Genomic DNA, 72,089 nt, shown 5'->3' with positions numbered 1-72,089 from the left:
TCCTGTAAAAACTTAAACTTATAGCCACAAAACTTGATTAGGCGTTAGCACAGTTTATGCCAAGTGGCTAGAGAGGAGTCAAAACACAATAACCACAAGAATTCAATCACAGAGATGACACAGTGGTTATCCCGTGGTTCGGCCAAGTACAAAACTTGCCTACTCCACGTTGTGGCGTCCCAACGGACGAGAGTTGCACTCAACTCCTCTCAAGTGATCCAATGATCAACTTGAATACCACGGTGTTCTTGCTTTTCTTTTCTCAATCCCGTTTGCGAGGAATCTCCACAACTTGGAGCCTCTCGCCCTTACAAAAGATGTTCACAGAGAATCACAGAACAAGGGAGGGATTAGCAACTCACACACGACACAAAGATCACAGCGAATACGCACACACAAGACCCAGACTTGAGCTCAAAAGACTAGCACACTAGAACGGAGCTCAAATCACTAGAATGTCGAACAAGTGCGCGAGATTGATGTGTGAGTGATCAAGAGTGCTCAAGGAATGCTTGGTTGTTCTCCTCCATGCGCCTAGGGGTCCCTTTTATAGCCCCAAGGCAGCTAGGAGCCGTTGAGAGCACATCTGGAAGGCTATCCTTGCCTTCTGTCGTCGGGCGCACCGGACAGTCCGGTGCACACCGGACACTGTCCGGTGCCCGATTCCTTTCCTTAAATGGCGAAGCCGACCGTTGCCGACCGTTGCAGATCTGGCGCACCGGACAGTCCGGTGCACACCGGACAGTCCGGTGCTTCCTTCCGACCGTTGGCTCGGCCACGTGTCGCGCGCCGATCGCGCGGCCGACCGTTGGCCCGGCCGACCGTTGGCTCACCGGACAGTCCGGTGCACACCGGACAGTCCGGTGAATTTTAGCCGAAGTCGCCGGAGAAAAACCCGAGAGCGGCTGGTTTGCGCTGCGCTGGTCTGGCGCACCGGACACTGTCCGGTGCACACCGGACAGTCCGGTGCCCCAGCCCGAAGCAACCTTTGGCTGTACACAGCCACTCTCCACTTCTTTTCTTTTCTTCTTTCTCCTGTTTCTAACACTTAGACAAGATGTGAGTACACAAAACTAATGTACTAAGGCTTAGAAACATACCTTTACTTGTGATTTACACTTTGTTCATCCATGAGCATATTTTTCACATTTAAGCCCTTGTGTTTGCACTCAATCACCAAAATACTTAGAAATGGCCCAAGGGCACATTTCCCTTTCAATCTCCCCCTTTTTGGTGATTTATGCCAACACAACATAAAGCAACTAGAACAAGTGCAAAATCACTTCAAATAAAAACTGACTTTGAGTTTTATTCAATTTTGGCATATATGGATCATCCTTTGCCACCACTTGGTTTGTTTTTGCAAATCAAATTCAAATCTCTATCTCTAAGTCAAACACACATGTCGAAGCATAAAGAGAGTACTCTTCTCCCCACAAGAAACCAACTTTTGACAAGAGACACAATAAAAGAGTTTTGCTAAAACAAAAAGCTCTATTCTACTGTTTTCAAAATCTCTCAAGTGGTAGCTGATCCATTTATCACTTTGGCCTTTATTTTCTCCCCCTTTGGCATCAAGCACCAAAACGGGATCAATCTTGGCCCTATAACCCCATTGCCTCACCAAAATCTTCAATTGAGAGCAAATAGGCAATAAGAGTTAATGAGATGAACTTGGAATAAGTTACCCTCTCATCGGAGTGCAGTGGAAGTCTTTCATGGTCCAAGTCCACCTTTTCCCTTTTAATTCTCCTTCGAGACTAAATCAAGCAAACTCAAGCAAATGGTTAGTCTCAAAGGGTCAAGTTGTAACACATCTCCCCCTAAACATGTGCATCACTTTGCAACGGACTTGTGAGGTCCGGGGAGTGTTTGTACAACTTGAGCACCACAATAAGCAACAATATGCAGAATGAACCTGATCAAATGCATAAACACATGTATGCTACAATTCAATCCAAGTTCCGCGAATCTAAGACATTTAGCTCACTACGCAGCCTGCAAAAGGTCTTCTCATCTAGAGGCTTGGTAAAGATATCGGCTAGCTGGTTCTCGGTGCTAACATGAAACACTTCGATATCCCCCTTTTGCTGGTGGTCTCTCAAAAAGTGATGCCGGATGTCTATGTGCTTTGTGCGGCTGTGTTCAACAGGATTTTCCGCCATGCGGATAGCACTCTCATTATCACATAGGAGTGGGACTTTGCTCAGATTGTAGCCAAAGTCCCGGAGGGTTTGCCTCATCCAAAGTAGTTGCGCGCAACACTGTCCTGCGGCAACATACTCGGCCTCAGTGGTGGATAGGGCAACAGATGTTTGTTTCTTAGAGTTCCATGACACCAGGGACCTTCCTAAGAATTGGCACGTCCCCGATGTACTCTTCCTATCGACCTTACATCCAGCATAGTCGGAGTCTGAGTATCCAACCAAGTCAAAGGTAGACCCTTTTGGATACCAGAGCCCGAAGCAAGGCGTAGCAACCAAATATCTAAGAATTCGCTTCACCGCCACTAAGTGACACTCCTTAGGATCGGATTGAAATCTAGCACACATGCATACGCTAAGCATAATATCCGGTCTACTAGCACATAAGTAAAGCAAAGAACCTATCATTGACCGGTATGCTTTTTGATCAACGGACTTACCTCCTTTGTTGAGGTCTGTGTGTCCGTCGGTTCCCATCGGCGTCTTTGCGGGCTTGGCGTCCTTCATCCCAAACCTCTTTAGCAAGTCTTGCGTGTACTTCGTTTGGGAGATGAAGGTGCCGTCCTTGAGTTGCTTCACTTGGAACCCAAGGAAGTAGTTCAACTCGCCCATCATCGACATCTCGAATTTCTGCGTCATCACCCTGCTAAACTCTTCACAAGACTTTTGGTTAGTAGAACCAAATATTATGTCATCGACATAAATTTGGCACACAAACAAATCACCATCACAAGTCTTAGTAAAAAGAGTTGGATCGGCTTTCCCAACTTTGAAAGCATTAGCAATTAAGAAATCTCTAAGGCATTCATACCATGCTCTTGGGGCTTGCTTAAGTCCATAGAGCGCCTTAGAGAGCTTACACACATGGTCGGGGTACCGTTCATCCTCGAAGCCAGGGGGTTGCTCCACGTACACCTCCTCCTTGATTGGCCCGTTGAGGAAAGCGCTCTTCACATCCATTTGGAACAACCTGAAAGAATGGTGAGCGGCATATGCTAGCAAGATACGAATTGATTCTAGCCTAGCCACAGGAGCAAAAGTCTCCTCGAAATCCAAACCTGCGACTTGGGCATAACCTTTTGCCACAAGTCGAGCCTTGTTTCTCGTCACCACCCCGTGCTCGTCCTGTTTGTTGCGGAACACCCACTTGGTTCCCACAACATTTTGCTTGGGACGAGGCACCAGTGTCCAAACTTCATTGCGCTTGAAGTTGTTTAACTCCTCTTGCATGGCCAACACCCAATCCGAATCTAGCAAGGCCTCTTCTACCCTGAAAGGCTCAATAGAAGAGACAAAGGAGTAATGTTCACAAAAATTAACTAATCGAGATCGAGTAGTTACTCCCTTGCTAATGTCACCCAGAATTTGGTCGACGGGATGATCCCTTTGAATCATCGCTCGAACTTGGGTTGGCGGTGCCGGTTGCGCTTCTTCCTCCACCACAAGATCATCTTGTGCTCCCCCTTGATCACACGCCTCCTGTTGATGAACCTGTTCATCGTCTTGAGTTGGGGGATTCACCATAGTTGAGGAAGAAGGTTGATCTTGCTCTTCTTGTTCCTGTGGTCGCACATCACCAATCGCCATGGTTCGTATAGCGGCCGTCGGAACATCTTCTTCATCTACATCATCAAGATCAACAACTTGCTCTCTTGGAGAGCCATTAGTCTCATCAAATACAACGTCGCTAGAGACTTCAACCAAACCCGATGATTTGTTGAAGACTCTATACGCCTTTGTATTTGAGTCATAACCTAACAAAAACCCTTCTACAGCTTTGGGAGCAAACTTAGAATTTCTACCCTTCTTCACTAGAATGTAGCATTTACTCCCAAATACACGAAAGTACGATACATTGGGTTTGTTACCGGTTAGTAGCTCATACGACGTCTTCTTGAGGAGGCGATGAAGGTAGACCCTGTTGATGGCGTGGCAAGCAGTGTTAACGGCTTCCGTTCAAAAGCACTCGGGGGTCTTGAACTCTCCTAGCATCGTCCTTGCCATATCGATGAGCGTCCTGTTCTTCCTCTCTACCACACCATTTTGTTGTGGTGTGTAGGGAGCGGAGAACTCGTGCTTGATCCCTTCTTCTTCAAGGAACTCCTCCACTTGAAGGTTCTTGAACTCGGATCCGTTGTCGCTCCTTATCTTCTTCACTTTGAGCTCAAACTCATTTTGAGCTCTCCTGAGGAAGCGTTTGAGAGTCCCTTGGGTTTCGGACTTTTCCTGCAAAAAGAACACCCAAGTGAAGCGGGAAAAGTCATCAACAATAACTAAACCATACTTACTTCCTCCTATGCTCAGATAGGCGACGGGTCCAAAAAGGTCCATATGCAGCATCTCCAAGGGTCTTGATGTCGTCATCACATTTTTGGTGTGATGAGAGCCTCCCACCTGTTTCCCTGCTTGACAAGCTGCACAAGGTCTATCTTTTTCGAATTGAACATTAGTTAGTCCTATCACGTGTTCTCCCTTTAGAAGCTTGTGAAGGTTCTTCATCCCCACATGTGCTAAGCGGCGATGCCACAGCCAGCCCATGCTAGTCTTAGCTATTAAGCATGCATCTAGACCGGCCTCTTCTTTTGCAAAATCTACTAAATAAAGTTTGCCGTCTAATACACCCTTAAAAGCTAGTGAACCATCACTTCTTCTAAAGACAGACACATCTACATTAGTGAATAGACAGTTATACCCCATGCTGCACAATTGACTAACAGATAGTAAATTGTAACCAAGAGACTCTACTAAAAACACATTGGAAATAGAATGCTCATTGGAAATTGCAATTTTACCTAACCCTTTTACCTTGCCTTGATTCCCATCACCGAATATGATTGAATCTTGGGAATCTTTATTCTTGACGTAGGAGGTGAACATTTTCTTCTCCCCCGTCATATGGTTTGTGCATCCGCTGTCGATAATCCAGCTTGAACCCCCGGATGCATAAACCTGCAAGGCAAATTTAGGCTTGGGTCTTAGGTACCCAACTCATGTTGGGTCCTACAAGGTTAGTGCAAATATCCTTAGGGACCCAAATGCAAGTTTTGTCTCCCTTGCATTTTGCCCCTAACTTCCTAGCAACAATTTTCTTATCCTTTCTACAAATAGCAAAGGAAGCATTTAAAGCATAATAAATTGTGGAAGGTTCATTCACTACTTTCCTAGGAGCATGAATAACATTCTTTCTAGGCACATGATGAATGGCATTTCTCCTAGTCATATTTCTACCATGCATATGGAAGAACTAGAAGCAAACATGGCATGAGAGTCAAGATCATCAAAAGCATTATAACACCTATAAGCATTTCTAGTTTGTCTCCTATGATACATAAAAGCATGGTTCTTTTGCACATTACTAGCCATAGGGGCCTTCCCTTTCTCCTTGGCGGGAATGGGAGCCTTATGGCTTGTTAAGTTCTTAGCTTCTCTCTTGAAGCCAAGTCCATCCTTAATTGAAGGGTGTCTACCAATTGTGTAGGCATCCCTTGCAAATTTTAGCTTATCGAAATCATTCCTGCTAGTCTTAAGTTGAGCATTAAGACTAGCCAGTTCATCATTAAGCTTGGAAATTGAAACTAGGTGTTCACTACAAGCATCAACGTCAAAATCTTTACACCTAGTACAAATTTCAACATGTTCTACACAAGAATTGGATTTATTTGCTACTTCTAATTTAGCATTTAAATCATTGTTGACACCTTTCAAAGTAGAAATGGTTTCATGACAAGTAGATAGTTCAAAAGAAAGCATTTCATTTCTCTTAACTTCTAAAGCATAGGATTTTTGTGCCTCAACAAATTTATCATGCTCTTCATACAACAAATCCTCTTGCTTTTCTAAAAGTATATTCTTTTCATTCAAGGCATCAATTAATTCATTAATTTTGTCTATCTTAGATCTATCTAAGCCCTTGAACAAACATGAATAATCTACTTCATCCTCATCACTAGATTCGTCCTCACTTGAAGAAGCATAGGTAGAGTTGCGAGTACATACCTTCTTCTCCCTTGCCATAAGGCATGTGTGACGCTCGTTGGGGAAGAGGGTTGATTTGTTGAAGGCGGTGGCGGCGAGTCCTTCATTGTCGGAGTCGGACGAGGAGCAATCCGAGTCCCACTCCTTGCCTAGATGCGCCTCGCCCTTTGCCTTCTTGTAATGCTTCTTCTTTTCCCTCTTGTTTCCCTTTTCCTGGTCACTATCATTATCGGGACAGTTAGCAATAAAATGACCAAGCTTACCGCATTTGAAGCATGATCGCTTTCCCTTGGTCTTAGTCTTGCTCGGCTGTCCATTGCGACCCTTTAGCACCGTCTTGAATCTCTTGATAATGAGGGCCATTTCTTCTTCATTAAGACCGGCCGCCTCAATTTGCGCCACCTTGCTGGGTAGCGCCTCCTTGTTCCCTGTGGCTTTGAGAGCAAAAGGTTGCGGCTCGTTGATCGGTCCATTCAAGGCGTCGTCCACATACCTTGCCTCCTTGATCATCATTCGCCCGCTGACGAATTTTCCTAGGACTTCTTCGGGCGACATTTTGGTGTACCTGGGATTCTCACGAATATTATTCACCAAATGAGGATCAAGAACGGTAAAGGACCTGAGCATTAGTCGGACGACGTCGTGGTCCGTCCATCGCGTGCTTCCGTAGCTCCTTATTTTGTTGATAAGGGTCTTGAGCCGGTTGTATGTCTGAGTTGGCTCCTCGCCCCTTATCATCGCGAACCGTCCAAGCTCGCCCTCCACCAACTCCATTTTGGTGAGCAAGGTAGCGTCATTTCCCTCATGAGAGATCTTGAGGGTATCCCAGATTTTCTTGGCGTTATCCAAGCCACTCACTTTATTATATTCATCCCTGCACAATGAGGCTAGAAGAACAGTAGTAGCTTGTGCATTCTTATGGATTTGCTCATTAATGAATATAGGACTATCCGAACTATTAAAGTTCATTCCACTATCTACAATCTCCCATATGCTAGGATGGAGAGAGAATAGGTGACTACGCATTTTGTGACTCCAAAATCCGTAGTCCTCCCCATCAAAGTGTGGGGGCTTGCCGAGTGGAATGGAAAGCAAATGTGAATTTGAACTTTGCGGAATACGAGAGTAGTCAAAAGAAAAGTTAGAATTAACCGGTTTCCTTTGTTTGTCGTGGTCGTCGTCCTTTTGGGAAGAAGAGGACTCATCGCTGTCGTAGTAGACGATCTCCTTGATGCGTCTTGTCTTCTTCTTCTTCCCATCTCTTCGCTTGTGGCCCGAGCCCGAGTCATTGGACTTGTCATCCCTTGGCTCGTTGACGAAGGACTCCTTCTCCTTGTCGTTGATCACAATTCCCTTCCCCTTAGGATCCATCTCTTCGGGCGGTTAGTCCCTTTCTTGAAGAGAACGGCTCCGATACCAATTGAGAGCACCTAGAGGGGGGGGTGAATAGGTGATCCTGTAAAAACTTAAACTTATAGCCACAAAACTTGATTAGGCGTTAGCACAGTTTATGCCAAGTGGCTAGAGAGGAGTCAAAACACAATAACCACAAGAATTCAATCACAGAGATGACACAGTGGTTATCCCGTGGTTCGGCCAAGTACAAAACTTGCCTACTCCACGTTGTGGCGTCCCAACGGACGAGAGTTGCACTCAACTCCTCTCAAGTGATCCAATGATCAACTTGAATACCACGGTGTTCTTGCTTTTCTTTTCTCAATCCCGTTTGCGAGGAATCTCCACAACTTGGAGCCTCTCGCCCTTACAAAAGATGTTCACAGAGAATCACAGAACAAGGGAGGGATTAGCAACTCACACACGACACAAAGATCACAGCGAATACGCACACACAAGACCCAGACTTGAGCTCAAAAGACTAGCACACTAGAACGGAGCTCAAATCACTAGAATGTCGAACAAGTGCGCGAGATTGATGTGTGAGTGATCAAGAGTGCTCAAGGAATGCTTGGTTGTTCTCCTCCATGCGCCTAGGGGTCCCTTTTATAGCCCCAAGGCAGCTAGGAGCCGTTGAGAGCACATCTGGAAGGCTATCCTTGCCTTCTGTCGTCGGGCGCACCGGACAGTCCGGTGCACACCGGACACTGTCCGGTGCCCGATTCCTTTCCTTAAATGGCGAAGCCGACCGTTGCCGACCGTTGCAGATCTGGCGCACCGGACAGTCCGGTGCACACCGGACAGTCCGGTGCTTCCTTCCGACCGTTGGCTCGGCCACGTGTCGCGCGCCGATCGCGCGGCCGACCGTTGGCCCGGCCGACCGTTGGCTCACCGGACAGTCCGGTGCACACCGGACAGTCCGGTGAATTTTAGCCGAAGTCGCCGGAGAAAAACCCGAGAGCGGCTGGTTTGCGCTGCGCTGGTCTGGCGCACCGGACACTGTCCGATGCACACCGGACAGTCCGGTGCCCCAGCCCGAAGCAGCCTTTGGCTGTACACAGCCACTCTCCACTTCTTTTCTTTTCTTCTTTCTCCTGTTTCTAACACTTAGACAAGATGTGAGTACACAAAACTAATGTACTAAGGCTTAGAAACATACCTTTACTTGTGATTTACACTTTGTTCATCCATGAGCATATTTTCACATTTAAGCCCTTGTGTTTGCACTCAATCACCAAAATACTTAGAAATGGCCCAAGGGCACATTTCCCTTTCACGTGTCAAGGCCATACACTTGAAAGCTGCCGGTCCATTACAGTCGCTACCAATACCCACATGGAAATGGGAAGACATAAGTATGGACTTCATTGTGGGATTACCCAGAACAGCTAAGGGCTTTGACTCTATTTGGGTTATCATTGATCGACTTACCAAGATTGCCTATTTTCTCCCAGTCAAAGTAAAATATCCAGTCATAGCATATGCGGAACTGTATATTGCTCGTATTCTCAGTTTGCACGGTATTCTAAAGACTATAGTGTCAGATCGTGGACCTCAATTCGTATCCAAATTCTGGGAAGAACTTCATAAGTCCCTGGGTACCAAATTGCTTCACAGTTCAGCCTATCATCCTCAAACAAGTGGGCAGACTGAGAGGGTTAATCAAATACTTGAAGATATGCTACGGGCATGTGTGCTGGACTTCTCACAGAAATGGGATGAATGTTTGCCGTTAGCGGAATTCTCATATAATAATAGCTATCAAGAAAGCATCAAGATGACACCCTTTGAAGTTTTATATGGACGACGATGTCGTACTCCGCTACATTGGTCTGAACCTGGTGAAAGGTCCTTCTTCAGGCCTGATATGGTGAAAGAGGCCGAAGAAAAGGTTCAGAAAATAATTCATAATATGAAGAAAGCCCAAGCTCGTCAGAAAAGTTATGCAGACAAGCAGCGAATGCCCATATATTTTCTGGTAGGAGATTATGTTTATCTGAAGGTCTCCCCAATGAAGGGGGTATCACGTTTCGGGGTTAAAGGGAAGCTTGCGCCCCGGTACATTGGTCCTTTCCCTATACTTGAGCAATATGGACCAGTGGCATACCGACTCCAACTACCCGAAACTTTGTCTGTTGTACATAATGTGTTCCACGTGTCCCAATTAAAGAAGTGTCTTCGGGTTCCAGATCAAACCATCAAGGTGACAGATGTTGTCCTTGAACTAGACTTAACATATTCCGAACATCCCATTCGAGTCTTGGATCAAAAGGACAGGGTTACCCGGAGAAAAACTTTCAAGTTTTATAAGATACAGTGGAACCAACATTCCGAAGATGAGGCTACATGGGAAACTCAAGACTTTTTAGATAAGAATTTCCCAGACTTTTTAGCCTCTTGTAATTTGTAGAGTGTACAACATTGTTGTAATAAAGGAGTGAGCCCCAAACCCACCCCTGCCTTGTACCAAAAATAAGGAAATAAAAATGTGAAGCATTTCCTTTTCCATTACTTACCCTAGGATTTTTAATCTCGGGACGAGATTCTTTTATGGGGGAAAGGATGTAACACCCCTGGTGTTACTGTTACTAAAATTTGAGCATGACATCATAAACATTGGAATTGCATATGTTTGACACACCTAGAGTGCATTTACTAGGTAAAAATTTCAAACAAGTTGTATTGTTCTGGTGTTTTGCAAATAAGACCCTGGAATGGGATACTTAGCCCTAAATAGGGTTTAAAGGGGTAAAGCATAACCCAAATAGAGAAAACCCAAAACCTTTAGTGGAATAGTCATAAAATGCTCCCAAAAATGAATTTGAACCACATTTATACCCCTGAGATACCAGAAACCCTAATTGGAACCCTAGAAAACCCCAAATCCAAACCCTAGGGGCCTATGTGCAAAAGTAGTGCACATTTGGACTAAAGTGTAAAAACTACAACGTTAAGGTATGTAAAGTCATATGGTTCACATTCATGAAGATTTGCAAGCTAAACCCTATGTTTTGGACTAATTTGCAAAAATACCCCAAGTTGTGATTTCACTCTAAGTCTAAAAATCAATGTTATAAGCTCAACTTTGGGGCTTTGTAACTTTCAAATTCTAAGGTTTTTGCCCTAGGTTACCACATCAAACTTGTAGACCTATCCTAGGTGAACAAATTTGTTTAAGAATGCAAACAAAGTTGTTGAGAAGAAATGGGAGATAATCCCACTCAAAGTCAGGCTGTCAGGCTGACTGATGACTGAAACTTGGTCTGACATTGTGATGGGTCAATCTTTGAACCCAGATTTAAACATGATCCAGTGAAAGTTTGGGCATGATTCCCATAACAAAATTGTAGCTGGAACATGGGGCTATAACTTTGGTATAGAGGGTTGATGAAGTTCTCATGCAAAATCTGAAGAAAAGTTGCTTTGAAAATGCTCTGTCAGATGAACTGAAGAAGGGTCCGATGGCACAGTACTCTGAACAAGATCAGACTGCCAGCGCGGAACTCTCACCGCCGATGACCAATCCTCCGCCACGATTCGTGACACCGGCGTCGGGATTCATGCTCGGGGCAAGTAGATAACATCGGGGTAGGAAAGATCATCACCGTCGGTGAGCTGGAGGCCACTCCAGCTAGCCGCGGTACCTCTCCCCTTACTCACCACCCTCGGATAAGGATTCTCACCACCGTTAAGTCGTCGCCATTGTCCGCTGCGTGTCTCTGCCTATCTACCGCATCACCGTGACTCACTCTTGCTCCTCGTTGATCGCCGGAGCAATTGCCACGGCGCTGGACACCAAGCCACTGCGCCAGTGCTCTTCTTCCTCCTACGACCGTCGCGCGTCCCCACTGAAATTCCCTGCCACCGCCAACGATCCCTATAAATTGAAGCCCCGCCAGCTCTGTTGGGTAGTCAAGAACCCAGCCACCAAGAATCATCCTCAGTCGATCGCCTGTGAGTCCCAATTTTGAACTTCCCCCAAATTCAGTCTCTGCCACCGTGAAAACAGTCTCGCCGCGGCCAGCGTAATTCAGGTCAGCCCCCGCCTTCTGCTCCCTCGTTTGAGCATTCTCATAACCCCGTGATGCTTGCCGAACCACCGAATTGGACTGAGAGCTCACCAATCATCGGGAACGCGCGCAATTGTCCTCATCATCCGCGGCCTGCGTAGACAGAGCTTGATAGTTTACCAATCATGAAATTAAGTTGGGGGTATCGTTCGGGGAGGGTCCAATCTGGTGTACGCCGCTCCGGAGCATCGGTCATTGCGTAAATCCACCGGCACAACCTCACCAGAGTTCATCCTCCGCGCTGCCGTCGTCGTGGACCTCGTGCGGTAAAGAATTAGAAACCGAAGGACCTCTGTGCAAATCATCAGTGATTCATAAGCATAGTAGCCGAACCCATCTCCAGTTAGTCAAAACCCCGAGGGCCCTTCTGCAAGATTGCCAACGTGGGCACGGGCACGCACCCTTTTCCTGTGTTTGTTGGGCCGGCTGGGCTAGAATCGGCCCAGTACTATTGAAGCTTTTCCTTTTTTCTTTTTCAGTAGAACTTTGGAAATCCGTAGAAAATTATAGAAAAATCCTAAAAATGTCAAACCAATTTTAATAGATTTCTTATTTTCCATAGTATTTAATAAAAATAGTTGTATGATTTTTAGGTCAAATAAGGAATTTTGGAGTATTTAAATTAGCTTAAAACATTAGTTCTGGATTTTTAGAAAATAGATACTAAGTCCAAAAATCCCCAAACTTTTTATATGAACTTAAAACATTATTTAGAAGCCTTGGGTAGAGTTTGGTTGGATTTGGATCTTGTTTGATAACTAGAACCCAAAACCCTACCCCCTGCCCTTTGAATTCCTTTACTGACTCCGGAAACCCTAGTTTCCCGGAGAACCGTGAAGGAAAATTGGATTCAAGAACCTAAGATAATAAATTCTTATTATCTTTGCACTCTCATGAGCATTACATGGCATTCATTCTTATATACACATATATATATGGTGATGTTTAGAAAACGAAGAAGAAGTCGAAGTAACTGAAGAGAAGACACCACCACCACCTTCGGAATCTCAGGCAGGAAATTGTTTCTATTTTGACATCTGCGGATCCATGCCTGACTCACCTATCAACGAAGGCAAGCCCCGGTGCATTTGCCACCTTCCTTGATGTTTTTAGAATCTTTCTCACTTGATTAATGTATTAGGTGATAGGAGTTGAATGCTTAAACAATTCCTGCATTACCTTCCTTGAACTTGATTACCTTCCTTGAAACCCTGTTTTTACAAAAGGTTTTACTATGCTTAGTATTGCTCTAGCAAAATAAAAGGTTTTGTTTTACAAAAGATGATTGGCAAAGTGGGAAGGATGTTTTTGAAAATAAAACTTGATGGTGGATCCATCATGGTCGTGATGGGTTCAACATCTGAAAAGATGTACCTCTGCCAGGTACCAAACTTTGGGTTTTAAATGACTAAGCTGAGACCGGGCGGGTGACTTGCACGAGAAGAGAGTCTCGGTGTAGTGTCTCCGTCTGAGTCGATTAAGGACCATGTCGATGTAGGCTTGATGACCGAGGACCCTTTAAGTGGTCACATGCCTCGTCATGGGTAAGCCTTGCCTCGGGCAGACTAAGGCCAGAATAAGATAACATGGAATGGGTGTGGAGCGGTGGCGAGAGTAGCGTGTACCCTCCGTGGCAAGAGGCTGGACAGTGGTGTATCTGTGCTCTCGGTTCGTGTGAACCTGATTTGGTCTTAAGAACCCCGGTGGCGGGTTGACATATGCAAGGGTTAAGTGCTACATATGTCGTGTGATTGGAGATCCTCAGCTGAGTATATTCGATTCGGATCGCCGTACCTTCGTGGTCATGAAGACTTGGTCACTGCCCTATACGTAGAACTCCAGTAAAGATGAAAGGTTTGTTAAGAAATTGGCTAGTGCAGGTCAAGTGTTTGAACTAGGGTAGAAAGAACTCTAGATGCAGGTAATTTTACCTAACCTGAAAATAAAACTGGATTTTTAAGGATCCACTTTTAGTAAGCATTTTTGCAAACAGAGTCTTTGATCATTGAGAAACCTTACCTTGACTCCCTTACAACCAGCATACCCTTGAGAGTCTTTTCTTTAGTCGGGTAAGACTTGCTGAGTAATTCTATACTCAGGGTTTTATTCCCTATTGTTTTTAGGTGAGGAAGCAACAAACTTTTGTTGCTTTTGTACCAAGGTGGTGTCAAATGAAGAAAATCAAGAATGAAGCTGCGGGAGGACCTAGTCCTCCATAAAAACTTTTATGTAAGAACTTATCGGGAGGAGTTTTTACCTCCCTTGGTATTGTAATAATAAGTACTCTGCACTCGTGTTTATATGCTGGTCTGTAATAACTAACTTTATCTTACTTTCAAATAAATGTAAGTTTATGTAATCGCTTCCGCATTTCTGTATCTCCGATGTTCTGTAATGTCTGCGTGACGGGTAAAACGCTCTTGGGAAAGGTGAGAAAAGCAGATACCGAACTTGTCAAGTGATTCAGGGGCACCTATAGGGTTGTCTGAGGCCCGTTGGACAAGGACAACTGTAGGTGGGCCTAATGACTTGGGAGGTTCCGTCACACCCTACTCCACTGTGTGTTGGATTGTTGAGGAAGCTTGTGTTGTTTGTAAGCCTGAATGACCTCTCTCTCTCTCGTTGCATGCCTCCCCTTTTATAGTTCAAGGGGGCATGTACAAGGGTTCTGAGCCCCGACATGTGGGCCCAGGGACAAATGGAAGGGTGGATCTATTGCTTGCCATGCCTGTGTAATCTTCGTGCGGTCTGACACCCGAGATCTGTGTAGCCTCGTCGCGTAGAGGGGAAGCTTCTCGTATAAGGGATGAGTACAGCGCACCGCGCAGCATGGGCACACTGTTTCGACAACGGGCTGGACAGGTGCACAGTCTGCAGGGTGGCCCTGGCGCCGCCTGCCAGCGGAAAGGACATGACGCAATAAATGCCGTGGGAGCACATCATCTGTCAAAAGTGGCGCGCCCTTTCCATAATAAAGGCGGAGGCCGCGCGACTCAGAGCCCTTACGTCACACTCCGCCCGCTGGCCTACATCACGGACGATAAGCCATGCTGCAGCATTAGACCCTTGGCCAAGCGGGGGGGCAAAGGCGCCGCGGATAGAGCCAGGACACGTGTCAGACCCGGACCCGGGTCTAGGTCATGATACTCCCTTTCCCGGGACCTTGTTATGGGCGGTCCGGAGCTCACTTGGTGGGGTCTGAACCCTATCTAATGGCTTCGGGCTGCTTTACTCCGGGGGTCCGGGTCGTGCGCACAGGGGTCCGGTGCCTTCTGGGCCCAATGGCGTTGTCTCTGAGAACGTGTAACATCCCAAAAATCCCAACCCAAGGTTTGGAACCCTAATCTCCTAACCCCCCCTTATTTTATTTTCTCCCTAAACTCCACCCTTAGGTCATCTCATCATGTGCATACACTTGAAATGATAAGAGCACCTCACATAGACTATATTCATCACTCAAGATCATTTAGAAAATTATTGATTCAAAGGAGAAAGAAATAAAAAAAGAAACAAAAATAGAAAGAGAAAAGAAAGGAAATAGAAAACAGAAAAAGAAAAAGAAAAAAACCCCTCCCCCCTCGGCTGGGCCAATTCTGGCCCAACCCGCGCCACGCCCGCGTTTTCCCCCCTCTCCTCCCCGGCCCAGGCGGCCCAGCTTCGCGCGCCCGCGCCACCTCTGACGGACCGGCCCCACTGGTCAGCGACTCCACTCTCTCCCTCTCGCGCCGCTCTCACTCTCTGGCAGCCTAGGCCCGCCTGTCAGCATCGTCGTCCCGCCCATGCCTCACTGGCGCGTTCGCCGCCGAGCGCCTCACGCCCCGTCGCCTCGCCATTAAGGCTCGCCCCCGCCTCAGTGACCACCCCGCCACTGTACCCGAGCCGTCCCCTCACCCCTCGCCTGCCCGAGCCGTCCCAATCGCCATTTTCTCCATTCCCGCCATCATGGCGAGCTCGTCGGCGCTCGCCGTCCCCTCACCCCTCGCCTGCCCGAGCCGTCCCAATCGCCGTTTTCTCTATTCCCGCCATCATGGTGAGCTCGTCGGCGCTCGCCGTCCCCTCCATCCCTCCCCCCTCCCGGGCGCCTATAAAAGGAGCCGCCCGAGCCCCGTTCCCTCCACACCAGCTCCGGCCATCTCCTCCGCTTCTCCCCGAGCCAATCGAGCTAGCGCCGCCGCACTTCCCCGTCGCTCCGGTGAGCCCCGTTCTCCCCTCCCAAGTGAATTTCGGTCGAATTAACCTAGTGCTTGAGCTCCGCCACACGCTCACGGTCACGAGGCACCCCTCCCCGCCCCCTATTGCACCCGACTGCCTCACCGGCAACCTCGCCGCCGTGAACACCCGCCACCGCACCGTGGACCGACCGCCCTAGGCCCTCACCGGTCAAATTAACCCCACCCCCGTGATCCCTTGCCCCCACCCGTGCCTCGCCACCGCCCCCTCGTAGCAGAATTGGACCCATGGCGGAGAACCGCCGTGGAATTCCACCGTCGGTCGAACTCCAGTCGACCTCCCCCCTCCCTCCGTTGCCGTCCGCACGGTTAAACCCCCCCCCCCCCTCGCTGGCGGGTGGGCCCCGTGCCACAGCGCTGTCCCCCGCCGTTCCCCCTCGCTGCTAGGCCAGCTGGGTCGCCAGCCGCGCCCCCCGCACGCGCTCGCGCCCGGGTGGGCCAAAATCCCCCCCCCCCCGGCCCAGCAAGGCAGGAAATCCTTTTCCTTTTTATTTTCTCATTTCTTTTCCCATTTTCACATATAGAGTTATATGCTAATATTTTATGTACCAAAAATAGTTCAAATAAATTATAGGGCACAAAAATAATAAGATATAAGAAATGGCATACCCCACTAAAGTCACCATGATTGATGTATTGTTATTATCTGTGTTTGTTAGCAGAAGAGGGATCTGATCCTCCGGAATTTGTAGCTCCGAAAGAAGGGCAGGAAACCGACCCCTCCGAGATAAACCTTTTGTGCCAGGAAAGCTTCGACGAAGGCAAGTCCATCCTTCCCTTGATGCATAATTTACATATTTCTCTCTACCACTACTAAGCCTGGAATATGGGATGGAATCAATTTGCATGATGAGCATGAGAGAGCCCGCATTGACTAATACCATTTGATCACAAGATATGGGATAAGAAAAGGAGTGTGAGTAACATGTTTCCAAAAAGTGTGCGATGAAGGGTAATCACCCTCATCACCTGGTGAGTAGGATGATCAGGGACTCCCTAGTTTAGGGGAGGGCCTAAGGTGATGGCTCAGTTGGTTTAGGCGTGAGCAGAAGGATTGTCCTCTCGTATAAGGACTGGTTTGTCATCTTTCACTACCTGTACTCATGATAAGTACAACCACTCGAGGCTGTGTGGGCAGTCACTCAATCTGAACTCGTATGGTCCAACACTAGGGTTATGAAGGCTAGGGAGCACCGGGAGGATAAGGAGGGGGAATGTTTTGTCCGGTTTGGACATGGCAGTGGCCTGACTCCTTCCGGTATAACCGTTAAGGTTAGGACGTGCGAGGAAAGAAAGAGATTCGGATTCGGATCTCATTGGCCATGAGATCGCAGAGCCGGACTAGTGGGTAAAGTGTACCCCTCTACGCAGAGTTTGAAAACCTATTCGAATAGTCTGTGTCCATTGGTATGGACGAGTCTGGTGTGGTATGACAATTAATGTTTCTACTACAACCGGGAACAGGGAAATATGTGTGTGTCTCTAGAAAGAAAATGGTGCCACGGGAGCGGGAAGCTCAGTGGTGGTTAAGTAAGTGTCATTTCTATTGTTTCGAGAAAACCCTAACAACAAGTACTGCCTTTCTCTGATAAAAATGAAGAGTGACTTCAACTCCACCATATAAAGCATGTACGATATAGGTCTCTTTCTCTTTACGGGAGCCGGGTGGGCTTGCGGAATACCTAGTGTATTCACCCAGATTTATTTATGTTTTTCAGCAGCTGAAGACTTCTTTTCTGCTATGCTTGATTGAAGGGGTTGTGTCTTCACCCAGTTCTGCTTGTGGCCTGGGCTAATTTACCTTCCACTGCGTTTTATAAATTTCGGCTCACTCTCGAGCTTGTACCCCCGGTATTGTAATAACATTACTCAGACTCTGTAACTATTTGAAGTAAGGAATGTGGTTACTAGCCTCCTGGGACTAGTAATTGTATCACATTTGAGTCCCAAAGGATTGGGACGCTTCAGGTGGTATCAAAGCCTATAGGACTGGCCGTAGACCGCAGCCCTGACCTTAAAAGTGCTTTAGCAAGAAAACACCTTTTACCTCCAAGAAACACCTTCTCTCCTTTCCCCGATGTTAACAGACCCTTCTTTTCTTCTACCAGATGGAAGGCTCTTGGGTCATTAGGACATCCTACTGCTCAGAAGAGGAAGGATTTCCTCACCTTCTACGGAGTTGCGCGCTGCGAATGGGGATCCGCAAGAAGCCTAAATATGTCTGGAAGGAATACCGCGAAAATGGAGTAGAGAAGTGCTCTATGGCGGTCTACCTGGGAGAAAACCGAAGCCACCCAAACCACCCCCCCCCCCTTCCAAGTCACCTTCATCGGGCACCGCTTCCCAGACACTTGCTAGAGTGTTGCCCGAAAAGCTCTTAAACAGCTATGCCAAAACTACAGCAGAGAGATCTTTGAAACCCCCTTCGTTATTTCCCACCCAGCAACAAAAATACCCCCTCCTGGAAGAAAAGACTTCAAGCCCTGTCAGGGAGAGAACCCACCGAGGATGACCCCACCATTGTCTACATGGCCGGATACCTCCACACTCTTGATACCCACTGCGATGATCTCTCCTCCCACTGCACCCACCTAAACTCCCGGGTGGAAAGCTTAGAGCAGCAAGTCAAAGAGCTTAAGAAGGAGAAGGCTTCCCTCCAATAGTGTCTCGACATAGAGGAAGGCAAGGAGGCCAACACTCGTGAAGCCTATCGAACCTTAAAGATGGACTATGATAAGAAGCTCGCCCCCACAAAGAAAATTCGGAAGAAAACCACGAGCCAAGGATGCCAGACGGAGAGGAAGAAGAAAGCTCCCCCAGCACCAGCTCCCGCCAGGATAGAGAATCTGTCCGATGTCGAGGACATGTCCCTCGCCAGCCTTGATGATCTTCTCAAGGAATTTGGGGACACTCTAGAAAAAGAATTCGGTAGTACCTCAGGGAATGCTCGCGTGTAGTACAACTTGTCGCAGCCATATGCTTGTAATGTACTGGTGTAATGAATAAAATAACTTGTTTGAAAACAATTGGCATGTGCATAATAGTAACTCTATTCCCCTGGCAGATGGCTTTGGATAAAACCACGCCTACCGCCTCCGGGATTGGAGCAGTGTTCCCCTGAGAGCTGAAAGGGAAGCCGATAGAGAGGAAAGTGAAACCCACCTCCCCGCACCTCCAGAACTACCCTTAGATCTAGCCCAAATTCTAGCCAATCAAACCCGACTCATCGAGGTCCTCACTCGAAGTCTGGAAAATCAGCGTCCGAATGGTGGAAGACCGCAAGACAGAATGGGGGATTTCCTGAGGCTCAAGCCTCCCACGTTTGTCGGATCTAGCAACCCCCTCGATGCAGACGATTGGATGCGCACGATTAAAAGAAAGCTGGAAGCCATCGGATGTCCAGAAAATCAGCGTGTTCAACTAGCTGCCCATCAACTTTCCGGGATGGCCTTAGCCTGGTGGGATACCTTCAACGTCACCATCAGAGATGCTACCTGGGCGGAATTTGAAACGGCTTTCCGGGAGCACCATGTGCCCCAAGGGCTCATTCAGCTCAAGGAAGACGAGTTCCGGGAACTGACTCAAGACAGAAGATCTGTCAGTGAATATGTGCACAAGTTCACGGAGTTAGCCCGCTACGCGCCAGATGACGTCAATACCGAAGTCAAGAAGATGGCCCGCTTCCTGAAGGGACTCAGTCCAGAACTCAAAACCATCCTGGCTAGCCAAGACTTCCTCAGTTTCTCTCACCTCTCCAACAAGGCCATGCAAGTGGAAAGGGCAAAGGAGGAAAAAAAGGCCATCTCAAGAGAAAATTTCAAGTCCTCCGGGCTCAGCAGCAAGATCGGCACCAGAAAACTCGATCCTTTGGATTTCCACCCAAGGGACCCAGCTTCAGTAGACCAGCTAGACCCACCCCATCTCGGTTCAGTCAGCAGAGTCAGAGCTCTTTCCATGCCCCCTTAGTTGCAAGCAACCAACCCCCGGCGAATGCATGTTGGCACTGCGGAGATCCCAGTCATTTCAAGAACAACTGTCCCTAGCTGAAGCCATCAGGACCCGCCTACTCTAACTCGGTGAATGGCCCCAAGAATACCTCCGCATCTGCCCGCAAGGCGCCCTCCTCCATCAGCCAGCAGAACAAGACCCAGTATCAAGGAAGGGTACGAGTTAATCACGTCGATGCCTAGGAGGCTCAGCAAGCTCCGGGAGTAGTGCTCGGTGAGTTCCTTGTTGAATTTACTCCCACTACCGTACTTTTCGATTCTGGAGCCTCCCACTCTTTCATAGCCACTAGTTTTGTGGAAAAGCATGGCATTCCCTCTACTCCTCTAGAGATTCCATTGGTCACCCGAACCCTAGGGTCAGACCTTCTATGCCAGCTCAAATGCTCCCAAGTCAGAATCCTTTTAAGTGGGGTAGTATTCTTGGCAGACTTAACCGTCTTGCCATCCAAAGGGATTGGTGTAATCTTAGGGATGGATTGGTTAACTAAACACAAAGGTATCATCAGTTGCGCAGACAAGACAGTCCTCCTCACAGACCACCAAGGAAAGTCAGTCTCTTGTCAGGCCCAGCCTCCCGCCAATGACCCGATGATGTTCAATCTAACAGCAGAAAGCATATCAGTGGTAGAAGAATTCATGGATGTGTTTCCAGAAGAGTTACCAGGAATGCCACCGGAAAGAGAAGTGGAGTTCTACATAGATCTGATCCCTGGGACGACACCCATCGCAAAGAGACCATACCGCATGGCTCCTACCGAGTTAGCAGAACTGAAGCTCCAAATCACAGATCTTCAGCAAAAGGGATACATTCGTCCTAGCTCATCCCCTTGGGGAGCACCAGTCCTATTCGTCTCTAAGAAAGATGGAAGTATGAGAATGTGTATTGATTACCGATCGTTAAATGAAGTCACCATCAAGAACAAGTATCCACTTCCTCGGATCAACGACCTCTTCGATCAGCTTCAAGGGGCCAAATACTTCTCCAAGATAGACCTAAGGTCTGGTTATCACAAATTGAGGATCAAGGAAGCAGACATCCAGAAGACTGTATTTGTCACCCGGTACAGACAATATGAATTCACAATGATGCCATTCGGACTGACAAACGCACCCGCCTTTTTCATGAAGCTCATGAACAAAGTGTTTATGGAAGAGCTAGATAAGTTTGTCGTGGTCTTCATTGACGACATCCTTATCTACTCCAAGAACCGCGAAGACCATAAGCGTCACCTTCGGATCGTCCTCGGAAAACTCAGGGCACACCAACTTTATTCCAAACTCAGTAAGTGTGAATTCTGGTTGGAAAAGATAGCCTTCCTTGGACATATCTTGACCGCGAAAGGAATAGAAGTGGACCCTTCCAAGGTGGAAGCAGTATCAAAATGGGGGCAGCCGACCAACGTCAGTGAAGTTCGAAGCTTTCTGGGAATGGCAGGATATTACCGCCGCTTTATCAAAGGATTCTCCAGCATAGCAAGACCTATGACCGAGCTTCTCAAGAAAGACCACAAATTTGTGTGGACCCCAAAATGTGAAGGAAGTTTCCAGATCATAAAGGAGAAACTCACAACCGCACCCGTTTTGACACTACCAGATATTCATCAGGATTTTGTCGTCTTCTGTGATGCCTCGAGGCAAGGCTTAGGGTGTGTGCTGATGCAAAACGAGAAAGTCATTGCTTATGCATCACGCCTACTTAAGCCGCATGAGCAGAATTACCCCACACACGATTTGGAATTGGCAGCCATAGTGCATGCTTTGAAGATATGGAGGCATTACCTAATCGGGAACAAATGTCACATTTTCACCGATCACAGGAGTCTGAGGTATATCTTCACTCAACCAGATCTCAATCTCCGTCAACGAAGATGGTTGGAGCTGATCAAGGATTATGACCTTGAGATCCATTATCACCCCGGAAAGGCCAACGTGGTAGCAGACGCCCTCAGTCGAAAACCATTCGGAATAAAGGGAACCAACGTTTTAGAGGATTGGAAGAAAGAATCAGCTCAACTGAATACATGTTTGGGAAGCAACGGCAGTCTCGAAGTCAAACCAATGCTAGAAGACCTCATATGCAAAGCTCAACGCCTAGACTTGGAGACAACAAGACTTGTGGAAAAAGCCCGCAAGGAACGACTCCCGGACCTCAGGATAGATGAGCAAGGAGCCCTTTGGTTCAAAAATCATCTGTGTGTACCAAAAGGGGAGGCACGAGAAGTCCTGCTCAAGGAAGCTCACAACTCAGCCTACTCCATCCACCCAGGAACTACCAAGATGTACCTAGACCTCAAAACCAGATACTGGTGGAGAGGGATGAAGAAAGAGATAGCACAGTATGTGGCCCGGTGTGACACCTGCCAACGAACAAAGGTCGAGCACCAAAAACCTGCAGGCCTATTGCAACCCCTCCCAGTACCTGAGTGGAAGTGGGAAGAAATAGGCATGGATTTTGTAACCGGACTACCCCGGACGCAAAAAGGGAATGACTCTATTTGGGTAATAATAGATCGCCTCACCAAGGTAGCCCATTTCACCCAGTGAAAACTACCTTTGGGGGAGCCACCCTTGCCCGATTTTATCTCAAAGAGATAGTCAGGCTCCATGGCATCCCAAGAAAGATAGTGTCAGACAGGGGAACCTAGTTCACCTCCAAATTCTGGACAAGCCTTCAGAAAGCTATGGGCACCAAGCTAGATTTCAGCACCGCTTATCACCCTCAGACAGACGGGCAGACAGAAAGAGTCAACAAAGTCCTTGAAGATCTGTTAAGAGCATGTGTACTAGCATTCGATAGAAGTTGGGAATCCAGTCTACCCTACGCGGAATTCTCATACAACAATAGCTATCAGGCCAGCATCAAGATGTCACCGTTCGAGGCATTGTATGGGCGGAAATGCCGGACCCCTCTCATGTGGTCCAACATAGGGGAAAAAGCACTAGAAGGACCTGCCTTTGTCAAAGAGGCGGAAGAGAAAGTTGCCCTGATCCGCAGGAGATTACTTGAAGCTCAGAGTCGGTAGAAGAGTTATGCGGACAACAGGTGGAGAGAACTCAGATTTGAGGAAGGAGACTTTGTCTACCTCAAGGTCTCCCCGATGTGTGGTGTCAGGAGGTTCCAAGTAAAAGGAAAACTAGCACCACGATTCGTTGGTCCCTATCCCATCATTGGCAGAGTAGGACCCGCAGCATACCGCCTTGAACTACCAGAGTCCATGTTTGACATCCACAATGTGTTTCACGTATCCCAGCTCCGCAAATGCCTGCAAGCACCGGAAAGTCACATCGAAGAAGAGGCAGTGCAGATTCAGAAAGATCTTTAGTACCGTGAGAAGCCAGTAAAGATTCTTGATTCAGCAGTCCGAAAGACCCGCACCTCAGAAGTGAAACTCTGTAAAGTTCAGTGGAGCAAAGAAGGAGAAGAAGAAGCTACCTGGGAGAGTGAGGACTCCTTGAGGAGGGAATACCCTTATCTTTTCTCAAATCCAGTCTAAATCTCGAGGGCGAAATTCCTTTAAGTGGGGTAGGTTTGTAACATCCCAAAAATCCCAACCCAAGGTTTGGAACCCTAATCTCCTAAACCCCCCCTTCTTTTATTTTCTCCCTAAACTCCACCCTTAGGTCATCTCATCATGTGCATACACTTGAAATGATAGAAGCACCTCACATAGACTATATTCATCACTCAAGAACATTTAGAAAATTATTGATTCAAAGGAGAAAGAAATAAAAAAAAGAAACAAAAATAGAAAAAGAAAAGAAAAGAAATAGAAAACAGAAAAAGAAAAAACCCTCCCGCCCTCGGCTGGGCCAATTCTGGCCCAACCCGCGCCGCGTCCGCGTTTTCCCCCCCTCTCTTCCCCGGCCCAGGCGGCCCAGCTTCGCGCGCCCGTGCCACCTCTGACGGACCGGCCCCACCGGTCAGCGACTCCACTCTCTCCCTCTCGCGCCGCTCTCACTCTCTGGCAGCCCGGGCCCGCCTGTCAGCATCGTCGTCCCGTCCATGCCTCACCGGAACGTTTGCCGCCGAGCGCCTCACGCCTCGTCGCCTCGCCATTAAGGCTCGCCCTCGCCTCAGTGACCACCCCGCCACTGTACCCGTGTCGTCCCCTCACCCCTCGCCTGCCCGAGCCATCCCAATCGATGTTTGCTCCATTCCCGCCATCATGGCGAGCTCGTCGGCGCTCGCCGTCCCCTCCATCCCTCCCCCCCTCCCAGGCGCCTATAAAAGGAGCCACCCGAGCCCCGTTCCCTCCACACCAGCTCTGGCCATCTCCTCCGCTTCTCCCTGAGCCAATCGAGCTAGCGCCGCCGCACTTCCCCGTCGCTCCGGTGAGCCCCGTTCTCCCCTCCCAAGTGAATTTCGGTCGAATTAATCTAGTGCTTGAGCTCCGCCACACGCTCACGGTCACGAGGCACCCCTCCCCGCCCCCTATTGCACCCGACTGCCTCACCGGCAACCTCGCCGCCGTGAACACCCGCCACCGCGCCGCGGACCGAGCGCCCTAGGCCCTCGCCGGTCAAATTAACCCCACCCCCGTGATCCCCTGCCCCCACCCATGCCTCGCCACCGCCTCCCCACAGCAGAACCGGACCCACGGCGGAGAACCGCCGCGGAATTCCACCGCCAGTCGAACTCCGATCGACCTCCCCCTCCCTCCGTTGCCGTCCGCGCCGTTAAACCCCCCCCCCCCCCCCTCGCTGGCGTGTGGGCCCCGCGCCACAGCGCCGTCCCCCGCCGTTCCCCCTCACTGCTGGGCCAGCTGGGCCGCCAGCCGCGCCCCCCGCGCGCGCTCGCGCCCGGGTGAGCCAAAATTCCCCCCCGGCCCAGCAAGGCAGGAAATCCTTTTCCTTTTTATTTTCTCATTTCTTTTCCCATTTTTCACATATAGAATTATATGCTAATATTTTATGTACCAAAAATAGTTCAAATAAATTATAGGGCACAAAAATAATAAGATATAAGGAATGGCACACCCCACTGAAGTCACCATGATTGATGTATTGTTATTATCTGTGTTTGTTAGCGGAAGAGGGATCCGATCCTCCGGAATTTGTAGCTCCGGAAGAAGGGCAGGTAACCAACCCCTCCGATATAAACCTTTTGTGCTAGGAAAGCTTCGACGAAGGCAAGTCCATCCTTCCGTTGATGCATAATTTACCTATTTCTCTCTACCACTACCTAAGCCTGGAATATGGGATGGAATCAATTTGCATGGTGAGCATGAGAGAGCCCGCATTGACTAATACCATTTGATCACAAGATATGGGATAAGAAAAGGAGTGTGAGTAACATGTTTCCAAAAAGTGTGCGATGAAGGGTAATCACCCTCATCACTTGGTGAGTAGGATGATCAGGGACTCCCTGGTTTAGGGGAGGGCCTAAGGTGATGACTCAGCTGGTTTAGGCGTGAGCAGAAGGATTGTCCTCTCGTATAAGGACCGGTTTGTCATCTTTCACTACCTGTACTCATGATAAGTACAACCACTCGAGGCTGTGTGGGCAGTCACTCAATCTGAACTCGTACGGTCCAACCCCAGGGTTATGAAGGCTGGGGAGCACCGGGAGGATAAGGAGGGGGAATGTTTTGTCCGGTTTGGACATGGCGGTGGCCTGACTCCTTCCGGTATAACCGTTAAGGTTAGGACGTGCGAGGAAAGAAAGAGATTCGGATTCGGATCTCATTGGCCATGAGATCGCAGAGCCGGACTAGTGGGTAAAGTGTACCCCTCTACGCAGAGTTTGAAAACCTATTCGAATAGTCTGTGTCCACTGGTATGGACGAGTCTGGTGTGGTATGACAATTAATGTTTCTACTACAACCGGGAACAGGGAAATATGTGTGTGTCCCTGGAAAGAAAATGGTGCCACGGGAGCGGGAGGCTCAATGGTGGTTAAGTAAGTGTCATTTCTATTGTTTCGAGAAAACCCTAACAACAAGTACTGCCTTTCTCTAAGAAAAATGAAGAGTGACTTCAACTCCACCATATAAAGCATGTATGATATAGGTCTCTTTCTCTTTACGGGAGCCGGGTGGGCTTGCGGAATACCTAGTGTATTCACCCAGATTTATTTATGTTTTTCAGCAGCTGAAGACTTCTTTTCTGCTATGCTTGATTGAAGGGGTTGTGTCTTCACCCAGTTCTGCCTGTGGCCTGGGCTAATTTACCTTCCACTGCGTTTTATAAATTTCGTCTCACTCTCGAGCTTGTACCCCCGGTATTGTAATAACATTACTCAGACTCTGTAACTATTTGAAGTAAGGAATGTGGTTACTAGCCTCCTGGGACTAGTAATTGTATCACATTTGAGTCCCAAAGGATCGGGACGCTTCAGAACGCCACCTTAACTGCCCACAAGATACCCCTGAGGCTGTTCTCCGCGCGGCTAAGGGTAGCCGCACAGGCATCGTGCCTTTATACCGTAGTAAGGGGTACCCTTAATCCAGGGTACTGACACTCGGTGACATTCATAAGAGGGTAACCACTCGATCTCGTGTCGCTCATTTTTGTGAACATTACTCTTTTGTGTCTTCTATTGAGCCATACAGAGTGGAAGACGCATTAAGAGATTCAGATTGGGTGTTGGCAATGCAAGAGGAACTCAACAACTTCACGAGGAATGAGGTATGTCATTTAGTTCCACGTCCTAATCAAAATGTTGTAGGAACTAAGTGGGTCTTCCGCAACAAGCAAGATGAGCATGGTGTGGTGACAAGGAATAAAGCCCAACTTGTAGGGTTATTCACAAGTCGAAGGTTTGGATTTCGGTGAAACCTATGCACCCGTAGCTAGGCTTGAGTCAATTCGCATATTACTTGCCTATGCTACTTACCATGGTTTTAAGCTTTACCAAATGGACGTGAAAAGTGCCTTCCTCAATGGATCAATCAAGGAAGAGGTCTATGTTGAGCAACCTCTCGGCTTTGAAGATAGTGAGTACCCTAACCATGTCTATAAACTCTCTAAGGCTTTATGGGCTCAAGCAAGCCCCAAGAGCATAATATAAATGCCTAAGAGATTTTCTTATCACTAATGGCTTCAAAGTCGGCAAAGCCGATCCTACACTCTTTACTAAAACTATTGCATATGATTTGTTTGTATGCCAAATTTACGTTGATGATATCATATTTGGGTCTACTAACGAATCTACTTGTAAGAGTTTAGTAGGATCATGATTCAAAAATTCGAGATGTCTATGATGGGGGAGTTGAAGTATTTCTTAGGATTTCAAGTGAAGCAACTCCAAGAGGGCACCTTCATCAGCCAAACTAAATACATTCAAGACATACTCACCAAGTTTGGAATGAAGGATGCCAAGCCCATCAAGACACCCATGGGAACCAATGGGCATCTCGACCTCGACACGGGAGGTAAATCTGTAGATCAAAAGGTATACCGGTCGATGATAGGATCTTTACTCTATTTATGTGCATATTGATCAAATATTATGCTTTACGTATGCATGTGTGCAAGGTTCCAAGCCGATCCTAAGGAAGTTCACCTTAGGGCCGTGAAAAGAATTTTGAGATATTTAGTTCATACACCTAAGTTTGGTCTTTGGTACCCCAAGGGATCCACTTTTGATTTAATAGGTTATTCAGATGCTGATTGGGTAGGGTGTAAAATTGATAGAAAGAGCACATCAGGGACTTGTCAATTCTTGGGAAGATCCCTGGTGTCTTGGGCTTCAAAGAAACAAAATTCAGTATCTCTTTCTACCGCCGAAGCCGAGTACATTGTCGCAGGCCATTGTTGCGCACAATTGCTTTGGATGAGGCAAACCCTTAGGGACTATGGTTACAAATTAACCAAAGTCCCTCTCATATGTGACAATGAGAGTGCAATCCGCATGGCGGATAATCCCGTTGAGCACAGCCGCACTAAGCACATAGCCATTCGGTATCACTTTTTAAGGGATCACCAACAAATGGGGGATATCGAGATTGCTTATGTTAGCACCAAAGAACAATTAGCCGATATCTTTACCAAACCACTAGATGAGAAAACCTTTACCAAACTTAGGAATGAGCTAAACATTCTTGATTCTCGGAATTTTGGTTGATACTTTGCACACATAGCTCATTTATGTACCCTTGATCATACCTCTTTCATGTGCTATGACTAACGTGTTTTCAAGTCAACTCTTATGCTAAGTCATAGATTGAAAGGGAAATGGAGTCTTCGGCGAAGACAAGGCTTCCACTCCACTCTACCGGTATCATTTAACCTTCGCCGTCACTTCACATCGCTCTCCACTTTGGTATAATCTTCACTCATATTCATTTGTGCCATTGGGGAGAAAGTAACAAGAGCTCTAAAGACTCCATTTTGGTGATTAATGCCAAAGGAGGAGAGAGTATTAGCCTAAAGCAAAAGGACCGCACCACCACGCCAATTTCAAAAATTTTCGAAACAAAATTGTTTTCAATTGGTATCTTTGAAATTAGTATTCCTCTAAGAAATTCTATCTCACTTGATATCTTAATTTTAAGGAGGAGTTTTTCAAAATTAGTATCTAAGATATTTGATCTTCTTCTTTCAAATTGTAAAAACCCTCTTGAACACTAAGAGGAGAATTTCATTAAGGGAGAGTTTTGTTTAGTCAAAGGAAAAGCATTTGAAACAGGGGGAGAAAATTTCAAATCTTGAAAATGCTTCTCGAAATCTTATTCATTTACCTTTGACTATTTGCAAAAAGATTTCAAAAAGAATTTCCAAAAACATTTGCAAAAACAAAACAAGTGGTGCAAGCGTGGTCCAAAATGTTAAAAGTAAGAAAGCAATCCATGCATATCTTATAAAAGTTTAAATTGGTTTAAATCCAAGCAACCTTTGCACTTACCTTATGCAAACTAGTTCAATTATGCACTTATATATTTGCTTTGGTTTGTGTTGGCATCAATCACCAAAAAGGGGGAGATTGAAAGGGAAATTGGGTCAAACCTTTTCCTATATAATTTTTGGTGGTTGAATTGTCCAACACAAATAATTGGACTAACTAGTTTGCTCTAGATTTTAAGTTCTACAGGTGCCAAAGGTTCAACACAAACCAATAAAAAGTCCAAGAAAGGGTTCAAAAAGAAAGGAGCAAAAGAAACCGAAGGCTGCCCTGGTCTGGCGCACCGGACAGCGTCCGGTGCACCAGGGTGGATCAACTCAAACTCGCCACCTTTGGGTTTCTGGAAATGCCACTCCGCTATAATTCACCAGACTGTCCGGTGTGCCAGCGGAGCAACGGCTATAGCGCAACGGTCGACTCCAACGGAAACCTGTAAAAGCGCTACAGTGCGCAGACAGTGTGCGCAGAGTTAGAGCAGGCGCCAGAAGGCGCACCAGACAGTGAACAGTGACTGTCCGGTGCACCACCGGACTGTCCAGTGGCCCAGACTGACAGAGCTCCAACGGTCGAACCCTAACGGTTGGGTGACGTGGCTGGCGCACCGGACAGTGTTCGATGGCGCACCGGACTGTCCGGTGCGCCCATCGATAGACAACCTCCCTAACGGCCATTTTGGTGGGTGGGGCTATAAATACCCTCCAACCACCACACTTCAAGGCATCCAAGTTTTCAGCCATTGCATTCAATACAAGAGCTCTAGACTTCATTCCAAGACACAAACAAGAGATCAAATCCTCTCCCAAGTCCGGAATCACTCCAAACATTTAGTGACTAGTGAGAGAGATATTTGTGTTCATTTGAGTTCTTGTCACTTGGATCGCTTTTCTTCTTCCCCATTCTTGTTCTTAAGACACTTGTAATCAAAGCAAGAGACACCAAGTTGTGGTGGTCCTTGTGGGGTCTAAGTGATCCAATTGATTGAGGAGAAAAGCTCACTCGATCTAGGAGACCGTTTGAGAGAGGGAAAGGGTTGAAAGAGACCCGGTCTTTGTGACCACCTCAATGGGGAGTAGGTTTGCAAGAACCGAACCTCGGTAAAACAAATCACCGTGTCATCCGCTTTCATTTGCTTGTGATTTGTTTTCACCCTCTCTAACAGACTCAGTTTTATTTCTAACGCTAACCCGGCTTATAGTTGTGCTCAAAGTTTGTAAATTTCAGATTTGTCTATTCACCCCCCCCCTCTAGGCGACTTTCAATGATCACCCCTCCTTCCACCTCTGTCCATCCCAAAATTCATGTTAGTAGAAGATGGTACCCGTACTTCAAGGTACTTTCCATTCCATTTAGTATTGCACATTAACCATTTAATTGAAATATGTTAGTATTGTCTTTGTTTTAATCATTTTAACTTAAACATTTAGGATTGTGTTGGTGCCATTGATGGCACACATGTATTGGCTAGGGTTCCTAGTTCAATGAGAGCAGCCTTCATGGGTAGAATGCACACAACGACACAAAATGTTCTAGCAGCTATTGATTTTGATTTGAGATTTACCTATGTTCTTGCTGGCTGCGAAGGTTCAGCTCATGATGCCTTGATTCTATCGGATGCATTGGAAAGATCTGATGGCCTCATTGTGCCACCAGGTAATTCCATAACATGTTTGAATATGCTCTTAAATTACTTCACAATCAAACTAACTAGAATTCTTTGAACTAACTAGGAAAATTCTATTTAGTTGACGCTGGTTATGCTGTTAGACCTGGATTTCTACCTCCATACCGTAGCACAAGATATCATCTAAGAGAATTTGGTGGAGGAAATCATCCACTCAATCCAAGAGAACTCTTCAATCTAAGGCATTCTTCCCTTAGAGTAACAATTGAGAGAGCTTTCGGTGCCTTGAAGAATAGATTCAAGATTCTATACAACAAGCCTTTTCATCCATATCCGACACAAGTTAAGCTTGTGTTAGCATGCACCATCCTTCACAACTGGATTCTTAGATATGGGCTGGATTCACATTTTCCTTCGGAAAACACTTGGGCTCCAAACATTGCCAATGTGGAAGGTGCCATTGATGCAGTTCATGATAACCAAACTTTGACCCAACAAAGAGATGCTATATCAACTCAAATGTGGCAGCATAGGGGGTCTAGCCGTGTGTAATTTCTTTGTGGTTTTATTCTAAGAAACATTGTACTCTGCAGTGATGTTTTTTGTTATCAGCCGTACAATCTGAGAAACATTGTACTTTGCAGTGATGTTTTTTGTGGAACTTAATTATTTTTATATGCTGAGCGAAATTGTGATCTGCAGTGATGTTTTTTGTTTTTTGTCTTGAAATTGTATCATTTTTTATATGCTGAGAGAAATTGTGATCTGCAGTGATGTTTTTTGTTATCAGCTTTACAATCTGAGAAATTGTACTTTCTGCTTTGAAGCTTAATTATTTTTTATATGCTGAGAAAACTGGTCCTATGCTATGATGCCATTTTATTACCTCTTCTTATGACTTCAGTTTTATAAATGTCTTATCAAATGTATATAGACTATGGAAGTTGAGCAGTAGTACCTCAAGGACTGCCATGTGCTGGACCCCTGTGATGTCAGCCTTTATCCTGAGGAAGTTTGCAGACTTGGTTGGGCAAGGAGTAAAAACAGATAAAGGGTTCAAGGAGATCCATGTCAACTCTGTTGCTAAGGCATTGACTGAATTCAGTGGCCAAGAGGTCATAGGCACCCAGGTCTACAATCATTTGAGGAAGTGGCGTCAAAATGGATCAGGGTTTGTAGGCTCAAGGACCTAAGCGGTGCTCATTGGGATGAGAATACATTCACAATCATCCTTGATGATGAACACCTACTAGGCCATACAAAAGACAACCCAAAGGATGCTGAATTCCTCAATGTGCCAATTGAAAACTATGTGCAGATGCAAATTATATTTGGAGCTGGGCAGGCTACTGGCTGGTATGCCATGGCCTCAAATGAGCCCCTTGGCACCATCTCGGATATCGCTGAAGGTGCTGGTGCATCTGAAGAACCATGTCTTGTTGGTACTACTGCTTCTGGTTGTGCTGGTGTCAGCCCTTCTCATAGTGGTGCTGGTGCTGGTAGTTCCTATGAATCATATGGAAAGAAAAGGAGACTCAGTGATGAAGAGCTGGGGATTATGACAGGACTAACTGGAGCTGTGAACAAATTGGCTGAAGCTGTCCAAGCACCTGTTGTAGTCCAGACCACAGATGTCCACCCTGATCTGTATCAAATTTGCATGAGTATTCCAGGTTTCACTGATGAGGAATTGATGACTTGCCTTACCTACCTATTGGACAACAAAAGGCAAGGTGATGGCTTTGTGAAGATGGAGCCTAAACACCATGTGCTTTGGCTAAGGCAACACCTGGCAAAGATTTGAGCAGACCAGTCTTATGTCTATGATGCCTAATACCTTGCTCTATGCGTAGTACTCTGATATACGCCTAATACTTTGCTCTATGCCTATGACACTGAATCTGGAACTATGGATGATAATTAATAATTATGAGACTTTTCTACCGGTCGGTGATGATTTTATATTGAACTGTTGCCTTTACTTGCCTATGATGATATGTTTTATAATGATGATCAATCAAGGGAGTATGACTTGTTGTTTTGTTTTCCTTGCTCATTTTGTGAATTTTGCCTATGATGAAATATGTTTGACTGATGACCATTCATGGGAGGTTGACTTACTGCTTTGTTTTCTTTGCTCTTGGTTTTCTTCCTGTCTATATTTTATTTTGGGTCAGGCAACCAAACATACTCTATCCTTTAATATGATTTCTCCATCTGCCCTATGTTTTCCTATGTATGGTCAAATGAGGTGTTTATTAATACAAATTTGAGGCAATTTATTGTATTACTCTTATGAGTTGATCAAGTGATTGTAATTGATAATAATTTCTGAGGCAAACTATAGTTCATACAATTCTGGTTATGGTAAGTTGTTACTTATCTTTTCTTCTCTTTTCTTCTCAAGTGATTTTACTCTCATGATCAAGTGATTTTACTATCATGATTTCCTTCTATTTTCTTCCGTTTAAGTTGTTACCATAGTTCATACAAATCTGAGGTAGTTTTCTGTTGAAGTTGTTACCATAGTTCATACAAGTGTTATGAAACATCTGATGCCAGATTTCTATTTAGTTCAATGAGAAGAATTACAAATGATTATAACTAATTCAGATGATCAGTACCGCCAGTTTCTGTTTAGTTCATATGATATGTTTAAACAGTTTCTGTTTAATTCAGATTATTGTATCAGATGATCACCAGCTCCATCCCAATGCCTTGTCAAAGTTCAATTTTCTATTTAAGTTCATATGATATCTATTTAGTACGGCTTCTTGACGAGTTGCCAGTTTCTGTTTAAGTTTCTGTTTAAAAACAGTTTCTGTTTTTAGTTGATGCTGGTTATGCTGTTATGATACCTGGAAAATTTTCTGTTTATGGTTTATGTTTGGATTTCTATTTAGTTCAATGAGAAGAATTACAAATGATTGTAACTAATTCAGATGATCAATACCGCCAGTTTCTGTTTAGTTCATATGATATGTTTAAACAGTTTCTGTTTAATTCAGATTATTGTATCAGATGATCACCAGCTCCATCCCAATGCCTTGTCAAAGTTCAATTTTCTATTTAAGTTCATATGATATCTATTTAGTACAGCTTCTTGACGAGCTGCCAGTTTCTGTTTAAAAACAGTTTCTGTTTTTAGTTGACGTTGGTTATGCTGTTATGATCAATACCGCCAGTTTCTGTTTAGTTCATATGATATGTTTAATTCAGATTATTGTACATCATATTTAGATGATTGCAATTAGTTCATTTTATGGGTCAAAATCATATTTTTAGTTTAAATTTGCTGTAATTTGTTTAATTGCGCTTAAAATTTTAAAATTTGGCGGGAGCTGCATTTTACATATCAAAACTGGCGGCAACTCAATTGGGCCAAGCTAAAAAAAGAGAACCAAACAATGTATAATATGTGTCTGGTTCATTTTAAGCAGACAACCAAACATTATTTGTTGGCTCTGTACATGCGGGCTCCCTTAAGTCTGGTCCTCTCACTGAGCCAGACTCAGACTGGACCAAGGAACCAAACACATCCCATATGATTCCATCAGTGCCTGCATTGAGTTGCATCAGTTTTTTACTAAATTTATTTTAAGACATAAATACTTATACAATTTGCTATAAACTTAATTGAGCTAGCAGGACACGGATTTTTATTGTTGCATTTTTTTGACCGAAGGAGTATTATATGATTACGTACGTGATATATTCTAGTCAATCTAATAGGGAGACAATAGTGGTCGTAACGAATAGCTGTTATTCGAAAAGTTTGTTTTGTTTCCTAGGACTAGGAATATTTTTCAGGGATTGTCTGAATATTGTGACTTTGTGAGATCGTCAGGATTATTTTCTTATTCAGAGTCAGCGTGCGTATTCAGTGGAAGCAGCGTTGGCTGGGGGCACGCATGAGAACAAAGTGCACAACCTTGAAACTGCCCACCATGTCGCCGGATTTTATAGTTCAAATAAAATGATATGTGAGTTGCTACCATAATCGAGCTCAACAGCAGGCTACTGTCTTAGCCAAACTGTGCTTTTAGCACTTCCCCGACCACCATTATATGTACTAATAGCGATAACAAATTCTGCAACCATTTCATCTCTTGGACCTATGTTGAGCCCCTTTTGTTTGAGACTTCCAGCCATTCTCTATTCAATCATATAACCAGATCTAGGTTCATTCTATTCAGTCATCGAATAACCAGCTCCAGTTTGATTAACTCTCAGCTATGAGAGGCTAAAACTTGGATTTGTTCAGACAGTGTGTACAAGTTGTCATTGACCAGCTCATACCATATTCATATAAGCCTTCTGTACCCAGTACTTTGAGAAACAACTGAATAAACAATAAATCATAGTCCTACTTGTACCTTATATGATCTTTGTGTTCCAAACTTTCAGGTTCTTATGGCTGCTCGTACCCCACCGGTGGCAAGGTACGTGGCGAGCTTAAATTAACCATGCACCATGATCCAGGTATTGTGCTGTGAGTGACACAGTTGAAGTGTTCCTTTAACATAGTGATCCATTTAGTGATCGATGAATTATGAATTCATTCATTCAGTGTGTTTATTGTCAGTTCATCTACATATATTGCAAAATGGCGTGCTTTGTAACAAAGTGGAATTGATGAATAAATGTTAGCTAATGTTACACTATAGATTGACATATTCACTTGCATGCAGGACAAAGGAAGTGTTGTTGGTGGCTGAGAAATGAAATGGAACCTGTGATCAAATGGAACCTGCATATTTTCTTCATAGGATAAAACAATTCACTTGTGTGTTAACACGCTATTGTGTTCAACTCAATCCAGTTCATACTTGTATATTGATGTTGCAGTTTATAACTTGTGTATTGATGTTGTAATTTATCAATTTTGGAACCTATGTGTGTTTAACAAGCTGTTCTTTATACAAGCGATGTAATCGAACAGTGAAGAAATTTTTTTATTAAATCTCACATGTAACTAAAACACACATGGTTTAGTTACAGGGCCGGCCCTGGGGGTGGCAGTCGGTGCCACCGCACCGGGCCCCACAAAGCTGGTGGGCCCCCACCCCATAAACAATATTCCACAGGCCACAGCGACAATTGCAGATTTGCAGCCTGCTACGCCAGAGGCCCAGAGTCCAGACGCTAATCCAATTGCCTACGCCTATTCCTCTGCCCGCCGCCTGCATGCGCCTGTTCGCCTGCCCTGATCGCGCTGCCTGTTACCGCTATCTCTGCGGCTCTGCCTGGCGACTGGCGTTCGCTCGCCGCTCGGCCACGGCCGACGCCCGCTCCGGCGACCGGCGCTCCTCGCTCCCGCCTGGCGCGCCTCCCACAGTCCCGTCCCGCGACCGCGTTCGGTCTCCTCCTGGCGCTAGCAAATTTAAGGTAACTGATTGTTGATTTGTTGACTTAATCTAATTGACAAATTTAAGGTAACTAATTAATAATAATAACTGCGCTATTTAGATATGTATAATCATTCTTATGTTACCCTTCAATTTGTGATATATATATATTATTTTCAGTGTTTTGTGTAATCATGTCTAAATAGCGTGATATCATGTGACATGTGACAAGTAAGTGTTATGGCTCTAATTTATATTTATCATCTTATAAACTTTAAGGCGTGACATAGAAGTTTTTTCCATTGAATGTTCAATAATTTATGTTTATAATTATATATATAGTGTATATACATGGTGGATGGGGCCTCCATATTGAATTTCGCCCTAGGCCCCCAAAAAGTCAGGAACGACCCTGTTTAGTTGATATGAAATAGATTCACTCAATCTAGCCCTGTATTGGAACCCTGTGTGTATCAAATACTAGCTTGCTGAACAAGACCATAGATAATATTCATTTAACCGGCGTCCTTCTCGATATTATGACGTGTCTAATAGGTGGTAAAACGAGTTATAATTTAGAACCGAGTGAGTGGCGACAAGTGAACATGAGGCGAGAGAGGGGACAACGAATTGAGGGGCTCTTGGGTTGAGCTATTTTTTAGTTTCATTACATCGGATTACATGTTTAGATACAAGTTAAAATATTAAATATAGTCTAAATAAAAAATAATTAGGTAGACATGTACAATACAAAACTTTAGTTCGAGAAATCAAACACGGATAGGCCACTGATAGGGCTAGATATCGAGCCAGTTCGACTCGCTTCATTCGAATTGGCTCGTTAAGCTAACGAGCTGGCTCGACTCTGCTCATTAAGCTAACGAGTCACAGAGTTAGCTCGATCTGACTCGTTTAGCTCGCGAGACAGAGCAAAAAAAATATACAATAATCAATTTCTTGTTAATTTTAAATTAATTTAACAATAGAAAATAGTAATTATACTCATAGTTTCAGAGACAACATCAATGTAACACCAAATCAACACAACACATCACTCATAAATTCACTATTCACACACATGTTCATCAGTTTAACTCATACTTATATTCTCATAGACCAATTTAACATATAGACACAGTCCATCAATCATTAGATTAACTTATATGCCACCACATATGCATATAATATGCTCATCAATTGTTACATAAATAATATGCATATAGTTTTGTTTTAATGATATATGATAGCTCGTTTAGCTCGCGAACTGATTCGTTAGCAAACTAAGCTGGTTCGTTAACGAACCGATCTTAAATGTCAGTGAAAAAATTTAAATGAACCAGGGTACTAAGCCAGGGTACTGGTCTACAGCAATACTGCATCGCTGCATCGGATAAACCGTCCCCCACCCCACCTCCAACGACAACCTCCACCTCGTCTTCCCCTCCTCCGCGCTCCCGTCATCTACACCTCTCGCTCCCACCCACGAGTCCCACCGCCACCACCACCAGTCTATCCCCTCGCCATTTGTTTCCTCCCCGTGCATGAAACCCTAAACCTAAACCCCACCTCCCTTCCCGAGCCATCCCCTCCAGCGCGGCGATGGCAAAGGCGCTGCTTTCCTCCTCCCTCCTCCCCGCGCTGCCCGGCGCTGCCGGAGGCAGCCGGAGCGCTGCGAGGCCGATGCTGCTCCCACCGCTCCGGTTGCGGCGCGGCCGGCGCGGCGCCTCCGCTTGCGAGGTGAGGGCGGGCCTGCACGGGCTCGACTCCGTCGGCGGGCCCCACCTTCAGGCCGCGCTGGAGCGCGCCGAGGCGGCGCTATACACACTCGCTGACGCCGCGGTCGCCGCGGCGGACACCGCCGCGGGCGCAGGGGCCGACGCAGGCCAGGCTGCGGCGGTCCAAAAGAACAGCGGCTGGTTCGGCTTCATCTCCGAGGCCCTCGAGGTCGTGCTCAAGGTAATGATTGCTACCACTTACCAGATTCTTTCTCGGCGAACTGAATGCGCCCGAATTATGAGTTATGGGAGTGGAACTTTCTGGAGAGTCGAGGGTGAGGAACTGAGGACTGAGGGGTGTGTACACATATACTAGTCCTGAGCTTCCATGCTCCTGTCTTTGTGAAGTCGCTACAACATTGATCAGTAGGCAACTATGTTTGATCCTTTACCAATTGGCAGTGTTCATTGGGAGGGCTGCTTAGAGAGAGAGAGAGAAATGGATGTTCAGGAAGCCTGTGCAGTTCCACATGTGTTTAGGCATTTAGCCTCAAGTTTTTTTTAACTGCAAATGATAGAATTTCAGAGTTTTGTGGTGTCACACTCTTACTCCACTAATTAGAATGCTAAGTTTCATAACACTGAAAGCATTGAAATGCTGATGCTATATGAGTCTCACCATGCAGGTGCTCAAGGATACTGATTAGAATGCTAAGTTTCATAACACTTAAAACATTGAAATGCTGATGCTGTATGAGTCTAACCATACAGGTGCTCAAGGATGGTCTTTCTGCAGTCCATGTGCCATACTCCTACGGGTTTGCCATCATTCTGCTCACTATCATTGTTAAGGCTGCGACATTGCCTCTAACCAAAAAGCAGGTGAATGTTCCAAACTATTTGGAGAAATGTATCCCGTCTCTGGTTCCTTGTTACAGATTCGATGGTTTGATTGTTGTGCTTCTCATGTATTTTAGGTGGAATCAACTCTGGCAATGCAGAATTTACAGCCGCAGATTAAGGCAATCCAGCAGAGATACGCAGGCAACCAGGTTTGTACAGCCGTTGGACATTTTTTATCATCGACCGTGCTCCTTACAAGCTTATTTTATCCTTACCTTTTTTCAAATTCACTTGTTTGCGTATTTTGATTTCCTGCTTTTATATAATTCATATTAGGAAAGGATACAGCTAGAGACTGCTCGGTTATACAAGCAAGCTGGTGTAAACCCTTTAGCAGGTTTCTTGAATTTTTCCGTCCTAAACCATACTGACTATTTATTTTGTGCTTCATTCCCGAATAGGAATCCTTTCGTGTGATATTTGTTTTTTTTCTGATATAGTACTCCCTGCTATGCAATACCGTGCTTTTATGACAGTACAATCATGACCTCATACTTTATCTGACAGGATGTTTTCCAACGTTAGCAACAATTCCTGTATGGATTGGTCTTTACCAGGCCCTTTCAAATGTAGCAAATGAGGTAAGTTCAGTCCAACTGCTTTAAGCTTGCTTGATTGAGTGTTTTTTTGGGCTGAGTGTCTTTTATGACATGAAGGGGCTATTGACAGAAGGATTTTTCTGGATTCCATCACTGGGAGGTCCTACAACAATTGCAGCTCGGCAAAGTGGTTCTGGAATTACATGGCTCTTCCCATTTGTGGTATTGAAATTGATCCCATTAACATATAAATTGGTTGTTTCGTTCCTAGTTCTGAAAAATAGTTCGATCTATTGCCCTTGAGTGACCATACTAGTATGTTGCAACGTGTACTCAATTTAGATCATATGAACAGTGGCATGTTTCTTTTCATAGTTAGATAGGAAGCACATTCGACGGCATTCAAGTAAACAAAAGCTTTGCCATGTGCATATGTTATTAAGGCATCACTTTGGTGTTGCTTAAGCGCCAAAGCGCTGCATGCACGACACCACAGCAGATGATTTGTCCTAGATCTGTGTGATATCCGCTTTACAGATTAGGTGTCCAAAAAACATCCCTTTGGCGTCTGAATCATGCCCAATCGCTCGTGGTAAGTGATCTGGGTGAGTGAGATCCATGGAGAACGGCAGGAAAAAATCAAGAGAGAGCGTGTGAGGGAAATTAGAGCGCAAGAGGGAGGGAGATTCGGCTTACCAGTGAGCGGGAGAGGTACAGGAAGCTGCAGCTTATCTGCGCCGACGCATTCTTCCACCGCTGGGAGAAGTTGCCGCCCGCCCGCCGCCGAGCTGTGCGGCTGCGCCATCTTCCCCCTGAGGAACAGCTGTGGTTGTCGATCTAAGAGCGCTGAGAAGTGAGGGAGAGGAAGTAGAGGGGAGGAGGGAAGCAAAACAGGGCATCTAGAGAGGTGCAGAATAAGGAAAGCAGAGCAGTGTATCTGGGCAGAAGTGGAATCAGATAGCACTTCAAGGATCGGGAGTTTGAGAGATGAAAAGCTTTCTTGATGACGCCACACCAGGAGGGGCACATGGGCTGCCTTGTGGGCTGGGGCCTCTGTTCTTAAGGCGTCGCCTACGCCTAGGCGTCCGGGCGGTGGTCTAACGCCTAGGCGCCTTGCCCGCCTACCTCGCCTAGGCGTCCAGGCGGTGGTCCAACGCCTTGGACCGCCTTACCGCTTTAAAAACCATGGCTGGGGCAGTCCATTTCTTACTCCTCCTTTTCTCTTTTTCTTTTTTTTCATCATCTAGTGCTCTAAGAGCATCTCCAAGAGTACCCAAAAAATAGTTCTCACAATTGCTGAGTTTTCCAAGTTGCCAAAAAATGTTGGGAGCAACATAGAAGGGCTTCTCCAACTGTTTTAAAAAACCACTCCTTTTGGTCCCACATGAAAATTTGGCAACCAGCTCTCACAGACACCGGCCAGCGAAGGTCCATCTCAGCAACCAGCTCCGGCACAGGCTACCAAGGATGAATGACCTCATAATCGACTCCTTCGTTGCCGACGCAGCCAAGGCGCAACAAAGTGGCACGCCCATGGCAGGCCCCGCCAGCGGTGATGACCTAGAGCTTGGTGTGTTTCTGTCCAAGGCATACGCTGCAAAGACCGAGATGTCCGCTCTGCGTGACGAGCTGTCCCACCTCCATTCTGCGCACGAGGCGTCCAATAACACCGTGGTGGGCTCTTGTAAGGGCCACACTCGTCCACCTCCTCGGGTCCGTGCAGTGGCTCCACATGTGTCTCGCCTCTATGGACTGCCATACCCCCCCCCCCCCCCCCCCCCGTGTCTGCTTGTGTGATCTCACCGCTACGTGCAGGCCCTCCGGCGGCAGGTCTATCGCATGTGGCTGGACTACTTTGTGTCAGCGCCATCGTCAATGCCGACAGCCGTGATGGATTCCTCCTCTTTGGCACGAAAGAGCAGATCTCGCCTATGAAAAAGAATACTTGCGCGAGGATACACGCGACCACAACTGTGCGGTTTTTTCCATGCGTGGGATCTTTTTTCCCAAAAGATTGGGAGGAGGCATTTGTTGCAGATGAGTTTTTTTCAACCTTGCCAAAAATTCTGGGTTCGAAGAGTATTTTGGGGTACTCTTGGAGATGCTATGAGCTGCTATTTTAAGTTTTCCTTAAATTTTTAAGGCGCCACCTCGCCTCACGTTTTAGTCGCGCGTAAGGCAATAGTCAGTCGCCACACCTCGCCTTACTGCCTTGATAACCATGGTGCATAATTTAGATTCCATTGCCTCTTTAGCACCATGACTGAAGTAGTTGGTCATGCAGCAATTCTGTTACTGTTGTATATCAGATCCTGACGATACAAGGGTCTATAAGCTTTCATGATTATGATTAGGGTATGCAGATATGCTAAATGCCTGAAATTAATGCTAACAACCTAACATATCAACCAAATATGCAGGATGGTCATCCTCCGCTAGGCTGGCATGACACGATATGCTACCTTGTATTGCCTGTGCTACTTGTTGCTTCTCAGTATGTATCTATGGAGATCATGAAGCCACCTCAGGTGGATGCTTCTCTGTATATTCTTTCATTTGTTATAGTGCCAATTATACATTGCGATGGCTTAACTTGTGATTTATGGTCTGCCACAGAGCGATGACCCATCACAGAAGAACACAATGCTCATTTTGAAATTTCTTCCATTTATGATTGGCTGGTTCTCTTTGTCAGTGCCATCAGGATTGTCTATTTACTGGTATGTGCATCAGTCTCTTTTGTTCTAATGGGAAATATGTTCAGATATTTGTTTCACATTATACTGCTAGTTGCTTCATACAAGATCACGAGTTCACAGCCCCTTGCCCCCTTCCCTGTTCACTGAATTTTACAATCAAATTCATGATTATTTTGTAATTTGTATTGACTCCATGTTTTCCATTAGGTTTACAAACAATGTCCTCAGCACAGCCCAGCAGGTGTGGTTACGGAAAATGGGAGGAGCGAAGCCTGTAGTGACTGAGGGAGGTAGTGGAATAATTACCGCAGGACGAGCAAAACGCTCTAATGCTCAACCTGCCGGAGAGAGGTGCCTTTGAACTTCATTTTGATGCTTAAACCTCTTCTGTCTTGGCTATAATTTTCACAGACAATCTCGCAAGCAGGTTTAGGCAGCTAAAGGAAGAAGAGAACAGGAGAAAATTCAGCAAAGCACTTGCTGCAGGAGATTCAGATGCGTCGTCATCGACATATGACATGGATGATGAAGAGTCGGATGAGACGATAGAAGAGGTACTCTTCACCTTTTTTTTCCATTATAGTTGGGCATGGTGAGGCTAGTCATATTGAAAATACTCCTTGCCCCTACATCTCCTAAAAAATTGAAATTCCTCTGTTATTCATGTATCCTGACATCAGGGAGGACCTGTGGAGGAAGCATCTACTAGCAGTGACAAGAAACTTCCAAACTACTCAGGGAAGAAGGGCAAAAGATCGAAGAGGAAGCGCATGGTGCAGTAATCGTTGCAGCATAATTGGATGCGATTTTTGTCACAACTGGTAAGTTCTATTGACCCTCAGATACTGTTCATAATGAATCATGTCACAAGGAACCAGGGTTGAACTTCTCCGTTTTGTAAAAAATTCTTACTGTTCCTTTTTTAGAAAATTTAAAATTTATTCAAACTCCTGCTCCAAACAGAAGCAAAAACTTAACAGTCACTGCCAATTCATATAGAATTAACCAACAATTTAACTTTTTATCATTTTCCCTTTTGGAAGAGAGGGTGCCATCCGGTCCACATCTTGTCTTGAAAAATGCGCACATATTAATAATTTTCTATTGCAGGTTAATTCAGCTGACCAGTTAGGTGCCGTAGTATCATGGAGACAGTTTTGGTGGGGGCCTTTTGGAGGCATAATTGCATAAATCTGAGGTGCAGACAATTAGACAGTTTCCGGGGACACAAGTATTTGCTGCTAAGCTATCCAATGAACTAGCTCAGTCAGTATATATGCTTTAGACCTGAGGGTAATGGACAGGAGAACAGGAGTGGGGTAAATGCACAAGCAGAGAGACAGGATCTGTAGAGGTAGGCGAGAGATACTCCGGTGTACTCTGTACATGGTTCTAAAAAATTGGGCAGAAACTGGATTGTCCAGACCGTTCATATACGTTGTACTAGCCGGTTGTTGTACTAGCCAGTTGCGCTACGGTTGTTATATATTATATAAATAGATATTGAGATATTTATTCAAATATAACTATTGTTTATTTCTAAACACTACAAGAAGGGTATTATATAATTGATTAATTGTAAAGGCTTGTTTGGGAACCCTTCAATCCCTCCAGTATCTTTGCTTGCTTACAAACAAACCCTAAGAGTCAAATGCATACTATTGCGCAACATATTCTCCAAAGTCTCATATTACAGTACAATGGAGTTCATTTTTCTTAACACTTCTGACAAGTTGTATCAAACTTATTCTTAACACTTCTAACAAGTTGTATCAAACTTATTTGTATGCCTGGATGGTTGTTAGCTTGCGTAATATATATGCCCTCCGAAGTCCAAACAATGGTTTAGAAACAAATCTATACTAATAGAACCTAATGTGACATCTACCACGACTTCACCCTCTGGACTTGCACACCATACCACAGAAAAAATAGTACAGAACGAACACTTAAACCCACGTCCTCTTGTCCAGAAATTCAGAGTTAACCACCAAACTAAAATTTGGGGTTAACCACCACACTACACGCACCTTACGGAGTAAGTTTAAAATATGAAGTGAAATATGTAGTTTATTGGAGATAATCTAAGGATTTTAGAGATAAAGAGTCGGCAGATATCTTGTTCTGGGGATTTTAAAGATACTAGATCAGGCGGCGCCCTTTCGGGCGCCCTATCCAGGTTGGGAAAAACATAAATAAGCAACTATACATGCTATATTCAAATTAATTAGAGTATGATTGAATCTCCAACAAAACAGTTTAGTCTAGAGAGGAAGAAAGCAAAAGCGTGTATACCTCATCATACTTAGGTATAATCAAGTTCTTATCTACGCCATCTATCTTTACGATCTTCTGAACTGATTCAATAAATAGCATGGGTTCAACGAATACAAATGAGGCTAAGCATCGTCCCAGCCAAATCTACAATAAAATGCTAATAGAAACAATTAAGAGCTAACATGCACCATGCTATCCAGAAGCATTGTGAGCACTTTGAATAGACTGAACTACCTAGGCTTAGTGTGGCATCAATAGAACCATCCTCATTAGGCTTAGATGCGGCATCAATAGAACCACCCTCATCAGCCTTAGATGCAACATCAACATAAACACACATATGTAGTACACAAAAGGTTAATCATAGCTACAATAATGAAGTTGCAGATTAACCTTAGCAGTCCAACAATGCAGCCCTCATCAACAGCAAGTAGTAGCAAATAGAAGCAGCAAGCAGCAGTAGCACGCATAGATGTAGAAGCAAGCAGCAGCAGGAAGCAGAAGGTTGCTTCTCTACCTCATGCACGTACACGACCAGCAGTCCAACACCACTGCGTCAGTAGAACTGCAGAAGCAGCAACAACAAGCAGCCCTATTCACAATATAAATAGAAAAAGTAGCAAGAAGCATCACCAAGCAATGAGGCAGCAACAAACAACCTTGTTGACACTATAAATAGCAAAAGCAGCAAGCAGCAAGCAATGAAAAGACTGAAGCTTGCAGGGGAGTCAAGCTGGTTTATAAGAACTGTATGGTAGTGGGTTCCTAATTTTAAAGAACTGAAGCTATGGAAACTAAAATTTAATAACACCTATTTAGGGCCATGGAACCATGAATAACTTCAGTAATTAGTTGCTGGTGTTGCCACAACTGTATGGAAGAAAACCAATAACAGTTGAGGTAATGTCTACAGTTGTTAGTAAGTTCTTTATTAACATGAACCAAATATGCTTTATGTCAGGTGGCACTGGATTCAGGAATTGCCAAATGTGTAGCTTTTTCTAGTTTGTTTCATACTTTTGCAGACTATGTTCAGTAACTAAATTGTAGAGTTTTATACCTTAGTAACCAAATTTCAGAGTCTACATAGTCCTCAAGTGCTCACTTATTAGAGAGTTGCAGACTGAAAACAAGCACATAACATATAATTCCATGAAGCGCAAAAAAACCATTACTTATTGTATACTTTAGTAACCAAATTTCGGAGTCCATAGAGTCCTTAAGTGCTCATTTATTAGAGAGTTGCAGAATGAACACAAGAACATAACCTATCAGTCAATGAAGTGCAAAAAACAGCAATATTTACATGTTACACCAATCAAGAAAAAATGTGGAGTAATTTCATATTCTGAAAATGTCCGAACAAGAATTAATATGATTCAACTTGTCACGTCATAAATTGGAAACCATAAATTAAAAGGGTAAAATAAAAAATAATTTGCAAGTATGGCAACACTTTGAAACAACATATTTCAATTCAGCTAGGATTAGGAAGCAAACCATACACAAAATGATTAGGAAGCAAATGTTCTACTCTACACCAAATTACTAACCGAAACCATGTAACACATAGACTGTAAGTGGAACATCGCCATATCAGGTTCCAAAGATCAGCCAGATCTTTATTACTTTTCTAGCTGTTGTTTCATCATATCTGAAAGTGCATTCATCCCTTTTGTGAGTTTTGGTGATTTGGATAACAACACATTTAAAGGTCTAACGAGTTTGCTAAGTGTTGAACAGGAAATTCAGTATGATGAACATACTTGAATAGTGTATAATGATCAGTGAACAAAGGTTCAACACGAGGTTATATAACCAATGAGACAATGCAAATGGATATAATATGATCTCTATATTGGTTTGAATATATGGACAAGACCTGAGAAATCACTACATACATATGACCAGAATAGAGGACAAAGTGATTTAGAGGATTGGTCAAGCCAAAGAGAATAAGATATGAGGAATCATGAATTGGCTTGACCATATTACTATCAGTCCATATATGCTTCTATGAGAATCAAACTAGAGCTTGATTGATCTTGACAATTATATCTAGAAGACATTCAAGCAAGGTTCACAATATTGAAGAAATGATTCTCTCAATGGATGCTCAATTTGATGTGACTCAAGAATGGCTTGATAGGGTGAAGATAGCAAGGAAAGGGCTTCGAGGAACTAAGCGAAGGTGAAGGTCAAGCGACGGCTTGTAGACCGAGGTACCATGGCTAAGGTGAAGAAGAGAGTACTTGCACTAAGTCGATGAACTAATCAGCTATGAAGAGTTATAACATGTTGATGCATCAGTAAGGTGACTTGAAGCCATGATTTGAACTCATATAAGGTGATATGGTACAAGTCACTGGGTTTGATTTGAGTTTGCTTCAAAAGGTGAGACAAAGATGTTTGTGATCCTTATGAAGCAATGCCATGGAGAAATCACACATGAGACACCAATGACTCAAGGAGTTTACTTCATTATATTTTATTTAACTTGAGTATAGGAATCGTCGTACTATAAAGGGGGATCCAAAAAGAAGGTTGGTGTTTGCCAAAGCTCAAACCTCTCTATTCAAAAGCTATTTTTGAAAAGCAAAAATCTCTTTAACGTTCTATGGTTGACCGTGGTTACTGGTTAGGGTTGAGAAACCTAGAGTGTTCTTGCTGAAAAGCAGCTGAACTTCTTCAACTGCAGCTGAGCTTTCCAGCTGAACTTGACTTCAGCTGAGTTGAGCTTCTTCAGCTGCAGCTGAGCTTTTCAGCTGAGCTGAACTTCAGCTGAGTTGAGCTTTCTCAACTTCAGCTGAACTCAACTTCAGCTGTGAACCTCTTTGACCATACACCAGCTGAACTTGCCTCCGGGCAGTTGAGCTGGGGTTTTCTCTCCTAAACTCTCTGGTCAAGACCAGTTGAACTGGTCCTGAGGGGCAGTTCAGCTGGTCTCTGACCCCTCTGACCTCTGACCAACAGTCTGCAAGTCAGACTGGCAAATAGGTCGCCAGAGGTGTCAGGGGCGGTTCAACCGCCCCCCCTGGGCGGTTCAACCGGTGTTGGTCAACTTTGACCAGTCTGCGGTCAGTCTGCGCGTCAGTCTGCCAGTCAGACTGGCAGACAGGCTGCCAGGCCTGCCAGGGGAGGTTCAACCGCCCTAGGGGGAGGCTCAACCGCCCTCAAACAGAAAAATCGGCCCAACGGCTAGTTTTGAGCTCCAACTATATATACTCACTCCTACCTCTCACCCCATAGTAGTGAGCACGATTTGAACTCCATTTCTAACCCAAGAAACACCTCCCTCTCTCTCACACACATCTCTTGCCTCTCCCATTTCAAATCTTTGGAGAGAAATCTTTGAGTGAGCTTGAGAGCTGCGGTTTTGTGCTTCATCTCTAAATCTCTCTTGCTCTTCTTCTTCATTCGAGCTTTGGTACTACATCGAGTTCTTTGTGGATTCATTACTCTTGGAGCTTCTAGCTCCTAGACGACTAGGTGTCTCTTGTGAGTCTCCAAATCTTGTGGAAGACCACAAGAAAGTTTGTATTACCCGCTCGTTTGAGCAAAGATTATTGTGTGGGCTTGACCTTTGTGGTCGGCAAAGGGAGGATTAGGGTTGAAAGAGACCCGGCTCTTTGTGGGCGCCTCAACGAGGAAGTAGGGCACCTTTTGTGGTGTGACCGAACCTCGGGATAAATCTTGTGTCTCTTGTGTTCTTGCTCATTGTGTTTGTTCATGTTCTTTGTTCTCTCACCATTCCGTGGAAGATTGTTTATATCTTTTTGGTGTGTGGATTTTGAGAAGTGCCCTTCTCAGATCTACTACTTTGAACCCTGTGGATCATTTAGAACATCTCATTTCCAAAGTTAACTGGGTGAATTTCGAGATCAATTCAGTTTTACCCAGTTTGCTTCTAGTTTTTGTTGAAAAAGTTTTAACTTGCCTATTCACCCCCCTCTAGGCAACTTTCAATTGGTATCAGAGGCTAATCCTCGTTCTAACGCTTAACCGTGTGAGGAAAGATCATGTCGGGGGGACTAAGAAACGAAAGTGCTTCTAAGCTTGAAAAAGTTGAGGTTGCCTCGACTTTATCTTTTGGTGCAGATATTGATCCTAGGGCAATAGATCTTGCCATGAAAATCGCCGAAAGGATGTTCCTCAAAATGAAGGAAGATGAGGCGAAGAACAAGATTGAAGAAGAAGAAAATGATCGATGGAGACCAAACGACGAATCCACCTCTTCACAAGGTTCGTCTTTCAAATCCACTTCTCATATGTGCTTTATTGCTAATGGGAGTGACAGTGAAAGCGAAAGTGAGGATGAGGAGGAGCAAGAAAGTGATAGTGAAGATGAGGATGATCTTCAACAATTCTTCGCTCAGCTAAGCAAGAAACATCGGATGAGCTTGCTTAAACTCATGAAAAGAGCGGAAGAACAAAAAGAAATGCTTCATAAGCAAGAAGACTTCCTCATCAGAAAAATTGAAGACTTAGAGAAGTTGACCAAAGAGCATGAGAAGCTAAAGTGCTCTCATGATGATTTGGTCCAAAGGTATGAAGACATTTCAATTGAGCAAATTAAAGTTGTTAATCATTCATCATATATTGCTCAATTAGAAAGTAAAAATGCTATGCTCAAGAACACAATAGAAAAGCTAAATATTGAAAATCTAGCTTTGCAAGAAAAACATGATATGCTTGTGTGCTCTCATAATAAATTGATGGATTCACATATCATGTTAGAAATGGCTCATGAGGTTGTGTTAACTAATTTGAAATCATACCAACCTCACACATGCACATGTACTCAAGTAGAAACTATATTATCATGTGCTAACAAATGTTGCTCTCAAGAAAGCCAATCTTCCATTGAGCTAGAAATTTCAGGAATTAGTGATATTTCTATCACACAAGAAAATAAAGAGCTCAAGGAAGAAGTTGGAATGCTAAGAAGGAGCTTAACTCTTTTGAAGGGAAAGTGTCATGCTCAACCTTCTCAAGATAACCGTGATAATATGGTGAAAAAGCTTGAGAAGGGGACAACCGCAGCATGCACAAAACCCCTTCAAAAGAATACCAAGCTTTCCAAGAAGGGCATGAGCAAAATCCATGGTGAGAAAATTAATGCTCATATGATTTGCTCTAACAATGTACCTATGTGCTTCAACAAAGAAAGATCAAAGAGAAGCGATAGGAGGTGTTATGGATGCAAGGAGAAGGGCCATGAAATTGATTCATGCCCCCACATGAAGAATCAAGACCTTGCACGATCAAGAAAGATGACCATCAAAAAGGATGAAAGCAAAAGGCAAATGCATTGCAAGGACAAGCATCGCATTTGCTACAATTGCCGTGAAAAAGGTCATCTATTCAAGGTTTGTCCAAAGGGTAAAACTCCTAAGCCTAACTTGTCAATACATTCAAATATGCTTAGGAGACCCAAATTTGACTCTTGTGCCAGAAAGGTGATGAGTTCACCACATTCTAGGACCAAGGCTATTTGGGTGCCTAAGTCCTTATTGGCTAACCTTGATGGACCTATCATGAGATGGGTACCAAAATGTACTTAATAAGTTTTGCAGGTACCCAGAGATGATATGAAGCTTTGGGGTGCTTGAGCGGTTTAACTCAATTCTTATCTCAAGCTATCAATCTTACATTGTCTATCATTTAAGATTGACCCAAAGATGAATTGAGTTGTTATATCACTAACTTCATATTCTTCTCTAGCAAGAACTTGTGTTGTAGGGAATAAGGATTAACCTTTGTAGGAATCAAGCAAAAGGCCTACAACCAAGTGATATCCAAAGGATGGTAACAATTAACTCTTAAGTGCACATTGCTTTTAATTGATATATTCCTTTGTGTCTTTTGTAGCCACATAGGAAAAATGAAGCACTTAAGAATGAACTTAAAAGATTTTACCTTGCTTTGGAAAGGATCTAATTATATGGTAGATTGCAAGTTCATATTTTTATATTGTGACAATCTACATGCTTTAATTGATTGTATGTATCTTGGGGCATATTTCAAGTTAATCATCATATAATTGCCATGACCTAGACATAAAGAGTATTATCCCATGTTCTTAAATGAATAGAGTGCTAAGTAAGAAATTCAAATTCTTAAAGCACTTATCAAAAAGGGAATTCTCTATATGACTAGAGTTGTGAGACTAATGTTTTTATCTAAGTGATTTATGTAGTTTCACAACATGAGAATGTGTTTCCCAAATGGAGTGTGACATTCAACGTTCAAAGAAGATCGAACCAATACTATGTGATGTATTCATTCTCATTTAAATTGGTTTTGAGTCTTCTACATTAATCACTCACCATGCTATGAATTAAACTTGCCATGTAAACTTAATTAAATAATCATGTTTTTTCACCTTGTTTAATTTTGGTGTTATGCATGATGCTTGTAAGGGCAATTTAGTTCATATCATGAAGTTTCCTTATTTTAGTAACCTTCTTGTCATTCATATACTAGAGGTTTCTAAATAGGAAACTATTGTTTGTGTTTCTACTGCAATCTCTTTTAAGCCATTTTATGGAAATTCATACGTAGAGATTCTGCTCTTTCATTTGGTAAAATCACAAGCATTAAAGGTTAATCTTCAAACAAAGAAAGATTAGGAATGCTCAAGGCAAAGGTATGGAACTAGTTGTTTCATTTGGTATGTGACCAATAATAGTTCCTTTCAAGTGGCATTCTTTCAATTGGTAATAATCTATTTTGTGAAAAAAAATGTCAATATGAAAGTTAAATTCTTTTTGGCTTAAATTTGTAAATTGGTGCATATTATTAATTCGCTCATCCATGTGCATTAATTTAAAAGGAATTTAATTTATACCTTTACGCCTGATAAATGATGATTTGTTTGCCATTCATATATAGATATCATCATTCATTAAATACTTCCTTGTACTACTAATACCTCTTTTCAAAGTGTTTTATCGACTAGTTTTAAAAGGAAAAGAGAAAACAAAGAAGGAAGTCTCCACAAATGATGAAAAGAAGAATACTAAGGTGACACCACCACAGATAGTAAGATCTATCAAATTGGTATAACAAATGATACGTTCTATATGGTGGTAAGTATTCTTAGGCATAAGTTAATTCATTGCAAATTTGTCATGCCTTGACCATGATATGTAATGTACTCCTCATGAAACTCTTAACTGAATTGAAAGTGCATGTGGTAAGTCATTCAAATACTTGATGCACATATTTAGTGGGAGAACATTATATATATTGTGTCGTAGAGAATAAGTTTCCCTTGAGTAAGCTATACTAAGACAATCCAAATTGGTAAATTTGTATCTCATTTATATGGATTGTAATCTTTGTTTTCTAAATAGCTACTCTTGATGCAGTTTAAAATTCCCTTATCGTTAATTCTAAAAGTGCATAAGAATCTTTTTGTTGATATTCATCACATACATATGCACTAACATGGATATGATTTTTAAACTGTAAAAGGTACAATTAGTGATCCATACTCTCTAAATTTTGGAAACCCATATTTTGAAATCTTAGAAATCTACTTCAATCGGTATCCATATGCTTCACATTGAATTGGATCACTAAGTTGTAAATTCCATGCATAACTTGTCTTTATGATATGAATGCTTGTGCAACTAACCTTGATAAGGTAGGTGCACCCAAGGTCAAGCTAGGTTCATCATCAAGAAGGCAACACAATGATGTATCAAGAAAAGGAGAAAAGGCTCCTATTCTTAACTCTAGCTTTTATATATGTGATTAAATATTGACTTGAAACCATGTAAGATGGTTGTCAAGTATATGTGGATGCCTACACAAAGAGAAAGGCCACAATAAGGAATGCGTGGGTACTCAAGGCTCTTCCTACTAATCTCAAAGGACCCAATTCAAATTGGGTACCAAGATATGCAGCTTAAACTTGTTTTGCAGGATCACGCCTTCAATGGATCAAGTTGGGTGCTCGATAATGAATGTATAAATCATATTTGGAGATAGTAGCAAGGGTGGTAACAACTGAATCTCAAGTGCAAATTATTTTCAAATCTTATCTCTTTTGTGACTTGTGTAGCCACTAAGGGAAAAGAAGCACTTGAGGATATACATCAGTTGTTGATTATGAAATAAAGGTCTAATTGGAAGTTGAATGAATATTATCATATGGTGAACAATCCAAAATTATGTGACGTATTCTCTATCTAGTTAATTTGGATTTGATTCTTCTTTATTAGACACTCACCATAACATGGATTAAGTCAACCCTTTAGACTCCATTGAATAACAATGCATATTATCCATGTCATTCAAAATATATTGTGCATGAGGGTTCAAGGAAATTTAGTCCATATTATGATGTTTCTCTATTTTAGCAACTCGCTTGTCTTCCACATATAAAGGGTTGCTAAATAAGAAACTAGTGCTTGTGCTACTAATGTCATCTCTTATGTTGAGTTTATCCATAGAAAATCTATGTTAAGAGATGGTGCTTGTTTTACATTGGATAAACCACAAGCTTAAAGGATACTATTCAACTAAAGTAAGATGAAGTTGATAAGAGGCCAAGGTATGAAAACTTCCTCTCCTTCAGTTGTTTTAGTATTCTATCCTTAGTGGGATGTTCCATAGTATAGGTTAATTTCCTTGCAATATAAAATGTTCAATAGTGCATATAACTTTGACATCAACTATATGTGTGCACTAATTTAAAGGAATTTAATCTATCTTTTTGGGTTTCAAGAATGATGATTCATTTTCCATCCACGTATAAGGATTATCATTTGTGAAACCCTCCCTTGTGTTTCTAATGCTCTCTTTTCTAAGTGTTTAAATAAGGTCCTTCCAAGTGCTTTCAAAATGGATTCAAAATCCACGGATATAAGAGTCTTGGTTGTTTCAATCATTGAGTTTCAATGGGTCTCATATCAAGTTTGATTGAACCAAGCCAAGATCAATGAAGTTAAAGATCGCCTGGTTGGATGAAATCATAAAGAGAAAAGAAATCACAATAATTCAAGAAGGGAGTTACACTTTTTGTCAACCTAATAATGAAGATGTGGTGACATATTTATATGATATCCTTCATTATGAGGTTGAGGTTCATATTAGCATGCTTTACCCTCCATAATTTCAATTGATATACTTTTAGTTCTTAAACTTTTAATTGGTTTAATTTTCATCATCTATGTAAAGCATGTTATGTTAAACCAAGATATAGTGCAAACATCTCCTTTAACCTCGCATTGTTAATATGCATAAGTGTACTTTGTGTACTCTTGCATGCACAAATTGAGGGGGAGTTTAGCCTATATCTTGTGAGGCTAATGATTTCTTCAAGTTCATGTTTTGTAGTCTCACACCTTGGAGAACATCAAATGAGGATGAGTGGTTCCAAGGAAATGATCAAATATTTACCACATGTCACCCCATGGATTAGTTCTATTGGGGAATGATATGTGTTCTCTAGCCTAAATTCAATTGTTTCATATATATTATGCCTTGACCAAGATATATGATGAACTCCTCTAAGAATCTTATTTGAATCAAGTGCATGTTACAAGTAATTCGAGTACTTGATGCATACATTTAGGGGGAGCTCATTCTATATCTTGTGTCCTTAAAGACTAACATTTTCTTTTAGTGAATTTGTGTAGTTCTTTGAAGAGAATGAGTTTCTCTTGATCATTTAAAGAGGATAAGTTTCTCTTTGAAATGTCAAGCCTATCAAAAGCTAAGATAGAAATTCATGATTATAATGAAGACCATATGGCATGGAACAGAGGTGTGTCACTCCATGAACTATTGTATTACATTTGTGTATCTAGGCTCTTACAAGTTAGTGTATGCATATATATGCAATATCTTAAGTCACATCATAAAGTTGCACTTGAATCTTGGCTTAAAATATTGCATATCATGTCGATTAGTATACCGTTTGATTATGAGTAATTCCTTAAATTGGTGCAATTTCATATTTTCATACTTTATTTGTACCAAGGTTCAAATTGTAGAACTTAATCCCCTGGCCTCACAATTCCAAGTGCATAAGCTAAATAAGTATTCATTACTTGTATGCACACATTTAGGGGGAGAATGGTCTATAATTTGAATCTTTGAGACTAACTTCATTTTTAAGTCTATTATGTGTGTAGTCTCAAATTAGAAAGGAATCTTCAAGCAAAGACAATGGCTTCCACTGCAAATTTTGATGGGTATCAAAGATTCTTTGCTCCAATAAATGTATCTTCTATACATTTCATAAGAGAATGAGTTTCTCTTGTATATGCTACTCCAACGTCATCTAAAATTGGTAAATATGTATCACATCTTTTTGGATTACAAATATCTGAAGTAGCATAGCTTATAGATTCTCCTGTCTAGAACTTAATTGATTAAATAGTGCACATGTTTCTTATGTTGCATGATTATGTTCAATTGATACTCCTTTTATGCCAATGGTACATTAAGTTGCAAATAAGTACTCTCAACAAGTATCAATTGAATTCATATATATGTGTGCACTAAAACTTGAGGAGAACTTAGTGTAATATGCTATTAGTGATCTGCTTATCTATCAAATTGTATCAATTGGTGTTTTTTCAATTGATATTTTTCATACATGATCACTAGTTGCATAATCCATACTTGTGCAATTTTCATGTTGCCTCTTGTTGTGATAAGAAAATGCTAGGTGACATCTAGACTCTAGGTATCAAATTTCACCTTCGATTTAGTATGACAATCTTCATTTGATACCTTGGACTTATGTCACCATTATGCCAACAAGAGCTTGCAAATGAATTATAAATCCAACACAAGTCTGGAAACCCCTTGAAAAGGTAAAACGCAAAGGTACATCACTTATGACACTTATCTATTACCTTTGTGCCATCTAAGGATCCCTTTCATGATAGTGTGTTCACATCTCGCTTAATCATAATTTCTATCCTTTATATTCTTTGTATCCTTTTTGGAGATTTATGTCAAAGGGGGAGAAATTGTGAATTAAAGCTTACCTTTAGTCTTATGTAACTAAGTGTTAGAAGACTTTTAAAAAAGGGGAGAAATAATTAACAAAAGGGGGAATCATAAGAAAAACATAAGATGTAGAAAATTGGTAAGTGCATTCTTTGTCATGAGCATCACGTTTATTTTATGACACACTGCACCCTATGAATAGTATGATATAAGTTGTCTCCATACTTTGACCTAAATATGTGCTTTTGGCATTTGAGTACAAAAGTGTTATTTTCTGTAATGCACATATTTAGGGGGAGGAAACTATATCATAGGATTTAAAATCTTATTTATCAAATCTTATGTAAGCTTTAAATGTGTTGTCATCAATCACCAAAAAGGGGGAGATTGAAAGTGCATTCATCCCTTTTGTGAGTTTTGGTGATTTGGATAACAACACATTTAAAGGTCTAACGAGTTTGCTAAGTGTTGAACAGGAAATTCAGTATGATGAACATACTTGAATAGTGTATAATGATCAGTGAACAAAGGTTCAACACGAGGTTATATAACCAATGAGACAATGCAAATGGATATAATATGATCTCTATATTGGTTTGAATATATGGACAAGACCTGAGAAATCACTACATACATATGACCAGAATAGAGGACAAAGTGATTTAGAGGATTGGTCAAGCCAAAGAGAATAAGATATGAGGAATCATGAATTGGCTTGACCATATTACTATCAGTCCATATATGCTTCTATGAGAATCAAACTAGAGCTTGATTGATCTTGACAATTATATCTAGAAGACATTCAAGCAAGGTTCACAATATTGAAGAAATGATTCTCTCAATGGATGCTCAATTTGATGTGACTCAAGAATGGCTTGATAGGGTGAAGATAGCAAGGAAAGGGCTTCGAGGAACTAAGCGAAGGTGAAGGTCAAGCGACGGCTTGTAGACCGAGGTACCATGGCTAAGGTGAAGAAGAGAGTACTTGCACTAAGTCGATGAACTAATCAGCTATGAAGAGTTATAACATGTTGATGCATCAGTAAGGTGACTTGAAGCCATGATTTGAACTCATATAAGGTGATATGGTACAAGTCACTGGGTTTGATTTGAGTTTGCTTCAAAAGGTGAGACAAAGATGTTTGTGATCCTTATGAAGCAATGCCATGGAGAAATCACACATGAGACACCAATGACTCAAGGAGTTTACTTCATTATATTTTATTTAACTTGAGTATAGGAATCGTCGTACTATAAAGGGGGATCCAAAAAGAAGGTTGGTGTTTGCCAAAGCTCAAACCTCTCTATTCAAAAGCTATTTTTGAAAAGCAAAAATCTCTTTAACGTTCTATGGTTGACCGTGGTTACTGGTTAGGGTTGAGAAACCTAGAGTGTTCTTGCTGAAAAGCAGCTGAACTTCTTCAACTGCAGCTGAGCTTTCCAGCTGAACTTGACTTCAGCTGAGTTGAGCTTCTTCAGCTGCAGCTGAGCTTTTCAGCTGAGCTGAACTTCAGCTGAGTTGAGCTTTCTCAACTTCAGCTGAACTCAACTTCAGCTGTGAACCTCTTTGACCATACACCAGCTGAACTTGCCTCCGGGCAGTTGAGCTGGGGTTTTCTCTCCTAAACTCTCTGGTCAAGACCAGTTGAACTGGTCCTGAGGGGCAGTTCAGCTGGTCTCTGACCCCTCTGACCTCTGACCAACAGTCTGCAAGTCAGACTGGCAAATAGGTCGCCAGAGGTGTCAGGGGCGGTTCAACCGCCCCCCCTGGGCGGTTCAACCGGTGTTGGTCAACTTTGACCAGTCTGCGGTCAGTCTGCGCGTCAGTCTGCCAGTCAGACTGGCAGACAGGCTGCCAGGCCTGCCAGGGGAGGTTCAACCGCCCTAGGGGGAGGCTCAACCGCCCTCAAACAGAAAAAATCGGCCCAACGGCTAGTTTTGAGCTCCAACTATATATACTCACTCCTACCTCTCACCCCATAGTAGTGAGCACGATTTGAACTCCATTTCTAACCCAAGAAACACCTCCCTCTCTCTCACACACATCTCTTGCCTCTCCCATTTCAAATCTTTGGAGAGAAATCTTTGAGTGAGCTTGAGAGCTGCGGTTTTGTGCTTCATCTCTAAATCTCTCTTGCTCTTCTTCTTCATTCGAGCTTTGGTACTACATCGAGTTCTTTGTGGATTCATTACTCTTGGAGCTTCTAGCTCCTAGACGACTAGGTGTCTCTTGTGAGTCTCCAAATCTTGTGGAAGACCACAAGAAAGTTTGTATTACCCGCTCGTTTGAGCAAAGATTATTGTGTGGGCTTGACCTTTGTGGTCGGCAAAGGGAGGATTAGGGTTGAAAGAGACCCGGCTCTTTGTGGGCGCCTCAACGAGGAAGTAGGGCACCTTTTGTGGTGTGACCGAACCTCGGGATAAATCTTGTGTCTCTTGTGTTCTTGCTCATTGTGTTTGTTCATGTTCTTTGTTCTCTCACCATTCCGTGGAAGATTGTTTATATCTTTTTGGTGTGTGGATTTTGAGAAGTGCCCTTCTCAGATCTACTACTTTGAACCCTGTGGATCATTTAGAACATCTCATTTCCAAAGTTAACTGGGTGAATTTCGAGATCAATTCAGTTTTACCCAGTTTGCTTCTAGTTTTTGTTGAAAAAGTTTTAACTTGCCTATTCACCCCCCTCTAGGCAACTTTCAATATCTTATCTGGGCATCATTCTTTACCTCCTAGGTCACATATCATTTATCATCAGCTCTCTCTTTTTTTCCTGCGAGGTTCTCTGCCTTTAAAAGTTAACATATGTGTGGGGTCATGTTTATTCATTCATACCATGCACTGCAATGAGACTCTATTTGCAACATGCGCTACAAAATAAAGACAATCCAATCTAACTAATGCCCCAACCTTCCAATGCTAGTGGAGAATATGAATAAACTGTAAATGTAATGGAGAAAATCATGAATTTCAGACAAGTAGGAGTAAGTGTCACAATTATATTTGCATAAAATGTATTCAATTAGGCTCTCCTTATCCATGCAAACCTGAAAAACAATAAATCGTTTAGCCTTGTGTAAGCACACAGAATTGAACAATCTAACTGCACGCGGTATGGAAGCATTCATTTGGTGGACAGCATAGTTCGTATTTAGTGCCATTGAAACCTGTAAAAGTGGGTTGGGCCAACGCGATTCTACCTGGCATGTGACCTGGATCCAGACAAACCCATACGCAGTACAGGTGCCAAGAAACACACATTTCTCTACGAACACAGCCCAAAATGGCATGGCTAACAAACCCACGCCCAGCGAAGCATTCTAATTCGCGAGCCATTCAAGAAGAGAGTAAATATGTTGCGCAGTCTAATCCCTATCCGAACCAAAGGACGTAGAAGGCCTGAATTGGGACGACGAAGGATGGATACCTGGAGCAGGAGATTGACCTGGGAGAGGAGGTCGAGGGGGAGGTCGGGGAGGAGGGAGAGCAGTGCGTTGATCGCCGTCTCCACGCTCCATGGCGGCATCCGCCGGCCGCCGCATCAAATCCATCGTCAGCTCCATGTGAACGGCTCTCTGCTCGCCTTATTTTTTTTCTCCCTGTCCACCACAATCCTCTTCTAGATCTCTCGTTTCTTCCCTTCTCCTGCAAAAAAAGGTTCTTTCTGTGTTCCACAAAAAGGCAACCAATCACGACCATAGTGAGCGACCAAGTGCCGAGTGAAAGAACCTTTTTTTTGCAAACTGATGATTCACATCAGAACCCAAAGTTTGGATAATCTGGTTTGCATTTCACAAATCATAAAGTGACTTCAAAATGTACATGGAGTTCACATCAGAACCCGAACTGATGGTGGGGGCGCCTGCGTGCGAGTTGGAGAAGCCCTCCATCAGCGTGCCTGTGCCGACTCCTGCTCCAGCGGCCGCTCCGGTGACGGGCGGGCAATGGAGGCCATCCGGGGACGTGGCCACCATGGGATCGAACACCGCCAGCATCTCATCGTCGTCCGATGTGACCAATCCGTCTCTCCCCTCCTCGCTTTATGTGTGCTTCCCTACTGCGGGACTCGCAGACGGAAGTGCCCTGGACGACACGGTGAAGAGGGTGGACTCATCGTCCCAACTGGAGATGGCGCTCCTGCGTGAGCCTTCGGCGGAGGGGATCGGCAAACTTGGGGCGACAGCAGACCGAGGGGGCAGAGGCGGGAGCTGAGAGATGACGCGATAGCCGCCGCGGGGAGGAGGGAGCGAGGACGGGACAAAGGCAGTAGTGGCCGGAGGGAGAGGAACACGGACACAGCACGCTCAGAGCTGGATTGCAGAAAATATTTTCGGATCCGAGGCCCCGGCACGATGTGTGTCTGCAAGAGAGAGAGGATTGGACGGTTACAAGATGCGACTGAACCAGCACAGACGGACACTATTTTTTTGCCGACGTGGGCAGCTCCATAGCTGGATATTTCCCGTGGCTTTTAAGACTTTAGAAGAGTCGGCAGGTATCTTGTTCATGGTCAGTTGCTTGTGTGCCATCGTATCGTGGGACGGCTTCACATTATCTGCAACTGTACCAACCATTAAATAAATCAAGGAACAATTGGATCTATACCATTAAAATATCCAAACTTTAGATATATACCATGGACCCCACATGTCATTAACTCATATGGACCCACATGTAAGTGAGATAGTAATGGTATAAATCCAAAGTGGTGATCTTTTAATGGTATGGATCCAAATTTCCCATAAATCAAGCATACACATTTCTAAACATTCTCGAATTTTTTTGCTGTTGGATCAAGCTCTTCGTTACGAATTATGGTTCTTTAATCACATATATAGTAAAGTAACTTAACGTTCCCAGGTAATACAATAATCACCGTCTATGGTAATTGGTACGTAAATTTGCTAATGATTTGTTTAGGAGCAATGATACTGTAGATGATTGAAGGGACTAAAATCTTTTTGATATTTAATTTTAAATAGCAAGATCGAAGCGACTAAAATCTTCATGATATTCAATTTAAATAGCAAGAGGATTTTAGCCCCTCTGATATTCTTGCTCCCTAACAAACCTAAAAAGAGATAATTTTATCTATTTTAGTTTTGTGATCTAGCAACAAAACTTATATAGTTATGAACATAAATTGGTAATAAAGATATTATATACTCCCTCAGTTCCAAAATAGTAGTTATTTTTTTATCTTTGTTTTTTAATTGGTAATAAAGATGGACCTAGGCATATATAAAATATATACATCAACTATTGTATGAATCTATTAATTAACTAAAATAAATTATAATTTGGGACGTTGGGCATGTCCTAATTTTTCTTGAATTATAAGAGTTGCACCTTAATTACTAAAAAATACAAACTATATAAACAGAGCTTAATATTTTTTGTCTCTAATTTATTTTTTATCATCTGAGACTATACTGAAAGTTTTGTTAATTTTATTAGATAATTATTAACTAAATTAATTTTATATTTATTTTTTATAAACACTTAGCAACAGTAATAAAAACAATATCTAATTTTTACATAGATCTTTTGTTAGATAAAATAACTTACACAAATATTTATAAAATTTTCTGAGAACTTAAAGTATGGACCCATAATTTATATAAATATGTCTGACTTTATATGGGTTTAGATTCAAAGTTCTCAATAAATTCTAAAAAAAATATTTGTATAAATTATTTTAGCTAAAAAATATATATGTAAAATTAGAGATTGTTTTATTACTGTTTACTAAGTGTTTCTAAAAAAATAAATATTAAATGGATTTAGTTAGTAATTAATTTTCTTTAAAAAACAACAAAAGAATTTAGTTATTTAATAATAGTATTAGTTAGCGTTAGTAACTTTTTAGCCTATAAAAATAATAAATAAATTAGATACAAAAATATTAATATCTTTGAATTTAGTTTTATTTTTAGGTAATTAAGCTGATACTTTTAAAATTACAGAAAAATAGGGCACATGTAATATCTTATTACTAATTTATGTGTAAAATTTTATAAAATTTAGATACTGCTAGATCATAGAACTAAAATAAATAGAACTAGTGTTATTTAAATCAATGTCATGTCATCAAAATTACCGGCCAAAACTTTTTCCGACGTAGACATGAATGTGCATTGTTGTTGTTCATTCACACGGAGAATAGAGAAAGAGGACATATTTTTCTTCCTCTTGGTTTATTTATACAGCACTGATGGGAGTCCATCAAACTGCTTGGGAATCCATCAAATTGTTTTTGTGAAAAAAACTTTTGATGTTTGTTTTTCTTAAACTCGAACGACTTGATTTAAACTTCCATCCATCTTGATCCCCCCTTCACCCCTTCCTCTCCAAAAAGGAGCCGTTCTGTTCCTCAGCTCTTGTTCTGATTTTGAATGTGATCTTTGGTTAAAAATAGGATAACTTTAATTGGGCCTATCAATGAAAGCCCGCCACACGAATCAACCTGTCCCAATACGCCTGGTTCTGGGCCTTATGGACTCATGGTCAGTCCAAAATCCAAAGGCGACGCGGCGGATGGCCGGCGAGCGGCGAGTCTTTCTGACGATGCGCGGTGGAGGCTAGCTGTAGCTCACCAAAAGCAAATCGAAATTTCATCTGCTTATTGAGAGGGTTTTTGTACGCATGCGTTTCTGCATGCGTGGTTCAGTTTGCGAATGAATTGCTAAATTCAACGTTCGCATTTTCAGTTACACATATCCTTCCAAGCGCAATTTTTTTTAAAAAAAAAACTCAGACGGAGTTTGGCTGTGATCTGTGGCCCTGTGTGGGTGTGGACTTTGCATGCTTGGGCTCGTCGGCAACCGGACAGGAGGACAGCAAGGCGGAAGCGCAACCGGGCGTCGCTGGTCCGACGGGCGGCACGTGTCAGGGAGCGTGACAGGGGCGGCAGATCCGGACCTCCACGTCCGTATCCATATCCACATCCATCCATCAAACACGGAAGAGAGAGAGGAAGGGAGGGAGGGAGAGGAGAGATTATTTTGGACCAGTTCCACCGCTTAATTTGCAGGACCGCCACCCCCCGCGGCGCCGACGATCACCTCAGGCGTGCGCGGATATGGGGCGCCGCGGCTCCTACGACCGCCTCGAGGCGCTCTCCCTGGAGATCGAGCGCAAGCTGCACAAGGTAACCCACCGCTTCCCCTACCGTGCGCCGGCTGGCGCCCGTCAATTCGTGTTCGTCGCGCTTAATCGAGGACCAATCTCTGTCGCGCGCACGCGCTCACATCGCTTCGCGAGAAATTCGAGGGCGGCGGCGGCGGGATTGCAGAGGCCCTAGATTGTAGGCGGCACGCGTCTGGGTGCACCGCGTTGAGGCCGCTGTGGGCGGCGGCGATGACGGCAGACGGGAGGATAATGGACATTCTCTCACCTACTCATAATCACCCCCAAACCACCTTTGTCGCCCCCCCCCCCCCCCCCCCCCCCCCCCCCCCCCACAAACTGTCCTTTTTCGCTTCCTATATGGTGGTTTTGATGTAAAAAGGCCGTTACTATCATCTGAAACGATTTAGGCAACAAGAGTAATTTCACTCATAGGTGCCACATTTGTATATATGATGTCTACATTCCGTTGGAGTGGTTGAGATCATAATGTCACCTTCTGGAACTTTGAGAGCTGTGTGCATATAGATAGGCAGAGAGTCGGAAGCTATATCAAAATAGTTGTATAACCTCCATGTAATAATCTCGTTTTTCAACAATACTTTCTTAATAACAACAACAAAAAATCATAATGTCACCTGTTTGACTATCTTCCATGCAGGCCCTGATGTCCAACTCACAGCGTCTTCAGATACTTCAGCAATTGTTTGCTGACATCGCATTGAAGGTGGATGATCGCGCTCGAGGTGCCATATCTCACATAGTTTTGGCCGCTAATTTCATTGGACTTTTCTTTCCATATATATTAGATGTTTCATGCTTGCTATCGATATAATGCTTGGAATTATTCTGAAAGTTGCCGTCCAATGCAGCAAAGTTAGTAAAAAGTTTTGCTACAGCAGTTGTATGGGCTTGCAACTATGATGTATGATGACATCATTGACATGGTAGTCAAAAGGAAATAATAGAACAGATGTTGTGAACTTGTCATTTCCAAATTGTTATATTGAGATTGCTACACTACACTATTGGTTCGTTTCATGACAAAATGTATCTTTTGATGGAATGGTAAGTTCTTTGCATCTGTCTGTTCTCATATTGGCTGCTTTGAACTGGTATAACATGCACTATTTCTGCTTCAGAAAGTGACAACATGTATCGTTTTCTTGTGTTTATGTGATGCTAATTACTAGGATTGAGCTTAGATTGTGTGCACCATGGTTTTTGCAGACATGTTCATCAGACAATACATTCAGTTTGCACATTCACATTATCACATAGGAATATAGGATGAGCAGAGCAATTGAAAGAAATTTAACCAATTTCTCACTTGGAGCAATAGTAATGCATCTTTGGATTTCCTGGAGTCAGCAGAGTACTATGTTTTGTTGCTGTATATTTATGTTAAGTCACAACTTCCCCTTATGATAAATAAATTCTTTTAAGGTTATTGTGTCCACATTCACTGTGATCTTTTTTGGACCCTGAAGCAGAAAATCCTAGAATAACAAACTGCATTATACTTGAACAGATGCAATTATGAGTGAGAGTGATGATGGCATTGCTCCAGCAGATGAACGGGAGGATGGTTGGCTATGCTTCTATGAGATTCTTGCCAATCATTTTGTTAGAGTGCCTGAAAGTGGCAGGCGTATACTTGAGTTGATTGTGCAACTCTGGAGCCAGTCCTTCGCGGCCAACATATTTGCACTTCTTTTCCAGAAATGGGTATGCTGTGTTAGTAAGTTAACAAATGGTCGGAGGATGTATTAAATACATGCCAAGTACATTATCAAGATACCATGGTTTCTATTTCGAGTTCATATCTTTTAAAAGTATTCATTTAAATTTTCAGAAAAGAAATCATGTAGTTTAGGTTGACATGTAAACACAAATCATTGGTCAAAAACGTTAATCTCAGGATGCAGTAAAATTTAGTTTGATTATTCCTTCACAAGACATGATTCTCCCAATTATAGATACATCCATATTTAAACTTAGTTTACTGATTACAGTTTTGTTATGCAGTTGTTTGAAGCCCCTCTTGATGAAAAAGAAATATCGCTACGATATAGCTCTGCTCTTGTTCAAGGTGCTACAAATGTATTTTGGTATGATTGCAAATATAAAAACCATCATTATTTTTTTATTAATTCTTTTTAATCCTCAACTGTTTTCTGCTAATAGTTGAGAACAGATTGTGGTTCTCCTTTATTTATTTATTTTCTCCTTGAAACTGCCACTGTCTAAATACTATATTTTTTTTGTAGGATTGACATACAGACAAATACAAGACATTTTCTCTCTTTGTATCATGTAAGTGTTGGCTTGATTCCTCATGATTTATCTCATTTCGAAATTACTCTCCACTCTCCTTGTGTATTTACACCATTACATTTTTCCCCTTCTTTTATTGAACAGTATCTCCTTGAGGACGTTGCTCTAGTCCCTGAAAGACTTAGTAAAATATCATTACAGGTTATTCTTTTTCCTCATCGAGCTCTACTGTACCTTTCTCCTAACAGTGCCGAAGGCTACGATATATGTTTTCTCCTAACAATTTTCATCATTACTCTGTAGGCTGGTAGAGACCTTTTCCTTCTGCTCTCTAGATTCATGTTCTTCTATGATCAAGGTAGGTGCCCTTTCAGTATCTTCTTAAGGCTGAATGCTTATTATGTAGTCCTCAAGTGTTGCAATGTTGGATATGCAGATCACATGCTTTCTAGTTTCCTAGAGCATTTTCCCAATTTCCCAAATTCCTTCTTGGTTGGTGGACCAGCAGATTACTTTGTAATTGAACTCGCTGATCAGGTTGCTCGACTTGTGAAATAGATGTGCTATTCTGTTCATCTTATGATGAGTTGTATCATCAACGTCATCATCTAAAACTAACTGCCATGGTCTTCACTACAGCTTCAAAAGCTAAAAATTGAGCCAGTACTACTACACTACCTCTCCCGCATGAGCATACTTCAAGGTACTACCCTGAATATGTTTCCAAAGAAGTCAGGCGCACACTAATGTTATGATTCCGTTCGTCTGCTGCAAGGTCAATTTCATTGAAGCAATGACTTGATCCTTTCAGGGTTGGAACTGAGGTTGAGTACAAGCACCAGACTAAAGGCCTGCCTCTACAGCTTCACTTCTCCTGGTGGCCCTACCTACCCAACACGGGCGGTGCGGCACGCAGCCTGGAACACCTTGGATTTGCTGTTCCCTGTGAGTACCACATTTTCTCCAACCTTAGTACAGTTATGAATTTACAGCACTATTGGTTCCTTTGGCAGTTTACCTTGAAAGTAAATATGATTTTATTTTATGCACCTGTGTTGGTGATTATCTTTTTCTAGTGGACACATATGTACCAAAAAAAAATCTGAATTACTCCTTGTTCGGTTTTTCCTAATCCATGTGGATTGGAAGGGACTGTGATGAATTGACATGGATTTTAACTTGCTATGTATTTAAACCGACTCAATCCTACCCAATCCATCTGGATTAACATCAAAACGATGGATTAACATCAAAATGAACAAGCCCTTAGATGTCTGGACGGTATACTGTGTTTTGTGATACCAAACAGGCCTGGCGAGTAAGGCCAGGAATGCCATAGATGAACAGGCAGAGAGTCCTCTTGCGATCAACCAATCACGGCTTGCATTCTCTACGTTTTATTGCCCATAAACTGTCAAGATTGCTCCACATACTTTGTTTATTCATCCACCGCTGTAATCTGGTAAAAGGGTAACACGATGCCTCTCTCGGTTGGTCATTGGGTTGTTGGTTGGCTACAGATCGGTCGTTACCCGAGGCACGTGATCAGCCTGTTCTTCCGGCTGCTGTATCCGTGGTACTGGCCTTCCTCTTGCTGGAACTTCGTGATGACCTGTGCCATGACCGTGTACTACTACATCCTGAACCTGCTGGTGTCGTGTTGGGAGAACATGAGGCGGCGGCCCAGTCACCGGAGAACGCACGGTGAATGAAGACGCGGCGGCCCATCCAGTGGCACCTTGTGTTGTTGTTGTTGTTCATTTTTCTTTCCTTTGCGCGAGTGGTGTAGTAGTTAGTAGCAGCGGCTTATGTGTTCGTCGCGAAACAACATTCCCTGTATAATATAAACTGCTGTACTTGTTCAGCTGTTGTTCATATAGGAAGAGCCGAATGAAGAGGAACAGCTGGTAATGGAGGGAGAGCGTGTGCGCGCATTTCTCGCTTCGTTTCTGGGGCATTTACTTATCTGCAGCGTCCTTCCACCATTGATCTCCAAATCCGTGAAGGGACTGGGGATGGGGACGACAGACGAGCTCGCATTGGCAACCGTATATAAAGTTACTGTCAGTCCCAGCAATGTTGAGCTGTGAGTCACGAGGGGGGAGACTTCGATGTCTGTCCAGACTCCAGAAGGACTGCCTAGTGGTCCTTCTTGCTTTGTATAGATGGAAGTTGAGCTGCCTGCTGCTGCTGCTGCTGCTGTATGTTTGCCTGGGACGGTTGCTGGATACCGGTCACAATAATTGTTCCAGGCCTTAGATAAAAAAAGGTGAGTGGCTTTAGATTTGTTTTTGGACTGCGTTGAGGTTAACCTGATTGAGCATAACGATCTAGAGATACAAATATCTATCTAGTATGTAATGTAATGTATTGCTGCATGTGAATACTTCATTTACAGCTACTCGTTTTTACAAAATGTCTAGTATGTATCCGGTACGGTGGTCATACTCATATTTTTACTCCAAGGATCCAGGATGAAGGCAGGGGCTTTGGTTCAGAAACACTCGAGTGCTGCAGTGAAATGTGCTGTTGTCTGTCTCACATGTCCCTCTCTCCTTCACTGTAGGACCCAGACTGACCTAACCTCGCTGACGCACACTAAATGTACGCCTGGGTTTCAGTGCTTTTTATGAAGGTTCGACAGGTCACCTACTCACCTCGCAGCTTTGGGCCTCCAAAACGCCCAAGGCAATCTATGCATGCCTTCACCTAGAGTTTCTTGCATGCATGTACGTACGTTGTATATGTGACTAGTTTGATAGACAGCTAGAAGGAAATCTTGTCCTCGTTGTATAACCAAAAAAAATGGTGTACTACTCTTCTGCATATTGGCAGGTAAGACGGTATACCCTCCCATTATTAATTATTTCATCCAGATTTTCATCCATCCATTTATTGCTACGTACCGGGCCAATGCAAGTCTGCACCACCGGTGTGCCCTTTCTTTAGCATCCAGTCCTTTTTGGTAAGTAAGGTGTAAAGGCTGCTCATAATTGGCAACAGGGGGGCACAACACGTACGAGGTAAGCATGGTTAGTGTAGCACCTGACCTCCGTGCCTATACTTACCGTGTAAAAAATAGTGCGAGCGAGCACTCGAACCCACTCCTTCTTTGCTTTAGAAATTTAGGTTAACTACCAGACCACGTATCTACGTATCTTAGTGTTTAGAAAATAAACAATAGTTATATTTAAGTATATAATAACCGTAGCAAAACACGGCCAACATCTTATATATATCCTTCGAAGCAAGTACCTTAGCTGTCCTATCCAGCTACGTGGGTGTGTGTGTTCCTGATTGGTGCAGTTCGTTGTTAAGCCCCGGCCGGTTTTGTTCCATTCCTCCGACGATCGATGATCCACCCGACTTGGCAGGCCATTTATTAGTGCTTGCTTCTGATCTTGGTAAAGGCTGCTCATTAAGAGTCCCATCTCATTGTGCTTTGAACGGTGACAACACGGCTAGCTATAGCTAGCTAGCTCGATCGATCACCATGACGCCGTGGAATCCCACCGAACTCCATGCTGCTTCGAGCAACGTCGTCGTGGACGGAAGCAGATCGACGACGGCACTCCAGCGTGCAGCCCATGCATGCTTGTCGTTGTCGCCAATCGCCATATATGGCGCCCCATGCATGCCCTCCGACTCCGAGTGGATCGTCTGCGACTTGCATTGATCTCACTCATCTCCCCACGCCGACGCAGACCTGTGCGGCTGTGCCCATGAAAATGACGCCTCTGCAACACATATAGGAGTATATACCCTCTCCTCCTAGCTATTCCATGGGTGCCGGTGCGTGCGCACAGCGCGCTGGCACAGGGACAGTTTGGTGGTGCCTGCTGTTGTCAAGCCAAGCCAGTGTGCCGGCCGACCCGAGGCCGCGCCGATCGAGTAGCGTGGGGGCCCGGGTGCTGGTGTGAGCTGTGTGTGTGTGTGTGTGTGTGTGTGTGTGTGTGTGTGTGTGTGTGTGTGTGTGTGTGTGTGACCGTGATCGCATCGCCCTCCCCTCTACTGCAAAAAACTGCTGAGTCCCACAAGCCTTTGCCTGCAGCCGCACATGGAACGGCTTCAATGCCTTGGCCTACCGCCATACATACATTATTAGCCTTGTGGAATGGAAACCATTACACGCCTCATCTGATGATGCCTCTCTCTCTCCAGTGACCGAAGCAGCAGCAGGAGGCATATATATTTACGTGTTCCCTCGTTACGTTGTTGCTCCTTGTGTGCTTCCTTCCGCCAGGTACACGCGCGCGTACATGAGATATATCCAGAGCAGTCAATCGTCCACTGGGGATTTAGTGTAATCAATCCCGAGACCGGTTTCATCGATCGATCCCTACAGTTACTTGCTACATGTGGTATGTTGATTGCAACCTAGGGCATGCTAGTTCTTACTATAGTGTGTGACCTAGATCCCAATTTAGTGTTAACATACTTTTAGCGACTCTACTAGGGGAATGGAGATCAATCAAGAGATGAAGATGCTTGAAGATCAACACAACAATGGGTGGGTGGGTGTGGGGGGGGGGGGGGGGGGGGGGGGGGTCTCACTGACGTGTCCAATGAAGAGAATGTGCTCCGTCGACTAATCAACTCCTAGAGAGTCTTCGCAAGAAGTTAGAGGTGAAGAATGTTGCTAATATAGCAAGTGCACTAGTAGAACATTCATTCAAGAGTCGTTCAATTAAAGTGGTCAAACAACACAAGCATCAATATCTAGGCTTCACCCTTTGAGCTCCCATCTACCTCTGCATCCAAGGTAACACCATCTATAAGTGAACCTCCTTCTAATTCTTTTACTTTAGATCAAGTTAACCTGATGAAACAATAGATGGGAGAATGGGAGGTGTCGAGAATTTCTCGATAGTGAATCTGTATATAGGAATTTCATGTGATCGGCAACAAAAAGTAAATGCACAAAGACACATAGATTTATACTGGTTCGGGCTCTCATGTGAGATAACACCCTACGTCCAGTTTGGGAGTGACTATTTCTTTAGATGTGTCCCCCCCTCAGTGGGATGCCTTGTACCTCCTTTTATAGTCTCAGGAGGGAGGCAATTACATAGAAGATACTTGGTAACGTATTAGAAAGGGAATGTAATCCGCTCTAAACAGCTCGACCTACCATCTATGAGATTTACATCCAAAATTACATATGGGTTTTGTCGGAGGTAAATTCTAGTCAGGTGGCAGAATGCACCCCCCTAATCCTAAGAACAAGGGGGGCTATCTAGGGTTAGCCTGAGGAGATTCAATAATACAATAACACAATAGGATTTAGAGTGGTTCGGACCGCCGGACGTAATATCCTACATCCACTTACGAGTTGTATTATTGAGAGCTTGATTGTGGGTGGATAAAGTTGAGTCTGTGTGATGATGATCCCCTTGTATCGCATGTGCCTCCCTTTTATAGTCCGAGGGAGGCACACACAAGAGTGCTGAGCCCTGACGGGTGTGCCCCAATGATCTAGTATTAAACATATACACCATAGAGTGGTAAATGTTGTGGCGGACAGAGATCTTCTTCCTCAACCGCCGTGTAGATCTTCTGACCAAGCGTGCTTCCGCACTGTTTGCCGGCCCGAGCCAGCCACAAAGTGGAGTTAGGTGCGCTGATGTATGTAGGCGTCGCCCTTGCTGACGTGCGTAAGAGTTAATACGAATGACCCGTGATGTCGCCTCCCATCACTGATGTAGTGGACGCTCTGCCCGAGCTAATGACTGCTCATGATGGCGCCACCTAGGTGCGTGGTGCTAAGGTACAACCACTCACCTTGGTATCACGTGACACATTGTGTGGGCCATGCGCACAGTGATGCGACATGACCGTCTGCCTCGGTAACGTGCGAAGTGGTCATTCGGGCCTGCACTGACAAAGGTTGTCCATGCCTTGTGCATAATAGGGCATGCCTCAGCCACCCGCATTGAATGTGGGCGGTAAGCCTGCTTCCAGCCGAAGGCTTGTTGAAAGGGAAATGTGCCCTTGGGCCATTTCTATAATGTTTTGGTGATTAAGTGCCCAACACACATTCGCTAAGTTTTGATTGTGCCAAAGATTGAAGAGGTGCAAATCATGTAACAAGGTACGTTTCTAGACTTAGTACATTATTTTGAGTACTAACATACTTTGTCTAAGTGCTAGAAACAGGAGAAAAGGAATTAGAAAAGAGTTGGCTCCTGCTCGGTCTGGGTGCACCGGACTGTCCGGTGGTGCACCGGACAGTGTCCGGTGCGCCAGACCAGTCTCGGTGAACAGGCCGCTCTCGGGTCTCGACGGCGGTGTATGGCTATAATTCACCGGAATGTCCGGTGGTGCACCGGACTGTCCGGTGAGTCGTCCGCGGCGAAGTCGGCGCTCTCGGGAAAAGGATCAGCGGCGTACGGCTAAAATGCACCGGACTGTCCGGTGGTGCACCAGACTGTCCGGTGAGCCAATGGTCGACTGCGCAACGGTCGACCGTGCAATCCGCGGGTGACGTGTGGCCCGTGCCAACGGTCGGCAGGGAGCACCAGACTGTCCGGTGTGCACCGGACAGTGTCCGGTGCGCCAACTGCCGCGAATTTGCAATGGTCATCTGCGCCAGAAAAGGAAACAGATCCACACCGGACCATCTACAGTGACTGTCCGGTGGCGCACCGGACTGTCCGGTGCGCCACCCGATAGAAGGCAAGATTAGCCTTCCAAGATTGCCTCCAACGGCTCCTAGCTGCCTTGGGGCTATAAAAGGGACCCCTAGGCGCATGGAGGAGACACCCAAGCACACTCTAAGCATTCCAAGACTTCTAGTCCTTATTTCCACGCAATCGTTCATCGTTCTTGAGATTGGAGCACTTTTCGAGTTGTAAACTCCTTGCACGTGTTTTGTGTGCTCATCTTCTCACTTGTGTGCATGTTCGTGGTGTGGATTTAATTCTAGTGTGCGTTGCTCTTCCCAACCTTACTCCATGCTTTCTTTGTGAACAATCTTGTAAGGGCGAGAGGCTCCAACTTGTGGAGATTCCTCGCAAACGGGAAGAAAACTATAAGGAAGAACACCGTGGTATTCAAGTTGATCATTGGATCACTTGAAAGGGGTTGAGTGCAACCCTAGTCCATTGGGACGCCACAATGTGGAGGTAGGCAAGTGTTATACTTGGCCGAACCACGGGATAAACCACTGTGTCTCTTGTTTTGTCTTTCTCTGTGATTATTGATTCGCAAGAGCTCGCTCTATAGCCACTTGGTTCTATTGCACTAACATCTTTATAACCAAGCTTGTGGCTATTTAGTGTTGAATTTTACAGGATCACCTATTCACCCCCCCCTCTAGGTGCTTTCAATTGGTATCAGAGCCGTTCTCTTCACGTAAGGGACTAATAGCCCGAAGAGATGGATCCTAAGGGAAAGAGGATGGTGGTCAACGATAAGGAGAATGAGTCCATCTTCAACGAGCCAAGGGACGACAAGCCCACTGACTCTGGCTCGAGTCACAAGAAGAAGGACGGGAAGAAGAAGAGACGCATCAAGAAGATCGTCTACTACAACAGCGACGAATCTTCTTCTTCACCAAGAGACGACGATGACGAGAAAAAGAAACCGGTTAATTCAAAATTTTCATTTGATTATTCTCGTATTCCTTTCAATTCCAATGCTAATTTGCTTTCAATTCCTCTTGGTAAACCTCCACACTTTGATGGAGAGGACTACACTTTTTGGAGTCACAAAATACGTAGTCACTTATTTTCTCTCCATCCTAGTATATGGGAGATAGTTGAAAATGGAATGCATTTCGACAGTACCGATAACCCTGTGTTTATCAATGAGCAAATTCATAAGAATGCACAAGCTACCACTGTTTTGCTAGCATCCTTATGCAGGGACGAGTACAACAAGGTGAGCGG

General features: G+C 43.8%; 2 protein-coding genes across 2 annotated transcripts; both read left to right on the top strand.

The window, feature by feature from the left end:
- Positions 1-37,130: 37,130 nt before the first annotated feature.
- Positions 37,131-43,073, top strand: LOC100284226 (inner membrane protein ALBINO3). The gene is made up of 12 exons (NM_001370618.1): positions 37,131-37,647; positions 38,178-38,288; positions 38,384-38,458; positions 38,586-38,646; positions 38,817-38,890; positions 38,966-39,070; positions 41,269-41,376; positions 41,465-41,568; positions 41,755-41,898; positions 41,975-42,101; positions 42,228-42,368; positions 42,658-43,073. Exons 1-11 carry the CDS (start codon positions 37,291-37,293, stop codon positions 42,327-42,329), a joined length of 1,368 nt encoding a protein of 455 aa, NP_001357547.1. The 5' UTR covers positions 37,131-37,290; the 3' UTR covers positions 42,330-42,368; positions 42,658-43,073.
- An 18,517-nt stretch (positions 43,074-61,590) lies between these two features.
- Positions 61,591-66,137, top strand: LOC100276061 (uncharacterized). Its single transcript, NM_001374095.1, has 11 exons — positions 61,591-61,945; positions 62,585-62,669; positions 63,455-63,651; positions 63,952-64,034; positions 64,194-64,239; positions 64,345-64,401; positions 64,504-64,558; positions 64,637-64,737; positions 64,840-64,903; positions 65,012-65,145; positions 65,721-66,137. The coding sequence occupies exons 1-11, from the start codon at positions 61,877-61,879 to the stop codon at positions 65,910-65,912; spliced, it is 1,083 nt and encodes a 360-aa protein (NP_001361024.1). The 5' UTR covers positions 61,591-61,876; the 3' UTR covers positions 65,913-66,137.
- Positions 66,138-72,089: the final 5,952 nt, after the last annotated feature.

Source organism: Zea mays, chromosome 3, assembly GCF_902167145.1.
Source record: "Zea mays cultivar B73 chromosome 3, Zm-B73-REFERENCE-NAM-5.0, whole genome shotgun sequence".
In the NCBI taxonomy this organism is placed as follows: domain Eukaryota; kingdom Viridiplantae; phylum Streptophyta; class Magnoliopsida; order Poales; family Poaceae; genus Zea; species Zea mays.
Note: the sequence above shows the minus strand (reverse complement) of the source record. Positions and strands in the feature narration are given on the sequence as shown.

Coding starts and splice junctions, on each gene's coding strand:
- LOC100276061 (NM_001374095.1), top strand. CDS start 61,877: ATGGGGCGCCGCGGCTCCTACGACCGCCTCGAGGCGCTCTCCCTGGAG. Junction 62,670..63,454: donor GGTGGATGATCGCGCTCGAG/GTGCCATATCTC, acceptor ATACTTGAACAG/ATGCAATTATGAGTGAGAGT. Junction 63,652..63,951: donor CACTTCTTTTCCAGAAATGG/GTATGCTGTGTT, acceptor TTTGTTATGCAG/TTGTTTGAAGCCCCTCTTGA.
- LOC100284226 (NM_001370618.1), top strand. CDS start 37,291: ATGGCAAAGGCGCTGCTTTCCTCCTCCCTCCTCCCCGCGCTGCCCGGC. Junction 39,071..41,268: donor CATGGCTCTTCCCATTTGTG/GTATTGAAATTG, acceptor CCAAATATGCAG/GATGGTCATCCTCCGCTAGG. Junction 41,899..41,974: donor GCTCAACCTGCCGGAGAGAG/GTGCCTTTGAAC, acceptor TCTCGCAAGCAG/GTTTAGGCAGCTAAAGGAAG.